Source organism: Gracilinanus agilis, chromosome 3 (genome assembly GCF_016433145.1).
Source record: "Gracilinanus agilis isolate LMUSP501 chromosome 3, AgileGrace, whole genome shotgun sequence".
Lineage (NCBI taxonomy): Eukaryota > Metazoa > Chordata > Mammalia > Didelphimorphia > Didelphidae > Gracilinanus > Gracilinanus agilis.
The window spans coordinates 494,816,597-494,888,685 of record NC_058132.1 but is presented as its reverse complement, the minus strand read 5'-3'; positions in this window follow the sequence as shown (position 1 = coordinate 494,888,685).

The following is a 72,089-nucleotide window of genomic DNA, read 5'->3' as shown; positions in this document are numbered from 1 at the left end:
TTATTTGTCTCTATTTCTAGCTATTCTCTTATGATGATATCCTGATGGAATTCCACAAATCTTTCTGAAGCATTAACTAAAAATAGTATTTTAAATGAAGATGTACTAATTATTATAATGTTAAGAAATAATGAACATTGGTTCCCTTGAATAAACGTATACAATGAGTTTTTAGCCCAGTATATGCAATTAATTATCATTTATTGAAAAAATAAGTTGTTAAATAATGAATAAGTATTGATATCTCATTTAGCTACTAATCAATAGAAATGCTTGGTAGTTTGAATAATGCTATTAATAGAATTATTACTTGTATAAGCCTTATTTATGAGTTGATTAAAGAGGAAAATGGCCTGTGCATTTGGTGTACTAACAATGTTCAAGATTCCTTAAGTATTGTAAAAATTGTAGCTTTTTTCTGGCTTAGTGATTTTTTTCAATAGCCGAATTTTCTTTTTTTGCTTAATTTCTTAAAGGGAAATGGGCAGAAAGGATTTCTTTCATATATTGAGAGAGAAAGATCACTTTGGAAGGTTTTGTCAAGTGTCAGAGCAGAGAAGGTAGTTTTATTGTATATTCCAAATTAAAAGATGTAAAGAAATAAGGAAGTCACAAACCAAAATAAACTTATTAAGAAGACATCTGTATACTTTTCTTTGCTATTACAGTATTCTTCCTTTTAACTGACCTGGTAATTCTCTGTCTTTCTGTCTCTTTTTTTTCTCAGTGTGAATGTGCACGCACACACACACATGCACGCATGCACACACATATGCACACATCCCAAACATTACACATATACAATGTTTAAAATTAAAATGTCCTAACAATTTTTGTAGAAAAAACATCTCAAATATATTATTTTTAGGAAGGTTTTCTGAAATCATATAGTGAGAGAGCAAGAGATAGAGACAGAGATTTAGAAAAATGATCTATATTTTCTTTTTAAAATATCATGGAAGAATTTTTTCAGCTATCTTCTTTAAATAAACTTTAAATCAGCTTACAAATGTAGAGTAAATTTATATTTGAAATAAGCATGAAAGCACTGCAGACTAGTACAATAAAACATTAAACTATTAACACAAAGAATGAATTTTAAGCATAAAAATATAATACAGTGCAATCAGGCACTCTCATTATGATGTTATTAGTAACCCTTAAGTTGATAGGACAATGAATGCTTCAAGGAGAATTATATATCAATGCATAAAAATGAGGAGGGGAATATATTGAGCTGTGTTTAATACTTTTGTGAATTTATCAAGTATGAGGACCAAAACTGATTAAGATGGTTGTAATACTTGCTTAAAAATACATTCAAAACATTAAAAATATATTGCAGCATTGATTTTTTAATTGTACAGGTAAATTAATTCCTAATAGATAAGCATTTGTGTTAGAATTGATTCATTCCTACCCTCTGACAACAAACCTATTAGATTTTATTTCATTTTTCTATTATCTAACTCCTAAAATATTCCTTCCAACCACCTACCAAAAAAACCCATCCCCAGATGTTTAGTTATGTTAAGCTATTAAAGAATGTCTTACCAATACACAGTAATGATGATCACTATAAAGCAGAATAGAGTAAATCCATCTTGGCCCTCATCCAAAAGAATATAGTTATTAAAGTGACAAAACAACTTCCTTATGAAGTAGTAAAAGCTATAAGGTGACAGATTATATGTCAGTGTCAGGGATGAATTCAACCCATAGAATAGTGTTTAAAGAAACAAACAGAAAATATCTTCTAATATATTAATTCAAAATACTGAGTTAACATAATGACATTTAAAAGAAGGCATTGCTTTTTTCTCCCTAATATAGATTATGTTCTCTGGGTATCTTTTCTGCTTTACCTTATGCTTTTTTCTTCTTTCTTTTTTTTTTAATAACTGAATTTGTTTCTAATGATCTTCTAAGAGAATAAAGTATTCTGAAAAGTTTAAAATACCATACAAATATCATCAGTTCTTCAAGTTATTATTAATAATGTGATATTTTCATGATGATATTATAGAAACAGTCTGGGGGCAAGTCATTATCCCGTTATTATTATTTTTTTACTTAATGTTCTATGGACTCATGCACAGGTGCATGAAATAACTGCTTTTTTTGTAATTAAATTCAAATACCGAAATGTAAAGATCATCTTTGGAAGGCTCACAGAAAACATCTTCAGGATAACTCCAGTAACAGACAGGAGAATGAAGCTGATATTCAGCGCATCCTGTCTCCACTAATTTTCATTTCTCATGCTGTCAATATGTTTGAAAACTTCTCATTCCACATAGCTTATAGATTATGAATATTTGGTTCAATGGCATCTATTTAAAATGGTTTTTGTTGTTGTTGCTATTATTGTTATATCATTATTGTAAAATGTAACTCATGGAGAAATGATCTAAGGACAAGGTTATAGGCTACTATTATTTTTATATTTTATATATGTATATAAAAATAAATAAAATATATTTTCTACATTTAACATTCTGTAATCTCTTGTGCAAGTAGATGAGAGAGAGAGGGAGAAAGAATTAGGTTCTGCTATAGAATGAGTCTATGAAACTATTAGGGACTATATTTTGCCTTTCTTTGCAATCAAAGTAATTAGCACAGTGCTAGGCACATAGTTTATGCTGTAATAAATATTTGTTGATTGACATTTTAGAAGATTGTAATCATTTCCCCTTTGAAAGATGAATGTCCTACTTGAAATGGAACCATCCTAGGTGTACATTCTTATAAGACTGAAAATCAAAACAGAACTACTTTTCAAATCGAGGATATACAAAAGCATTTCAGTAAATACTGATTTTGGGGAAAAATACTTTAAGATGTGTGAGCATTACTTATATCTACATAACTGCATGACATAAATAATAGGATTATTCCTACAGCCAGATGATATGCTTTTTTTTCAAAAGAGTAAGTATAGAGATATATTCATCTAACTCTACCTAATGCAGTACAGGAATGCCAAATGTAGAAGTGGGACCTTCACTGAGTTTTTTCCTCTGACTTTAGAAGCTCTTTATCTATACCATCCACATCTTCCCAACCTACCTAGCAAGAAGAAATGACCTAATGACAATAAACTTTGGCTTTACACTCCTCAATTTGAATAGGCTAGATATTAAGTAAGAACTCATGACATTTATGATAAGTATTTTTTAAAAATAAAAAGAAATCCCCCCAACGAATATATGATTTTTTGAAAGTTCCATTCACCAAACAATATGTGGTTATAAAAGAATACAGGTCTCTCCCCTCTATATAGATGTAGAATATTTCCGTAGCTGGTTACAGCACCTAGAAATATAAACAAAAAATATCAGGCAAAACATGCTAGAATGTATTCAAGACAGATACTATCGTCTTTGGGCCTAAAATAATTCGCAGTTGAGTTTTACGCTTTAATATTTAAGTTAAATTACTTTCATTATGAAGCATTGTTTCCCCTTTTTCTATAGTCAAAGGATGCCATTCCAGCCTTCTTTTAACTAAAAATTATTTGTTTGCCTCAAGTGCTTTTACTTTAAGCAATAATCAGAGGATAAGTGAGTGGACTCTATCCATCCACTAGAGTAGACAGTATGCGATTGGGAGAGTCACCCAAGGAACTCAGCTAGCAACCAACTTTAAGTTTCTCTTGTAAAAGAAATTTGTAAGGCAATTTCTGAAAGGTTATACTTTCAATGGCAATGTGTTTATATAAAATACAATGGCGAATTAACTCAAAACACAGATAAAAAAGAACCACATAACATTAATGTCAAGCACTGTTCATTGTTATCCAATGATAACCTCAAAACACCTCCCTTAAAGGATGACAGCTGCTAAAGGCAGCGCTCATTTTTATACATTTAAGAGACATTTTATCACAGTTTGAGAAATAATTATTTTTTGAAAGCAAAATTTATTTTGTTTACGTAAATCAGATAAATGTTGCAGGTATTTTATTCATCATTTTTCTACTTATGTATATTGACATTTCTCACTGGTTCCTTCCAGTGCTCTAAGTTGGGACGTCAAAAAATGTGCTTGCAGAAATGAAAGTATCCTCATTATGCTAATTTCGGTTCCACTGATAGGCATGTTCTGCTTTATAAATTACATCCTCTTGTCAGAAGTCAAATTGTATTTGAATAACTTCAAGGAAATTGTCACCCAGATTTTAAATTGTGTGCCTTGTATGCCATTGTTGATTTAGTCAGTGAGGAAAAAATGGACATACGTTGATTTGTAAATGGGCACATGATTGTTTTGTCATAAGGGTTATTTAAATGAAACCTAGATGTATGTGTAATGTTTCATGTATATTTTGGTAAAGTTTTGCATCCCATAAATATATTTTAATTTTAGGGTTAATAAAATATGCTAAGTAGCATTACTTGCTGTATATTTTAGTGCCAACAAGTTTGTTTCCTACATACTCGAAAATGTTCCTGAAGGGTAAAATAAATATACATGCTTTAATAAAATTATTAAAACATAAAAAATTAAAATGAAAGGTGAATCTGAATCATGAAAAGCATTGCATATTCACTAAAAAGGAATTTATCCCTGTTTGTATGCACATGTCATATGCAGGGAACCCAAAATGTTGTCTCATTTGGTTTGAGTATATTTATAATAGCTAAACATTCTATAAGTGAAGTCCCTAACATAGGCTAAAACAATATCCAGAGCACTTAAATTGCAACTTCAGCCCATTAAAAGGATTCTGGAAAAGAATCCATTTGAAGAAAAGAAAGCATATAGTGACATGCTCATTTTATTAGGGAGAGAAATGTATTACATTTCCTTTTCCACAGTTCCTGATAAAAGATCTGATTCCAGCAAAAACGTGTCCTTTGCAGAGGCTCAGAGCCCAATGCTCATTCAATTTCACTTTTCAGTGTGACCATTATTGCAGTTGGAGTAATCTTTGATGTTACAAAAAGAGAAGAAATCAAAGTGAAGTGCTAAATCTGTTCATTTTTCAAACATATTAATCTTGTCAAGATAATACATAAAATCAATCCTTGAAATTTTTTCCAGAGCCCTCTCCCCTCTCTTTTATCCAAAATATGAAAACACTTAGGAGGGCAATGCAATGTGGATGACTTCAGAAAAATGATCTGAAGACATATTTTGTCCAAATGCATTAAAAATGGACACAAATGATATGGCCACTGCATGGTCAGAACAGAGTAACTTGTATAACTATTTGTATTCATCATCCCCGCTCAGCCCTTGAGATGATGAATATACAGAAAATTTCTCATACTGCTTTCTGAACAATTTGACTGAGTTTCAAACCCCTGACAGTAACAAATACAAATTGCACCAGCCCAAAAAAATTGTTGGGGCTAATTTTAATATTAATGAATTCTTTACAACCTCAGTTCAGCAGTTTCGATTAAGCTTTAATTAGTAGCCAGAGGGGAATCCAAAACAAAAATAAGGAGTTGAATTGCTAATTAAGTTAGTTTGATGAGGTAGAGTTTTAGTAAAAGACTGGTTGTTGTTGGCTGTGCAGGTTCTGACAAGCTAAAAATACTAAAGATTATCATTATTGTAACTAACATTGTGCATTACCACCAGCTTTCTAGGAGGAGCAGACAGTTCATTAGAGTACAACACTTTTGTCTGTCAGTAGTAGAATTAAAGTCTTGTTAATAAGATAGCCGCGCATGGGAGCAAGAACCAAAGACAAGCCAGCAGAGCTTTAACTTTGACTGGTTATAAATTACCTAGTTATTAGACTCAACTGAATATATTTCTATACCAACAGATTTTTATCATTCACTGGGCTTTCTACATAAGTTTTTTTTTTGTTGTTTTGTTTTGTTTTTTACTCTATTAGAAATTAATGTGGCAAAGGAATTCATCTTTGATGTTGCTGGTTGTGATTATGTTTTTCTTTATATTCAACTTTTGAACAAAATTTTGCATTCAAAGATGATGTAATAAGTATGAAACCTCCAAAAAAGTAGGCAGGAAAAGTCAACTGTTCAGACATCAAATATAATCTTTTAGGGTTCTGCATTTCAAACTATAGCAGACCCATGTTATACGTCCACAGATAATATATGCTGTTTTTTATGTTATTTGAATCCCATTCCAATCATCTTTGAATCTGAAGGTTATATTATTTTTTATTAGAAATTAACTATTTCATTCAATTAAATGTTTCTGACACAATACAAATGTGCAAGTGGGTCTCTCCAAAGATTACTAATTATAGCAACTAAAGCTCTCCTCCCATGGCAATTTGTCCAAACCACACATGAGAAACGTGTACAATCTTTGCGAGGATTGCAGAGAACGTAATTTGATTTCTCCGTCCTCTGATGTTTTCTATAATTTGTATTTTATCCTTTTGCTTAAGGTTTTCAAAGCCTACAAACCCAATAACTTAGGGATAAGAGAAGACAGAAAAATAAATGATATTGTTTCTGAGGTATTAAAGGTAAGCCTGGCTATCAGAGCCGCATGGCACTAGCGAATTGTAATCAGGTACTTTGACTTAACACTGTTTTGTTTTATAATAAGAGTGGTTGCCATATGTTGGAAACCCTATCTGTCGGTATCTTAGGGGCTTCATACCTCTGTAACAAATCCAAAAACTCATTTCATAATTCCTTAAATCTACCCATTGTAATGTAGCTCCACTAGTGTAAATCCACATCAAACTTTCCTCATGAATGTGGCTGGAAGATTACGGATATTATCACTGGAAGCAAAAGAGAAGCAGTGAATTAGAATGCAGTGGATCTAGCAAAATAACTTTCACCAAATCTTTTAATGCATAGTTTACAATTTTCTTTTACTCAGCATGGAACTGATTGAAAGCACATGATCCCTCTCATAAAGAATGCTTCCCTCAAATAGATGCATTGTTTAAAATAGTTACCTCCCCGATATCCAAAAAAAATCAGAATTGCAATGTACTAAATGTGATAGTTATTAAATGACAGAGGAGGATTCATAATTTATCTATTTGTAGATAGAGCGTTTTATAGTTACAAATTTTATTTGATGCAGCAGCTAAACACAAATTCGCTAAAGAAGAAAATCCAACTTCACCTTCTCAGGGTACTTGCTTAAAAGAAAAAGTCTGCTGAGGTCGATGCAATACTATACCATACAATATCTAGACAAGGGATTCTTTAAGGATGGTGGCTTAAACTGTGACATACCTCAAGTCACTATTTATTTAAACAGCATCTCTATTTTAATTGACAGCATCAGAATCAGTACTGCATAGCTCAGTGGTAACATTCCTCTAGCAACTTTTTTGTAGATAAAGGAAAAAGAGAACTATACTATCTGCTCTTGGGTATTAAAATTTCCAGGGTATTCATTTATTTCTTAATATCAATCATTGAGCATGAGATTAGAGCTGGGGGCTGGGAAGGTTGTAAAAGAACAGATTGATATTCCCCATCCCTGAAAATAATAGCAAAATTAAATTAAACTTCTGATTTTAATTTACAATTCATAACCCATAGTGTTGTGTTTAAGATGCCAAAAGAGCTAGTCAATTCAATCAAGAAATCTATCAATTTATTTTAAAAAGAAACAACTAATTAAAAATCAATTAAAAATTTATGTTATATAGACAAGAAAAAGAAAAGGTCTTCATTTATTCTTTACCAACTGATTGTTACAGTATTATGTAGATAGAGCTTAAAGTAAATGTGAATCTGAACCAAAAAAGTACTGTTTTTTAGTAGTTTTAAACTTCCTTTAAAAATACTCTAACTTCAGAAAGAAAGCTAGTTTTTCAGTCAACATACTGAACATTAAAGTGTACTTTGATAAACTACTATTCATGTGGGTTTTTGTCTTTGTAATCTTGTAAGGATCACGCTGGCCTTCATACATATGAAATAGGCCACTGAATATGTTGAAGAAGGGATGGAGGGGGAGGAGAGGAGTAATGGAAATGTACATAGACTTTTATATAAAGATTTAAAAATCTAACTATAGTGTTGGTGAATTCTTTATTGATGGAATCAACATAAACAATAAACTGGGCCTTTTTTTTCAAAAATTTCCAGCAATATAATTGAAAAAAATAGGCAAGTGAATGAATGCACACATATAAAAATATCATAATTACATATTTGTAGGAATGCCCAATGCAACACAGTTGAAATGACAAAAGAAATTCACTCACTACCTAATTTCCCTGTTTTCTCTTTATCTCTCTTATCTTCCTCCTGCAAATTCATTCAGACAATTAATTCCTTGACTTTACTGTATATGAATCTGATTAAGGTGGATTTGCTTTTTAAACTAATATATCTTTTCCTTAAGGTCTATTTTTGTTAAGAGAGACTATTATTTTTAAAGTAGAAATTTTATTAGAAGAGGGAAATCATTGAAACCCAAAAAATTGAGATATATTTAAAATGCCTCCATATGAAATATGAAATGTATGAAAAATATTTTCATTGATGGATGGACAGGAAAAAAAGGAATACTTTCATCTGTAATTCAGTTTTGCTTTTGTTTTTCCAGAGGAAGCTGGACATGGGGCTCAGGACCTAGAATTAGGAAGAACTGACTTCAGATCTGACCTGAGACAATAACAATGTGATTCTGGGCAAGTCATTGCCTCCATTTCCTTTATTGTGAAATAGGGGTGGATAATCACAGTTACCTCCTAAGGCTGCAGTGAGAATCAAACAAGAAAATATTTATAAGGTGCTGTGCACAAGTCTTGACTTATAGTAAATGTGTGATATGAACTTCAGTGTTGAGAAGACCTGAGTTCTTGTCTTGCCCCTCAAATCCAATGGCTATAAGACCTTGGGGAAATCACTTAGCTGCTGAATGCTCTAAGTAAAAGTCCAAGATTAAAGACTGCAGGGTAGGTGCAGCAATAGTCGACTAAATTCACTCAGAACTCTGAAACTGATGAGATTATAGGTCAACATTTTATTTTAATCTTCCAATATCAAGATCAATAGTGATAGAGATAGATATAAGTGGAGATAGATATGTATAAACATATAGGCACAATATAGAAACGTTACCTGGATAGTTCATTAGAAAAAGAATCAGATTTTGAATCTGAGGATCCAGGGTTTAAATACCTGTTCAGGTCTAACTTTTAGGAAGCTAGGTGGTGCAATAGATAGAGCAGAAGGCATGGAGTCAGGATGACCTGAGTTTAAATCCAGCCTTGGACACGTACTAGTGGCGTAACCCTGGGTACTCCATTAGCCCTATTGGCAGCTTCCTCATCTATCAAATGTACTGAAGAAGGAAATGGCAAACCAATCCAGTGTCTTTCCCAAGATAACCCCAAATGGAGTCAGGAAGAATTGGACATGATTAAAATAACTGAACAACAAGATATAAGCTATATATTGTTGATGGAATATATATCAAATATATAAATATATGTATCTCATGTTCATATCATAGAACTACATATAATATTTGAATATAAGGCATAAAAGTGATAGAGAAATAAAAAATGGAATACATGTATATATACATATCTATCTACATTTATCCATCTATCTATCTACCTAGCTAGCTATGAGAGAGAGAGAGAAAGAGAGAGAGAGGTAAAGAGAGAGAGAGAGAGATTATACAGGCTATCAGGACTGATTGATTTTTTTTTCATTTTCCTATTAAGTATGGTAGGAAGAGAATATGCTTTTTTCCTTATCATTTATATACCTAGTCTCAATTCCACTCCTGCCTCAGGCCTTTACCCAATTAGCTAGCAGCTGGGATGCTCCAAATCATGGACTAGGAAAGGTTAGGCTAAGCAACTCAGAGTCAAGAAATAATATTTAAGTTGATTCAATAAAAGAAAGGGACCTCTTTCTCCCCATTAATCTGATCAGAAGAATCATACCAGCTCTGTGAAAAGAAACCATGCCTTTTCCCTCTGTTCCTTCTCTTTTAAGATTTGAGACAAGATTCCAAATAGTTTTTCTTTGTTCAGAGTGAAAACTGATGAGAAGGAAAGGGGAAGAATTTTCTACTATTCAAGAACTTCCTCATATTCCCTTATTTATTCATGGAATTGGATCTCATGCCCAAGTCATATCTGAATTTGTTCCCTATTCTACAATATATGCTTTTTACATCTCTGTCCTTTATTCCTCTTTAGTTGAGGAATTTACAGGAGCCAAGGGGACCAATTTCTCTGTCTTGTCTATTCTATGTTTAATATATCACTCTGAATCAAAGTTACTAATACTTGGGAAACTGAGGATTCCTGCCCTCATATCTTTATGTTAAATGAGAGATTTCATTAAGGAAATATTGACTTTCTTTGTTAAATAATTTTGAGTCTTCACTGGATTGTTAAGTAGGACAACATCCCACTTCTACCAGTTTAGGTGAAAAGTAATTGATGGGAAAAAGAAATTTTGTTGAATAAAAGGGAGGTGAAGATTAGGGAGGGAAATAGGACAAGCTTTAGCCAATTTGCTTAGCTTGTTTGCTTGGTGGTATCTCCTTGTAGGGAGGAGAGTGAGCAAAACAAACTCGATGGAGCAAAACAAACTCGATGGAGCATTCAGAAGTATGGAGGATTGATTGGAGCAGGGAGAAATTTGGGGCAGGGAGACCAATTAAGAGGCCTTTGCAGTAGTCCTGGAGAAGGGTGACAAGAATCTGAACTAGAGTGATCAAGTGAATAGAAAAAAAGAAGAAAGATATAAAAAATGTTGAGAAGGTAGAAATAGACAAACACCATAGCTACACTTCATCACACATTATCCTCATAACTATAGATACTGTGAAATGAAAACAAAATCCCACAGGAAATTATTTGAATAATTTAGGTTGATGAATCACCAAGTATTTACTGAGCACCCACAAGAGATACAGTGGTGTGAATCTCTGGGGTAGCTCAAGAAATACTTGAAAATGTTGAAAGCCTATTTTCTGGGATGGTCCTATCTAGCTAATTGTGCTGGCTTAGTCACCCATTCTGTTGGAAACATACATCAAAATATGACTTTGTAGAGAAGACAACAGAACACAACCTCAAATGCAAATCAGTCATATCTTTAACAATTAATGTCTGTCCTTCTGTCTACAGAAACATTTTATCAGCACACAAAGAGCACATATCACTGTGAAAATGATATTCATTAGAATTTTCCGAGGTGTGGTTTATTATCTTATAATGAGTGCTATGTTGTTTAAGAACTTGGTTAATGAAGTTGCTTAGGCTACATGGGACATGTGTGTTTTCAAAAGCTCCTCAGTAATTCTGGGACAAACTTGGTCTTTGGGAACAGATGATGAAGCACATCTCCCCCTGGTTGCCAGAAAAAGCCTATAGGAGATGTGCCCGAATGGCTGTTTTAGTTTCTTACAAAGGAAGGTTAAAGGGGAGAGGATTTGGAACATAGACCAGAAACTATGGTACAGTTTTAAAAAGCAATGATAAAACTTTTTGTAAAAGAAATGTTCTTGTGAGATCCTTCCAACTGCAAACTAGATATGATAGGGAAATATTAAAAATAGTACTTTAGGAACATGTGTTAAGCTCTGTGGCTCCCTCTGGTCAATACACCATTTGGTTGGCAGACTAGATCACTGGTATACACAGTGCAGACTAAGATAATGTGATCATATTTCACCTCATTGTCTCTGTTTAATGAGTTCTGCCACCATTTAGGTGGGGGACAGGACAGATATTGTTGGAGCAATACAAAGCCATTGTTCTTTTGTCTTTCTTCACCAACTATCAGACTCTATTACTGAAAATTAAGGTTCAATATAATTCTTATTCAGAGATAATTAGTCGACAGCTTTGTAGTGTGGGAGGATAATGGGACTAATGGGCAGGTTCAATTAAGTGCAAAAAGGTCAGTTTCTGAACTCTGCTCACAGGGCCAGACCCTTCACCCAGAATACAATGCTGCAGGGAAAATGCTGACTTCTTACCTGCTGTGATTATTTTGATGCCCCAAATCAAATGAATTATTTCAATCCCCCTCTCACAAACTTTTGGACAAAAAATAACAAACAAAAAGCCCCTCTAAATCATTAGAAATAAACTATGACTTCATTAGATGGTTGCACATAACAAGATTACAGAAGAATGTGTCAATAATTGGTAAAAGGTTGATCTTTCATTAATTAACACCTTTGAATGAATACAAACTTGTTATCTTCACATTTTGTAGGTGAAAAATTAGTATTAATGCTAAATATTCCATTTAAAGAAATTGTTGCTTTGCCAATTTGTAAAAATTACACTTTTCCAAATATTATTTGTTTAAAAGATGCAAATTTTGCAAATCTGTAATTCAAGCAACATTTCATCTGAGCAAGATGAAATTTAAAGATTTCAATATTAACTACTATGTTATTCACTAAGGAAGTATATGGTTAATGGAAATTACTTTTGTTACATAAAAGTGTGCTAATTTTAGATTTGCTTTCCTTTTTATCACCACCACCAGGGAAATAGCTCACAAATGCTAGTCACCTACATATCAGGTTACTTATTTTTACCCAGGAAAAAAATCAAACTGCCCAAAATCAAAGAGCTTGTTCCATTAAGAGGCAGAGATCAGAGAAAAAAAAATACCAACAAATTTAGTTTTTGAAAATATTTTCCCTATTTTCTTGGAGATTACAGATTTATCACAATACAATAATTAAAAGAGTTTGAAAAATTGAAAGGAATTTTTCTTTTAAGATCAGTGTGAAAGGGGATAGTTATTACTTCGTTTTTTCAAAATTTAAAGAATTCTAGAGAAACAACATCTTTATATTTCCTTATTGCCCAAATGATAATACAAATTTCTTTTAAAAGACCTATTCTTTGTCTGTGATATTCTACTTTAGAAATGAATATGCCAGGATTACCTTAACTATAGTAATGTCTTGATATATTAACAGTTTCTGGCCAGGCATGACAAAGTAAAATGTAGAAATGCCAAATCTAACATTCGATCTCTTTTCCAAGAGAAGCCAATAAAAAAGATTATTGATATAATAATAGGCAAAGTAATTTGCTAATTTATTATAGATAACTTCAAATTTTTAGCATCCTTTTTTATGTTCTTTGTAATTATGATCCAGTCAAGAGACATTTATTAAGTGTCTACTATGTGCCAAAATGTTCAGGTATGCAGGCTTGCTGGGCCCTTTTCAGGGCTACTCATCCTCTTCTATCTGGACTGTCACCTAGGGTTCCAAAAACTATAGCATTCATGGCAGCCAGACCTTGTTTAACCATCTCAGCAGGTAGAATAAATCAGTTGGAGAGTAAACAATAAACCTCACACCCATTGGCAAGTCAGGGGAATGTCTACCCCCAAACATGTAGAGACTTCCACTGGTAGAATGGGCAGATGATAACAATTTGATCCAACGGCTATGAAGATAGTTGAAGAAGGTCAGTTATATGCAATGTGTTGCACCTTCCAGGTTAATTTTTTGTAACAATGCATTTAATTTAACCAATAATTTTAAACGTTCTAAAAATGTCCTAAGAGATATTGCTTCCAAAATGGAGTTAATTATTCATGTAGATCAAAATTGCAGACTAAAAGGCCTTTGTATCTTAACAGTTCATATCACAAGAAAATGTACTTAAAGGATGTTGCAAACCTTGAAGCACTATATAAATGCTAGATATTAGCTATTATTCATAAATATTTCTTTGTTTGATATTACACTTAAAATAACAAGTTATAATTTAAAATAGCCATTTAATTAAACATCAGTTTTATATTTTTAGAGGGTTTTTTTGAACTTGTAAATTTCTTCTATCTTTTACTGTTTCTTCTCCCTAATGATAACAGTTAAAACTGTCTCTTTATATGAAGAATTTAACAACTTTTAAAATAGCTTGGGGAATTTTGTTACTTAAAGAAGTACAAAAATGAGTCATTTATCTGAAAAAGTAATAAGCTTAGAAATATGATTACTAAAATTTTAATGTATTTTGCATTAATTATAGAATAATTTTGTTCTGAATTATACCATGCAGTGTTGTTTTTTTTCCTCTAAGATTTCTTGATTATGCACTCAATCGCATTTGGGTAATTTGTCCAATATTACAAGAGTTGCGGTCTGGAAATCAAATAAAAGTTAGTGAAATTTTGTCCCCTTGACTTTAGAATCGATTTTCTAAATGTAATTCTGGTAAAATAGCCAAGTTTGTCTAGCTATCTGAAGTTGTTCGGTGAAGGCATTTGGGATTTGAATTTCATTTTATCCAAAGAATCAAGTGAACAAATATGATGTTGTCAAATGAAGCAGATTCCTCTCAGCTCAGGCCTGCATAGGCTAAACTGAAGTGATGTGAACGAGGCACAATTATCAAATGAGACACATTAACAAATGAGATATTTGTAAAGTACTTAGCTCTGGGTCTAACTCTTAGTAGGTTAAATGCTTTTCCCCTTCTCCCCTCCCCTCAATACATATGAACCAAGGTCAAAACACCTCAGAAACTCTTTCCACAGTATTTCCCACAGGAATTAATCATCTATAGAAGTAACAGTAATAGTACCACTGGAATCACTGCACATGTAGTAAGGGTAAAAAGCACAGTTCCCAACAACATAGTATAGACTTAAAAGCAGTAAATACTGATATTTGTGGTTTTTTTCCCCCAAATTTGTGTGCAAATTCAAGCAATGGATTCTGAAATACCTTCTCCCCTAAGCATGATCATTAATTTGCTCACTGATTATGCTCCAAGCCCTCTGATACTCACAATTAGAAAGCAGCCTAGTACCAAGGAAGGTAGATAAAGCAGTCCAAAAAAGGTGTTGGCAAGACCTCAAGCACAAGATGACTGCAGCTCCAAGAAGCTGTAACAAGCTCAGTGGCTATACCCCAGTAAAACAACCTCAGCAAGCAGGCTAAATAAACTAGGTTGAAGGTGACTGACAGATCTCAATCCTGTCAGTGACTTAGGTGGGTGTCTACTTCAGGCCCAGGGGAATGGGGAGAGGAGAACAATTCAGTCCAATAGTCATGAAGGCAGCTGAAGTAGGTGCTATGGATTATTTAGAGCTTGGTCAGACATCAAAGATGACAAGTTCATCCACTATCTCTTGGGATGTTGTCAGTCATCCTGATTTTTGTCTTGCCAGTTCAATAACTCTGCAGAAGAGTGTGAGGCTGAAGACTATGCAACTACCTGATTTAATCCAATTCAAGCCCAAATTAAGATACCATCCAATAATGTCACCAGTCCTCTTTGAAATGCAGGATAAATAACAACAACCATAGTACCATGGAAAACATTCAGTATTTGGAGTCAGAAGATGCCTAATGTCAAATCTCAGTTATGTCATACAGACTATGTGACAAGAAGCAAGTGATTCCCCCTCTCTAGTTCCCCTTTTTGCCATCCCTGAAATGAAACATTTGGACTAGTTGAACTCTAGTCCTTCCTAACTCTATGACTACTTAGGCTCATCTTCTGAGGAGTTAGACTGGCTTTTGTGCAAAGTGAGATTGCAGTTTTTTACTCTATAGATGATAAATTGTATGATTAGGGTAGGAAAAAAGGGACTAGAAATGGAGTCAATAGTCCCAAATTCAATGACTAGGTTTACCGTTTACTATTATGTGGGTATAGGAGACTGGAACTAGACCTATCATTTCACTGATATAAGGGATTCTTGGTTGAAGAAGCTCCCTCTGTCAAGGAAGGCTGATAATCTCTGTGACTTCTTTCTAGACTCTGAGGCCATTTAGAGATAAAACTACTTGCCCTGAATCACACAACCAGTATGAGCCTGAAGTAGGACTTGAACTCCACTTCAGTTTCAAAGATAAATCTGACATTGTTTTTGTTGTTGCTGTAATTCAATCATTTCTTGTCTGACTCTTCATCACTCCATTTTGAGTTTTCTTGACAAAAATACTCAAGTGGTTTGCCATTCCCTTCTCCAGTTTATTTTATAGATGAAAAAACTGAGGCAAACAGGGTTGAGTGACTTGCCCAGAGTCATATATGCTAATAAGTGTCAAATTTGTACTTGGTCTTTCTGACCCCAGGCATAGTACTCTATCTACTATACCACCTTGTTGCCATTGGTTTGCAGAGTATCTAATAAACATTTGGCTCATTTGAGCTTCATCAGAGGCTTGTGAGCTAACAAAATAATAAATTAATTCCACAATGCCTCTTATGATTTGATGCTTGAACAAATCACTTTATTTCCGAAGCCATCCTCAATTTTAACATGGAATTGTCCAATGGTATTTCATAGGGTCATTAAGAGGATAAACTATCTCATATAAATGAAAGAAGAGCCCATGTTTATACTCTGTGAACAATTTTATACTCTGTGAACAAGTGAATTTTGAGATTTAATGCATATCTATGTCCTTATCAAATAAACTTCCCAGGTGGTGGGGTTAGAGAGGGGGAGAGAATTTAAAGCTTGAATTTTTAATGTTAATTTTTAGTTGTAATTGGGAAATATTTAATGAAATAAGAATATATAGAGTAAAGAAACTTTCCAAAGCAATGATAATTTTTAAAAGGCTCATGGATGAAGAATATCTTAAACTCAAGTATTAGATTAATTTCCTTAATTTGCCAAATTAATTAATCAAAATTGTCAGATTTTCCCAAATTGGTGATGACTTTTTTAAAACCCTTGCCTTCCATCTTAGAATCAATACTATGCATTGGTTTCAAGGAAGATTAACTCCAGTTCTACTACCAAGTTCACTAAAAATATCTAAACTTCCCAAATTCAAAATAAATGATAACTACATTAAACTGTGTTTATAATGGTTAAATGTTGATCTTATTTATACAAAGTATTTATGAAGTAAGAAAATTGTTTAAATTTTTTAATGTTGACATATTTTCTTACATAACCTATATTTCCAAATACATATGCTACAATTCCATAACTGTCAAGTCCCTGTAACAGAAAAATAATAATAATAAAATAGAGGAAATTGTTAATCAGTTCAGTCAACAATGAATCAATGAGCATCATTTGGCATTAGGAATACAGGTACAAACAAGGGAGGAGAGTATTCAAAAGGGTGAGGAGAGGGCTGTGGGGAGGTACCTTGCACTTAGTTAAGTAAAGAAAGTCTAGAAAAATAATGAAACATAGCAAACCTGGGCACCTTATTTAAATAAAGATGCTGAGAGGAACCATCCAAACAGAGGGAGGTCCCAGCATTGTTTGGGTTGGAATGGATTTTTATGAAGAGGTTTTTGGGTTATGGTAGAGAAAGCCTAGATTATGTTTTAAAAAATAATTGACACATTACCGATTTGAGCATCTTTATTAAATAGAGTTTCAACAAATGTATCAATGAATCCAGCAGTACATTTTTTCACCAAATCAATCCCCAAAGGCAAATTAAGTGAATAAACCTCCTCCAGATTATTTATAAATAGTTTTTTAAAGTACTTATTTTTAGGAGGAAATGGTAACTATACTGCAAAAAAAGAAGGTAAAGGCTCAAAGGACAAAGGGTTGTATTTGATCCAATGATAAAATTATAGTAAGACCACAGAAAAAGAAGAGAACCACATTAGGGGAGAAGGTGATTAAGTGTTAGATATACAAAATTGTAAGAGGCAATATAAAATTAAGTAATAACATTAGAAATGGGTCTTTGATGAACTAACATAGTAAAAGTCTGACTAGCAACCTGGGTTTGATCCTAAGATCTTCTGCTTATTAGCTGCATTATCTTGGGCAAGTCATTTTGATTCTCTAAGTCTCCATTTCTTCATCTGTAAAACAAGGGGCTTGGACTAGGTGATCCACAAGGTTTCACCCAGCTCTAAAACCCTATCATCTGGTAATGTAACTGTTGAAATTATTGGTTGAATTACCAGAATCTATTAGCAAAGGATAGAATTATTTTGGATTGTTTAAAGAAAGAGAAATTGATTTGAGAGAGAATTTATATTAAAATTTTTATTCATGTGAATTTTTAAAATTTTCTTTGAATTTCAGTTAACCTCTCCCCATCTCACTACACATATAGAAAAAATATTAAATATTATGTTCCCTAATTTAATGCTTTTTACACATTTTAACTCACCTTCAGATTATTACCAAACTTGGCAATATTAAATCAGATGGAAAAACAAAGATTTAGTGGATAATTTGCATTAATAAGTTAATAGATTAAATTAATCAATTGAAAGGCAAGTTTTTCTAGAGCCCCCTGGCTGTTTGTACATAGAGATCTATGAAGTTCAATAGTGACAAAACCAAGTAAACAAATTTCTTTGATCAGTTTTAAGCTAATATTTTTCCAATAATATTTTAATTTATCTCAATTACATGGAAAAAACACATTTTCTAAAATTTTGAGCTCTTAATTCTCTCTCTCTCTCCCTTGAGCCCCTTGAGATGGTAAGCAATTTGACAAAGGTTATATATATGTGATTATACAAAACATCCTTCTATATTAGTCGTATTGGGAAAGAAAACACATTAAAAAAAACACACTAAGAAAATAAAGTGAAAAATAGTGTATTTTGAGCTACATCCAGACTCTATCATCTCTTTCTCCTGAAGTGAAAAGCATTTTTCTTCATGAGTCCTTTGGATCATTGTATTTCTGAAATTAGCTGTCATTCACAGTTGATCATCTTACAATATTACTATTTCTGTGCACAAGGTTCTCCTGTTTCTGTTCATTTAACTTTGCATCACAACATATAAGTCTTTCCAGGTTTTCTGAAATCATCCTGCTTGTCATTTTTTATAGCACAACAACATTCCAATAAAAGCATAAAAGACAACTTGTTTAGCTTTTCCCCGACTGATGGCCATCCCATCAATTTCCAATTATTTCCACCAAAAAGGTACTATAAATATTTTTGTACAAATAGACTCTTTCTTCTCTTTTTCTTATCTCTTTGGTATATAGACTTAGTAGACATATTGCTGAAACAAAGTGTATGGACAGTTTTATAGCCCTTTGGGCATAGTTCCAAATTTAAGCCAACATTTTCAAACAGAAATAAATGGCATTGAATTGCTGTTACATAAGTAGCATTTGTAACTATTTTTATAGTTTTTGAATTTTTTAAGGTTTATGTATTTTATTGACTTAAAATACAAATATTTTGAAAAATATATACAATAGTAGAAAAATCAATAGCTCTAAAGTAAAAAAAATAAAAACATGATTCAAATCACATATATGAATCTTAAAACCTCTGTGATCATGGAAAAGTCATCTAACCTTTTTTGGTCTCAGTTTCCTCATCAGTAAAATGAAGAGGTTGAGATAGATGGCTTCTGGTGGCCTTTCCACATCAGGAGCAGTGACTTTATGAAAGTTTAATTTTACATGGGAAGGAAATATTTTTCACTACAACTACAATGTTCAGGGAGCATTAGTATCATGTAAATGAAATCTTGTTTCAAAATAAACAAATATATTACATAGTGGGATGGGGCAGGAGATGGCTATCTACCTGTTTCTCCATTTTTATATAGATCCTATCTCTTCTCTGAGGAAATTAAAAAAAATTCGTGGGGTTTACTAGATCAATTTAAGAGGCAAACACTGACTTCTTAGAATTGATGAATAAATTGTTTTGGTTTTTGTTTTTCCCTAGGCCATTGTTGACCATCTTCCACTTCTTCTGTCCAGAGTCTTACTGATATGATACTCACAGCTCTGAAGAATCCAGAGACCCTGGGCTGTACTATCTGACAAAGTTCACTTAAATCCAGGAAAGTTAGAAACAGGGGACCCCTAAGCTCTCCAAATTTTTGGAAAGTTGCCCAAACACTGAACAACTAATTGATAGAAATCTTTTTCAGTTTACATGAGCACACTTTGGAATAGAAATGATGACTTTGCCAATAGGACCACCTATGAAACTCTTGATATTAACCAAGTTTCTGGTCAAATGTGAAGTTTGATTTGGAAAAATTAAAAAATGAAATAAAATGAACAACATAGGAATACATCACAACAACACATAGGGACTCTTGATGGGCTAAGATGAAGGCACTTAAGTTATCAATTCTGTAATCTTTTCTGCTATAAGTAAAAGCATGTGAATTTCTGTAAAGAACACTATTAACTTGAAGGTCTGAAAAATGCATTACTAGAAGAATCATAACATTACATTGAAGTGAGGTAAGAAAGAATTTAATAATGTATAGCAAGTTTTGGAGAAGAAATGGAAAATTTGGATCTTAAGCTTCTATACCAGTACTCTAAATAACACCTCATCATCAAGAGGGAGAGGAGTTCCTCTTTCTATCAGGAATGACAGTCTGTTGTGGGTTTTTTTTTATTTTTGTAATAAAATTATCATCTTGGTGCTTAGTTTGACCCTTAAAGTGTTCTACCTCTATTGTACTATGCGTCAATATTTTTTCCTTTTGAAAAAACACTGACCATATGATGTGCTTCAAATGGCCAAGTATTTACAATTTTCAGATCTGCCAAATAGTGCGAATCAACCTTTATAATTAAGGGTGACAAGCTGACAAGAAAAATGAATGTAAACTTGTATACATATATGAATTTTTATGTCAGATCCCCGTCTGTGCACTTATTTCCTCTTTGTCAATAGCCGAAGGCTCATTTCTCCGTGCCAGAAGCCCATTTTATACCAAGGCCTTCAGACAGCTCCCCTTCGCCCTAGTGAATTTGCTGATTAATTTTGGATGCTCCTCTTAATTAACACCCCAAAGGAGATCTAGATTTTCTAGCCTGAATTCCATGTAAAACAAGTGAATCTGAAGAACAATGACCTAGGGAGATAGGCATGCTTTGTCCCAATGACATTACAGGAATGTGGAATATCTCACAAGTCAGGACCTGGTCAGGCAATGCCTAGGGAAAATGTAGGCCTTTAATCAGGGCAAAATGAGAATCGTATTAGTCTAATTTCATTTCCTTGCTTTAAACAAGGGTTTGGGATAGATGCCACTTGACAGCTGAAACATGGTACCCTTGTGCAGTTGTGGCCCCCATTGGCCTTGATTAATGATTGCACCTACCATTTTGGCTTACAGGCAAATAAGTTGATGGGTAAGAAGATGTGGAAGTGATTTATTAGGACATCAGGATAAAATCAGTTCCTTCTTTACATCTTCCAAACCTAACTACACAGTTGGTGCCAAGGGAGCACCACATCCACATATGGTTTCCAAAGCTATTTTAAAGAAATACACACTTGACATATATCAGGTTTAAAACCAAGAGATGGACAACATTTCTTCCAAGAGGAAGAGAATTCTTGGACTTTTAACTTGTCTCCTTTTATAACTCCAAGATAAGGAAACACTAGTGCTGTATGTTCAACCAACTGTTGCTACTCTCCCAGCTGCTTAAATCCATATTTCTGTTAAGAATAAATTAAAGGCTGAAAAATGTCAGGATTTAAACTAAAGATTCTCAAGAATTTAAAAACAAATTGTCTTCCAGGGTCAAGATGTAACCTGCCTTCAAAATCTCAAATATTAATATTTTGCTTAATATTTCCTACTTTCTTTCTGATCTAGGTGCCCTTAATTACCCAGTGTGCATTTTGGTTGACAATTTCAAAGCTGAATCATCACATTTCTACTATTCTTCAAGTTGTACTCAGCACAACACAACCCCATATTTAGAAAAGCATATGTTATCCTATCTGTTTTTCTTGTCAGGAAAAAAAATTACATTCATACTATTAATTCCATTTTTCCTTCAATAACAAATTTTGTGCCTTTCATATCAGTTGCATATTTAAAAATTCTAACCTGCAGAAAGCTATGATATATTTTATCCTATGCCCAAATGAAAGATGAGTGATTTCTTCCCCTGGTACTCTGATTGTCAAAGAAAGAAAACTGGCATTGCTGCTAATATCAAATCAGGTTGCGGGTACAGGTAAACCTATAAACCTTTAAGGTAGTTTTTGCTCACTTAAGATGAAATTTACGAAAAGTATGCATCATCCTTCTTAATGTGGAAATTGGCCAACTTGTTTCATAGCTGCTTCTATTAGTCAGAACTAGTATCTTTTTATCTCTTTAGAAGATAGCCAATAAGCATAAAGACTAGACCTATGATTCCTCTGGTATAGGGGATTCCCAGGTGCAGAACCGCCCTCTATATAGTTTGGAACCTTTTCTGTAGGTTACCGTATCAGAGAGATAATATGTATAAAGAAATATGTATATATACATATCAGATATATAATATTATTTTATTAGATATATCAGTGCTAATGAACACTGAAATGTTAAGTATATAATAAAGTAGATGTCCCATGGGCATTTTGAACTCAAAATGTCCAAAATAGAATTAATTTTCTCCCCTTACCTTCCCAACCTATTGATTGTCTTATTATTGTCATTAATATTTCTATCTTCTCAATTACCCATGATTGCAATCTCAGTGTGATCCCCTTTTATCTCATCTGTTACCAAATCTTGTTGTGTCTACCTTCATCTTTCCATCTTCTTTTCCATCCATTTATATCCATTCATACAGACACTGAACTAGTTAAGTATCAAATCTCAACTGGACTTTCTGCAATATACTTCTTTTTAAAATTTTCATTTTTTCCAGATTGCAAGTCAAAACAATTTTAAATAATAATTTTCTGAAATTTTGCAATCCATGTACTTTCTCTCCATCCCACCCATCTCCTTTCAACAAGGTGTAGGATAATATGATATGAGGGGTATAAGTATTATACAATATATGCTTTCATGTTCATCATAATGTGAAAGAAGACATGTATCACTTGCCAGAGAGAAAATAATAAAGGAAATAAAGCAAAGAATGGTATGCTTAAAACTACTCCATCAGTTTCATCAATGGCTATTGCTAGCCTTTTTTTTTTTTCACGAGCCCCTTTAAGTTATCCTAGATCCTAGCATTGTTGGCAATAATTAAATTGATCAAACTTGATCATCATACTTTATTGCTATTATTGTGTACAGGATTCTCCTGGTTTTGCTCTCTTCATCTTGCATTACTTTATATAATTCTTTCTGGATTTTTAAAAAATTTACCATCTTGTTCATTATTTCTTATGACACAATAGTGTTCCATTACAATCATATGCCATGACTCATTTAACCATTTCCCAGCTGACCAATACCCTTCTAATTTTTCTTTCTTCCTTATCTCTATTGACTCCAATCCATTCTTCACATAGCTAACAAAATACTTTTCCTAAAACATAATTTTAATAATATTATCTCCTTTCTTAATAAACTCAAGTGATTCTCTATTACCTTTAGTATCTAATATGGTATTACCTTTAGTATCAAATATAAAATTATTTGGAGCATTTGATGCTTTCTACAACAAACTGGCCCATTCCTAAGCTTTTTACTCTTCTCATATCTTATTTCCTACCACGCACTATATTTCAACAGTCTATTGCAATATTGGCAAACCTTTTTCATTTAAAGTGCCCAGAGAGCAAATTCAAGCTGTCTGTGAGTACGTTACTAGAGAGAGGATACCAAGAGGGAGGAAGTGCTGGCTTTAGGTGCCTGGACAGAGGGGCTGGGCATGCAAAAAATGTCCTTAGAGGCTAGGGAGGAGGAGGAATGGAGTAGCTCTCTGAGTGCTGATTGGGTATGCATGTCGATACTTTCCCAACACCGGCCTATTGTAACTTAAACAGGATGGACACTCCCAGCCTCTTGCTTTCTCTAGCTTCCTGTGAAAAGCAATTCAAACAGATGTCTACAAGAGGCAGCTCCTTATGCACTCAGTTGCTCGCTCTTTTCCCTCCCAGGTTACTTTTACTTTCCATCTCTCTCTCTCTCTCTTCTCTCTCTCTCTCTCTCTGTATGTGTGTGTGTGTGTGTGTGTGTGTGTGTGTGTGTGTGTGTTGTGTACTTATTTATATACATGCTCCCTCCCATTGTGAGTTCCTTAAGCTTAGAAATTGTTTTTCATTTCTTTGTATTTCCACCATTTAGTACCATACACGAGTAAGCTCATACTAAACTCTTATTGGTTAGTAAAGATATATTAACAAGTAGTTCTCAAATTTTAAAAAAGGCAAGCATTCAAAAATAATATAAAATACTTCATTACTAATAAGAGAAATACAATTTAAACAGTTTTGATCTTTTTCCTTTTACTTAATAATAAAAGGATTATTCCTTTTACATGGGCAAATATAACAGAAAAGGAAAATATCAATAATTAGAGGGTAGATATGAAAGGATGGGCACACTATTTTGTGTTGTTGGTACACTTGTGAATTATTTCAACAAATCTGAAAAACAATTTGGAGTTATGTTGAAAAGGTCGTTATACTGCACATACTCTTTAACCTTCTATTAGGCATATATCCCAAGGAGGCTAAAAACAGAGGGAAAGAACTTATATGTGTAAGAACATTTATTGTAGGACATTTTATTTTGGCAAAGAACTAGAAACAAATTGTTAATCCATAGTTGAGGGTGAGATAAGTAAATTATGCTATATACTTATAATGGAATCTTATTAATCCATAAGAACTATGAATATAATAGAATTATAAATCCATAAGAACTGTGAATATAATAGAATCGGAGACTATAGATGATTAGATATACTAATGTGGAATAAAGTTAGTGGAATTATACAGATAATACTATGATCATGAAAATAATGTGAGGGGATTCAACTCAAAAAGACATAAGAACTCTGACCAATGATATAACTAATCATGATATTAAAAGATTGATGATTGAAAATACCTTCCAGGGCAAGGGACATAAATAGGCAATTTTCAAATAAAGAAATCAAAACTATCAATAAGCACATGAGAAAGTGTTCTAAACGTCTAATAACTAGAGAAATGCAAATCAAAACAACTCTGAGGTACCACCTCACCCCCAGCAGATTGGCTAAAATGATAGAAGGGGAGAGTAATGAATGTTGGAGGGGATGTGGCAAAATTGGGACATTAATGCATTGCTGGTGGAGTTGTGAACTGATCCAACCATTCTGGATGGCAATTTGGAACTATGCCCAAAGAGCAATAAAAGACTGCCTTGGCCCTTCGATCCAGCCATAGCATTGCTGGGTTTGTACCCCAAAGAGATCATAGATAAACAGACTTGTACGAAAATATTTATAGCTGTGCTTTTTGTGGCAAAAAACTGGAAAATGAAGGGATGCCCTTCAATTGGGGAATGGCTAACAAATTGTGGTATATGTTGGTGATGGAATACTATTGTGCTCAAAGGAATAATAAACTGGAGGAATTCTATGTGAATTGGAAAGACCTCCAGGAACTGATGCAGAGTGAAAGGAGCAGATCCAGAAGAACATTGTATACAGAGACTGATACAGTGTGGTAAAATTGAATGTAATGGACTTCTGTACTGGCAGCAATGCAATGATCCAGGACAGTTCTGAGGGATTTTTGGAAAAGAACACTACCCACATTCAGAGAAAGAACTTCAGGAGTAGAAACAGAAGAAAAATAACCGCTTGAACACATGGATTGCTGCAGGCATGGTTGGGGATGTAAATACTAAGTGACCACACCAATGCAACTATCAATAATATGTAAATAATTCACACATGTTAAAACCAGTGGAAATGTGCATTGGATATGGGGGGGTGAAGGTGGGGTAAAGGGGAAAGTAAAAACAAGAATCATGGAAAATGTTTCTAAAAAAATAAAACATTTTTTAAAAAAATCCCTGAGCACACTCCCCATAAAAAAAAATAGAAAGAAAGGAAGAAAAGAAAAAGAAAATACCTTCCACCTCTTAGGAGAGAGATGATGATCTAGAGCAGTGATTCTCAAAGTAGGCGCCACCGCCCCTTGGTGGGTGCTGCAGCAATCCAGGGGTGTGGTGATGACCACAGGTGCATTTATCTTTCCTATTAATTGCTATTAGAATTTAAGAAAATTAATTTCCAGGGTGCTAAGTAATATTTTTTCTGGAAAGGGGGTGGTAGGACAAAAAAGTTTGGGAACCACTGACCTAGAGGTACAAAATTAGACATATATTCTCAGACACAAGTTATGTGATTTGTTTTTCCTGCATTTCTTTAAAAATTTTATTTTAAAAAGAGTGCTCCTACACTGGTATAACCTATATCAGAATGTTTACCTCTTCCAGAAGAGAGGTGAAAGAGAAACGGAGAATATCTAAATCAAAATATCAGGAAATAATTGTCAAAGATTGTTTCTATATGCATTTGAAAAAAATAAAATTTAATAAAAATATGAAAAAAGAGTGCTTCTACTAAGAAGGACTGAGCTTGAAGGTGGGTCATTGGTAAATAGATGACAGGAAAAATTTGGTTATATCTTGTTATATTGAATGTTAAATTTTTCAATGAAACATTTAAGATACATTTTCTGGTATGTGACTTTAAGTTAGTACATATTCAATACATGAATCAATCAACATGAACTTATTAAGTATCTATAATGTACCAGGCATTGCTAGGTATAAGAAATAGAAAGACAAAAGTGCGAATAGTTCCAACAATCAAGGATTTTACAATTAACCTAAAGAAGCAATTTGAAAATTTATAAATTTTAAAAAGAAGAGATACAAAAATACATAAAGGATTCCTAGATAGAGTTCTTATTTTTGATGTAATCTTCATTTTTACAGTAGTATTATTCCAAGTGACATTTAGAAGAGTGACAGAAACATGTTATAAAACCTTTGATCATTTATATGTTCACCTTCTGCTACTTGCTTAGACAAAAAAAAGTGAGAATGTGTTTTATTTATCTTGAATACAGTTCTATTGATAACTTTTGTTTCTTATATCATGTAGATTCTCCTGTGTCATAGAGCTATCTCTTAAAATAATTTTTTTTAAAGAAAAATCAGAAGAGAAAAAAACCCTGTAAAACAAATCATCATATAAAAAAAATTAATTTTGAATGCAATGTTCCATACTATTCCTTGAAACAGGGCTATCCAGAGGAGAGGAAGAAGGCATGTTTTTATATATCCTAATTGGGTTCAATAGTTCTCAAAATTTAATTTCAGTTGTCTTTTGATTGATCTTGTTTCCATTTATATTGTGCTAATCATTGTGTCTATTGTTTTTCTCTCTAAGATTACTTTACTTTGCAATAGTTCATATAATTCTTTGCATGTTTCTCTTTATATGTCTATATATGTAAACATTTATAGTTTGTTATTTATCTCCTTATCTTACATATTAAACATTTATCAGTAATATTTAATATGAAGGTTTAAAAAATGTCTGCTTCCTTTATCATATGAGTTAATTTTGTTTCTGTGGAAGCTTTTCAATTTCATGTAATTAAATTAATTAATTAAATCTTTCCCAATTACCTTTATTTCTTGTTTGCTTAAGAATTAATCCTTTACCGGTAGTTGTTAAAGGAGCAGCTTCTTTTTTTAATAGTATGAATCTCTACTATTGAGGGTGAATATGTATTTTGAATTTATTATGAAAATATGATATAAGATATTGGTTATAACTAGTTTCTGGCAAATTGATTGAAAACTGTTCTTAATGGATAGAACATTCTTTTTTAAATCATTTCTTTTTCAAGTTTTGTGAACAGTTGGGTTCAAACATTTCTGACACTTTATCAAATATGTTCTATTATTTTACTTTTCCATCTTTTAACTAGTATCAAATAATTTCTGCTTGATAATATAATGTCCAGTTTAGAAAAACTATTTCATCCTTTCTACCATAATATTAACAATTTTAAGGGAATTTTTAGTTATTCCTGTTTTGTAGTGTTTCTATAAACATAAATGGGTCATTATGTTCTGTCAAAAAACCTTTTTTTAGTAATTATTATTATCATATGAGTTTTATTTTTCTTATCATTAATATTGTCTATGGTATTTAGACTTTTCCTGAATCAATTCTGATTTCCTGCTATTCTTTCCAATATTTTTGATATATTCTTATTGTTTCTTTGCTAATATTTTATTTTAAATTTTTATTTAATTGTACATGATAGACATTTTTGATAGTTTTCCTTTTCTATTTTTTTCTTGCCTTAGGTAGCAAGACCATATTTGAATCATAGAAGGCATTTTGTAAATCTCCATATATTATTGTTTTTTCAACCATTTTTAAAATTTTGGGATTAATTTTCTTTTAAAAGTTTGATTCCATTTTTTACATAATATTTTGTTGTCCCTAATTACATGTAGAAACAACTTTTTAAACATTCATTTTCTTTTAAATTTTGAGTTTTAAATTCTCTACTTTTTCATCTCCCCCCCACCCCAGTCCCTCCAATCTCTCCCCACTGCCCAAGACAATAATCAATCTGATATAAGTTTTACATGTGTAATCAAATGGGACATTTTCCATAGTAGTCATTTGTGCAAGAGATCTAAAGCAAAAAGAAAAAGAAGAAAGTAAAATATATTATGTTTCAGCTTGCATCAGAATGCATCAATTCTTTCTCAGAGATTAGATGGCATTTTTCATCATTAGTCTCTAGAATTGTCTTGAATCACGGTATTGCTGAGAATTAACTAGATCATTCACACTGTTCACCGAAAAATATTTCTGTCATGGTGTACAATGTTTCCCTGGTTCTATACACTTCACTTTACATCAGTTCATATTAGTCTCTAGATTTTTCCAAAAACATTTCATATAGAAAAGTTTCTTATAGCACGATAATATTCCATCACAATCACAAGCTACAATTTGTTCAGCCATTCCCCAATTGATAGATAACTCCTGTTTCCAATTCTTTGTCATAACTCCTTTTAGATTTTTCTCTTTGGGGAATCACATTCTGAAACTGAGTTATTTTAGTCTTCAGTCTCTTATTCTGTTTATCTGGGCATATTATTTTCTTCTAAAAATGTATGTCATTTCAATTAAGTTGCAAGTTTTACTGATAACTGACCAAATTTGTTTATAATAATTTCTACTTAATTATTTAGGACATTAGGTAGCACAATGGATAGAGGACTGGGTCTGGAGTCAGGAATGCCTGAGTTCAAATCTGGACTCTGAAATTTAGTAGCGATGTAACCCAGGGCAAGTTCCTTCAGCCTATTGGCCTCAGTTTTTTCATCTGTAAAATGAGTTGTAGAAGGAAATGGCAGACCACTAGTATCTCAGCCAAGAAAACCCCTAATGGAGTGATAAAAAGTCAGATATGACTGAAAAATACTAAACCACAGAAATTTAATGGGAAACTGAGTTTTCCTCATTTTTTAACTAAATTAACTAAGGATTAATGTATTTTGTAAATATATATACTAGATCTTAGATATATATTTATTAATCCATTTCGGGTCAAAATTCATATTGGAACTTCTTACTTTGTTGGCCTGCCAGGTTTTTTAATTGCTTGCCCATTTTTTTGTCTATTCTTTACCACTTGTTGATGAAAGAATTTTGGTCTATATATTTGTCCCTAAGTAACTTTATCTTCATTCTCCAAATTTTCACATATCTTATTGTTTAAATTTTTATGAAATTATTATTTCTATGGTTTTTTCATAGACCTAATCAATTCTTTAGGATGAAATAATTTGGTCCAATAATTTTTTTATACTTTCTTCAAGTGATTTACTATAATTTCACCCCTATTTGGTTGGTAAATGTTATGTTTATTACTACTGCTTTTCTACATTTGTTTGTGAACTTTTTATTGCCTAATATATAAAAAATTCTTTGTAAAGGTGACATGCACAACTGAAAAAATATATGGATATTTATTCTTTTATTCATATTCAGTAATCACCAGTGGTTTAGTACATCTAACTTTTTCAAATTCTATTAAAATACTTAAATACTTTCTTCTTTATTTAGTAGATTCCTCTATATCTAATCAGACACATTGAGTTCCCCAGCTATTATAATTATTGCTGTATATTTCTACTAATAACTTGTAACTTTTCTCTTAAAAATTTAGATACTTGTACATGTATTTAAGTAAGGGTTTTAATTCATTGTTTATGGTGGTTTAAATGTCATTTACTTATATATCTATTTTAATCAAATCTATTATTGCTATTTCATTGCTTGAAATCATATTTGCTATCTCTGCTTTTATGAATTTAGCCATATTTTATTTCAGCTACTTATTTTAATTCTTTGTGCATCTTTATATTTTCAAGTCTGTTTCTTTTAAATAATGTTGTTTAAAGTCATTTAAATTCTTATTTTTAATATATTTTATTTTTTTGTCTTTTAAAAACAAATTCATCCCATTCACATTACAATTCTGAACACTGAATATTTCTCTCCACCTGTTTTTTACATTCCTGTCTTCTTGCTTCCCACAGACCTCTTTACAAAGAACACAGTGATCAGAGGAATGTTAACAGCATTGGTGATAGAATTGACTTCCACTTTCCTGCACCTCTATTCATCCAGTATGCAGGACCTCACTCAAATGTTCTAAAACTTTCTTTCATTCTGAATATCTCTTCACATTCCATTCTTGAAGGCAAAAGTTTGTTTTGCTTACAACTAATTCACTCACTGACTCTACTACCTCCTCTTTTCTAGATGGTTCAATGGATTGAGTGCTACACTTGGAGTGAGGAAGATTTGAATTCTCAGGCACTTATTATATGTGTGAAGTTAGTCACATTACATATCTTTGTTTCAGTTTCCTCAAATGCAAAATAGGGATAGTAAGAGCATCCAGGTCCCAGGGCTGTTGTGAAGATCAAATGAAATAATATTTAAAAACAGCTTAGCACAGTGGCTACCACAAAGTAGGCACTTAGAAAACTTTGTTCCCTTGTCCTTATCCCTTTTTTCCTCTACTTTCTCCCAGATTCCTCTTATTTTCCTAATGAAATGCATACATTTCTATATCAAACTTTGCTCTTTTCTTGTGGGATTGAATATGTGTGTTCACCTTCAAAATGGTTCAAACAAATGAAAGTAAGAGCCAGGGATACCTTCTAGCAATATCCCTTCCTTCTATTTGCACAATATTCTTGCACACCTTGTTTATTTTAGATAGTAAATCTTCCCTCTATCCATGTGTCTCTTCCTTTCCCTTTCATTTTATTTCTTTTCTTAAAGTAATCTAAATACAACAAAAATTATTTCCAGGTCTTCTGTCTTACTATCATTCTTTAAAATCCTTAATGACATTAGAGTGTTGATGGAACACTTCTTTTTCATCCCAACATCTTTTTATAGTCTCTCCCAAAAGCAAGAATCTATCTTTTTGAGGTTATCTTGATTCTTCTATTTGTATCAGTTTCTATTCAACTCTTATCTCTTAATAAATCATGGTTAGCTACCTTTATTTCATTAAATATCCCTTTTCCTCCTTTAGGATTATTACTGTGTCATACAGGATAAGTATCTCTTAGTTACAAGCCTTTAATTTTTTCCTTTTGGTGGAGTTATGATCTGATCCACCCATTCTGGAGAACAATTCTTTGCCACCACAAAAAGAAAAGTTACCATGAGTATTCTTGTACAATTAGGTCCCTTTTCCTTATTCTTTCATCTCTTTGGCATAGCAATATGTCTAGATCACAGAGTAGACACAGTTCATATAGTCCATTTTGATATTGCATTAATGTACCATTTTTTTTCACATCTCTCCTTCACTTGCCATTTTCCTTTTCTGTAATGTTAGCCAATCTGATAGGTATGAGGTAGTATCTCAAAGTTGTTTTAATTTACATTTCTCTAATCTGTAGTTGTTTAGACCATATTTTATATTGACAGCTTTATTTCTTTCTCTGAAAACTGTCTGTTCATGGGCTTTAACCATTTTTTAACTGGGGAATGGCTCTTATTTTTATAAACTTGGACCAGTTCCCTATATATTTGAGGAATGAGAACTCTATCAGAAAAACTTACTACAAATTTTTTCTCCCAGTCTCCTGTTTTCCTTCTAATTTTGGCTTAATTGGTTTTATTTGAAGTAGCTTACATTCTAATGGGGTGCAATAACACATAAAAGAGAGTCGGAAAGGGCGAATGCTTTAGGAGGGTCATTTTCCCAACACTTGATATTAAGGCCTGGATCTTATTAAGATGAGCTAAAAGTAAATCTATTTTTCAAGTTACCCAGTCATAGAATATAGGTTACTGATGGGAAGAGGTAGAAGTAATGGTCTGAGTAAATATATATGATGCTAGATTTTTTTTTATTTTTACTTTGAATTGAATTAATATTGTAATTATTGTAATAATTTTATTAGTATAATAATAATGTAATAATAACAATATGGGAACTTTCAGATCATTAAATTACTCACAATTAACCAATAGCAGTCCTTAGTATAGGGGCAACTAGGTGATACATTGGAAAGATTTCTGAACCTGGAGTCAGGGAGACCTACGTTCAAATTTGACCTATAACACTTACTAGCTATGTGACTCTAAGAAAGTCACTTTACCCTATTTGCCTCAGTTTCCTCATCTGTAAAATGAACTGGAGAAGGAAATTGGAAACCCCTTGAGAATCTTTTTTTTTTTTCAAGAAAACCTCAAATAGTGTCAAGAAGCATCAGAAATGACTAAAATGACTAAATAACAAAATTCTTGGTATTGTCTCTAGATGTTGTCATTATGACTCATTGATGGGGAATATCTATCCCTTGGCTGCTCATCAAAGAAGTATGACATAGGCATAAACTCCATACCCCTCAACTTGGACTGCCATGAAACCTTCAACTTTTAAAAGCTTCTTTATCCTCAACCCATTTTCCCCATGATGTTCTTAGCCTGTATCTTTCTATCATTCAGATACCAGAGAGTCCTGTAAGAGAATGCACTCTCTACTGGGCATTGGATAAGCCTTGAATTTCTTTTACTGTATAACAACAGAGAGCCCTTTACAACTTCAAAAGTTTCTTTCCCATTAAAGACAAAAAAAGGAAGGGAACAAAGAAAGAAACCACCATAGCATGTGATATGTATTCTTGGCAGTAGAATTTTAAACCATGTTTTGTGTCAATGTGGTATAAAGAAACAAGAGGCCTCCATGTAATTTGTATTTTTCCAAGTATCTAATTTCAATCTAATGTACTGTTGGGAAACTTAGTCAGGAAATCTATATGGTGACTCCATTTGGGGACTTACTCAGCTATCTTTAGTCAGTGACAAATTCTGGTTTCTATTCCATGTTCAGTGATGATAACAGTGCGATTTTACAGGTATAAGTAACAAATGAGATCAATTAAAATGTCTAAGAGTGGCACCTGTCTAAGTGTAGGGTTGCACTAAATGATTCCTGCATCTTTGTTTCCTATACACTCCGCCATTTGTAACTTCTCCACATGCAAAGTAACAATGAGAGAGTTGTTTCTTAATGGTCATGAACCAAGAAAGCGGGCCTTATCCTGTGGCCTAGGTAGATGATGATTATCGTGAAGTGAAAACAACAGGCGTATTTTTCAAGTCCATTTGCACAAATGATCCCTGTGTTTCGTAGCATTCTTTAATATAGCATCTTGAATTGCCCAATTTGTTACAAATTTGTGCTGTCAGCTGCCTTTGTGGCTGAATTGAATTTGCAATGAAATACAGGCTCCCCTTCATTTGTATATATTATTTAATCCCATGATCATGAAGAAATAAATTTGATACATTTAGAACATCTTATGTTACCAGAAAAAAAAGTTGCTTCAGAGGATTAAAAAAACAACAAACCAGTGGCCAAATCTGAAAATTTATGAATAAATAAGACATTTGCAGATTTCCTCGATTTTTTCCTAGATCAGTTATTGTGTCAAATGATATGACTGATATTTTTACAGATCATCTGATTGTGGAAATATAATAAATATTTTAGCATGAGTCATGACTGTTGAAGCACATGTTTTATTAGATTTGAAAATTTCTGAACTGTGAGTTGGGTTTTGTAAATGTGTATCTTGATGTGTTTCAATTTCCAGGCAAGATGTATTAGACTATTTTAGGACTGATAGAACACTACTCCCAGTTATGCATCAATATAAGTCATCATAATCAGAAAATTAAAACCCCAAATAAATTGATATTCACACTTTTCTTTAAACTGAAATTTGATATATGTGTATATGGTCAGGGTTATGATCTATGATTTCATCAAGCAAAAAGATGGTTCAGATTTCAGGCATTTCTGACTCTTCAAGAGTCCTTATTGGATTTTACTCATTAGGATAATGGAGGGGTTCACTATTTCCTTCTCCAACTCATTTTACAAATGAGGAGACTGAGGCCAACAAGATTAAGTGATTTGCTCAGGGTCACACAGCTGGTATAGAGGCCAGTTTGGAACTCAAAAAAAGGATTCTTTCTGACTTCATGTCCTGTATTCTACTCTATCCACTACATCACCAAGCTACCCTATGACTATCCTTCAGGGAATTTTTGGTGATAAAGTCCCTTCCACAGTACAAGATCACCAATTTCTCTCTCATTTTAGTCTTACTGACTTGCCTGGAGAACTAATAGTCTATGTAGCTTGCCCATTGTCACAGAAAAAGGTTAGGCCAATTTTAGTCTGTTTATATATAGTTTATATAACTAAAAAGATGGCTAGGGTCTCTCCACTTAAAGCCCTTTCATCCCAAAGCTAGATGATACTGGTACACTAACATCAAGAGATCCAGTGTATACATATTCCTCACACGGAGATATAACATGTGGATTTCTGCTACCCAAAATGTAGATCTCTTAGGAGAAAAAAATAGAATGGCTACAAATAGTTTGTTATATCTTATCTAAGCAACATAATATAGAAGTCATGAAAATGTAATTAAAGGCACTCATCCAATAAACCCCAGTTAGATTCAGGTAGCGGCTTTTCTCTGCTAGATTTTCTAAATAGCTTACAAATAAAATACTCCAAGCAAGCTTCTGTTTCCACTGCACAAACTGTGTCTTGGAGATGCACGTTATGATATCTTTCTTGGATGCAAAGTAAAGCTGGTTTAGAACTTTAAAAGCAGTCACACAGGCTTGCCATTTAATTATCATAACCCCCTCATATAGTACTCACACTCTATCTTATTCTGCAACAAAGCATGAAATACATCAAGAAGAAATCTAATTATACCTTATCTCTCCTGTACCATTCCTCACCCACAAGTTGTAAACAGGAAGATTTAAAGTGCAATATCAAAGTTATTTTGGTGGTTTTAAATGTGAAAGGTAGCATCTACAAAGTTAACATCATGATGAAAAATGCACATAAAATATTATGCAATTGTCAAATTTAGGGGGAATTCTTAGCTCATCCCTGTTAGCCACCATTAAGTGTTGGAGCTGAGTGTGTTGGCAGATATGCAGAAAAGTGGTTCATTTATGGAAAGGTGTTTGTGCTTAAAATCTTAATTTATTCCAACTTTATGCCTAAAATTAATTTTGCTTCCATTTATAAAAGTTCTTTATCACTCTGTAATTCTTAGAAGACTAGAACATTAGCTACTCTCTTACCTAATATCCACATTTTTAAAAAGAAGTAAATAGAGATCCAAAGTGGTTAAGTAACTAACAGCCTCACACTATGGGCAAAACCAGAAGGATACATCAGGGAGAAAGGGATATCAGTTTTGAAATCATCATAGATTATATACTCTCAGTCTTTCAACCACCATCTTCAGACTCCTTGAGGCTAGGGACTCTTTTGTTTTGGTCTTTGAATCACCAGTATCTGTCTTATCAAAGAATAGAGGTAGGGGCTGGATCTGTGATTTCATTTGGTGCAAACGTGCTCCCAGTGAGGAATTTCCAAGAAGAGGACAGGTAAACATTTTCTTTACGATTTAGAACCTCATAAAGTGCCCTAGAGAACTGAGAAGTTAAATGATATATCCCCAGTCACAAAGCCAGTATAAGTCAGTGGTAGGACTTGATCCCAGGACTTCCTGGCTCAGAGATCAGTTTATTATCTACTTTACCATGTCACCTCTCAAAACAAAGCTACTTTTAGATCATATGTTGAGGGGCAGCTAGACAGTACAACAGAAAGAGCACAAGATGTGAAGTCAGGAGGACATGGGTTCAAATATGACCTCAGATAATTCCTAGCTATGTTACCATAGATAAGTCACTTAACCTTGCCTAGCCATTATTCTTTTGCCTTAGAATTGATACCAAGAACTAAGGTTAGGGTTTTTAAAATTACAAATAAAATACGTGTTGCATTGAATAGAATTTAAAAGTTTAGGACAAGCAGGGATGCTAAATGGCTTTTTTTCCCTAGAAACACGTTTTTCTAGAAATGGCTTTCTCTTAGAAAGGGTCCCAAAATATCTTTCTCCTTCAGAAATCTAGCCCAAGAATAGCCTTTCCTATGCCAGGTATCGTTACAACTGTCTCTCCTTGCCCACTCAGCTGTGGGCTTTGAATTTGTGCAGCTTTAGCTTTCATGTGTAACAGAGCCACAGAATAACAGACTCTTAAATTTTAAAGAACCTTCAGATACCACTGAGGCCAACCCCTAACTGGGCAAGAATCCTCTCTATGAGATTACTGAAAAGTGGTTATCTAAATAAACTCTTCCTGAAGTTCTTCAGTGACAGGGAAACCACATCTTCCCAAAGCAGCCTGTTCTATGTTTGAACAGCTCCAGTTATTATATACCTAGTTCAAATATGCTCCCTCTAATTTAGGTTCACAGACCTTTGAGAGATGATCTAATCTAATTCTCACAGTGGATAAAGGAAAACCAAGTCCCACAAATGCTGTGTGAATTACCCAAGGTTGTTTGGGTAGTAAATGGAACAACAAGGATTTGAACTTGGATCTTTAAACCCCAAACAGTACTCTTTCCATTATACCACACTGTTCTTGATTTCCTTTTAGGGTCAAGTAAATTAAGTCCAACCTTTCCTATTCTGTAGTATCAGTCTTCAAATATTAGAAGACAACTATCACATAATCCCTCACATCATCTCTTTTCCAAGCTAAATGTCCCCAAAAAGTTGTATTTCAGTGACTAGTGTCATAGAGATGACCCTACCTTCTTCAAAACTATGGCGCAGAAGAATATAAGGACTCTAAGTTTCTATGCATCTGGAAAGGCAATATTATAAGGAAAGGAGAGAATGGGTGCAAACAGGTAAGAGAGAGATTTTGAACAGAGATAAGTGTGCTAGATATTGTCTCATGCCTTGGAACCACTGAGCTGGCTCTGGAATCCAGGGAATATATAAGGGGGCTTTTTGGACTTTCTGTTGGGGGAATAGCCTGAAGCTGACAACTTCCTCCTGCTTGGGATTTCTATAAGCTTAGGAGGGGTTTGTTTCCTATCCCCTTGAAGCCAAACCTACAGACCCTGGTGTCCTGTTTTGGATATATCCTGCCTACTTATGATCCACTTGTGTTCCAGTGTCCTGAAAGGGTGTTCCCAACTCTGTGAAGATCTCTGCTGTGGGGCAGGCCTGAAACCATCTTTGGCCTAACCCAAAGAGGGTTGAACCTTTTAGATCAGGGTATCCTATTCCCTAATCCTCCCTTCAAGTTTTCCTTGATTAAAATAAACCCTGAAGTGTTTTGTAATCTGTCTAAGAGTTTGAGAAGTGAGCTGAGCCCTGTGGAAGCCTATCTGGGCCTCCTCACTATGGGATACCCTCAATCTTGGTATCCCATCACTACAAAACAACCATAAAGACTATATCCACCTATTCAGCATTGAATACAAATATGATACAAGGCTGAATCTAATGACCAAGATCCAATCTAGCTAGATACACAGAAAGACATATCACTCATATAAAGGCCACAAGGTGATATATTTATTTTTAATAATCATAACATTTCCTCATGAATCCTAATCAAAATTATATGTAGATATGTGTTCTATATGTTTGATATGTTGCATACTATAGATCAACGGTCGGCAACCTTTTTGGCCGTGAGAGCCATAAACGCCTGTGGAAGGAGGAGGATGGAGGTGGAAGGCGCTGGAATATGGGGCGGGGGGCTGAAGGGCCCCCTGGGGCACATCCTGGGGCTCAGCCCAGACTGGCTGGTCAGGAGGTGGAGCCAGATATGGCTTGAGAGCCATACGTTGCCGACCCCTGCTATAGATATTCATTGAGAATATGATATTAGTAAAATTCCCAAATAATTTTTACATTCACTAATTTCTATACATGACTGTCTTTTTCCTGTAACTATATAATTGTTTAATCCAAGGACAGGACTTCATATATGTCTATGTTACACTCAACATTTTCATTTTTGTTCATTGCTCCAGTCTTTTGAGTTTTTTAGATCCTAATTTTGCTCCTAAATGTATTATCAATCCTCTTCAGCTCCAGGTTCTCTACATATTTGATGAGCATGCCATGTAAGCTTTCATTTAAATTACTGATGAAAAACTTGAACAGAAGAGTCATGCCATTCTGCTAGAAACCTAGCTCCAGTTTGATATCAATCTAGTAAATGTGGCATAAATGCTATTCATTTAGCTAGTTCTGACAACAATTCACTGAATGATTGTCCAGGTTATACCTCTAAATCCATCTACTGTCTACCTCAATATTATTTAAAATTTTCAAAAATACCTTGCCAAAATCTAGGCCTAGATCTAGGTCTGCACCTTTCCCCAGTCTAAAGATCTAGTAACCAGATCACAAAAGAAAATTATATTAGTTTTTCATGATTTGTTCTTGGTGCCTTATCAGGTTCTGACAATCATGACTTTCCATTCTAGGTTTCCATAAACTATTCCTTTGATGAGGAATTCTCTAATTTTCCCAGGCATCAATGTTAAACTTACCAATCCATAGATTGTAGAATTCAATTTATACCCATTTGATGAATACTAGGATATATTTCCCTTTTTCAGTCCAGTCCTGTACCACCTCTCCTGTTCTCCATGAATTTTCAGAGATCATCCAAGGTCAGCAGTCTATTAGCTAAGATTCAATTCTTATACAAGGCAAAAATTAAATCCTGAAATGACCTTAGAACTCATTTAATCCAGTACTCTCAGCCAACTGAGCAATTGTGAAGTACTTATTAAGTACACATTATATAATGGAACCTTGCTAAATTCAGGAGATAGATGGCAAACTGAATTGCACAGAAATGAAGTAAAGTGTCCAAAATCCATTTTTTTTCAGAATTAAGATTTGAATCTGGCTCGTCTAAGTAAAAAATGAAGCAAGATTTCTCTGATTAAGTTCTCATTTCCCAAATCAAGGAATTGAATAAAAATGAGAGCCATTGTCCCAACTGATAAATGCTCAAAGTATATGAACAGGCAGTTTCCATAAGAAGAAATCAAAGCTATCAATATACATATAAGAATGCTCTAAATCTCTAATAATTAGATAAATGAAAATTAAAACAGCTTCAAGGTGTTAACTCATGACTATCTAATTTGCTAACAGGACAGAAAAGGAAAAGTAATAAATGATAACAGCTAGGAGTGAGGGATGTGGGAAAATAGAGACACTAATGAATGGTTGTTGGAGTAGTGAACTAGTTTAACCATTTTGGATGTCAACTTGGAAATATGCCCAAAGGCTTATAAAACTATATATCCCCTTTGACACAGCTATACCACTAATAGGTCTGTATTGATCAATGGTAAAGAAAGGAAGTTATTTGTGCATAATATTTATAGCAGATTTTTTTGGTGGTAAAGAATTTGAAAGTTGCATCAAACCTAGAGGGCAAATAATGACACTGGACCATTTTCTTCTTTTTTAATTTAATTTTTAATTTTTTTCCCAAGATTATGTGATTCTTGTTGTCTCCCTCCCTTTTCCCTTCCCCTCTCCCTGAGCTGAGAAGAAATTTCACTGACTTATACATATGTTTTCACTCAAATTCTATTTCCATATTATTTATTTTTGTAATAATCTTTTAAAACCAAGATCCCAAATCATGTACCATTATAAATGAGAGATAAATCATATGTTTTCTTCTGTATTTCTACTCCCACAGTTCTTTCTTTAAAAGTGGATAGCATTCTTTTTCATAAGTCCCTCAGAGTTTTCCCAGATCATTGCACTGCTTTTAGTAGCAAAGTCAATTACATTTGATCATCCCATAATGTTTCAGTTACTGTGTATAATGTTCTCCTGGTTCTGTTTATTTCACTCTACCTCAGTTTATGGAGGTCTTTCCAGTTCCTATAGAAATAAAGCAGTTTATCATTCCTTATAGCACAATAGTATTCCATCACCATCATATTCCACAATTTGTTCAGTCATTCCCTAGTTGAGGGATATCTCCTCATTTTCCAATTTTTTGACACCACAAAAAGTGCAGCTATAAATATTTTTGTACAAACAGAACTTTTCCTATTTTTTGTCATCTCTTTGGGATACAAACCCGGTAATCATAGTGCTGCATCAAAGGGCATACATTTTTTAAAGCTCTTTAGATACTAGCCCATTTTAGAGACAAGGAAACCAACTCAGCTTATAAATATGTGAGCTACAATTGGGAGCAAGTTTTCTTGAATCTAAAACCAGTACACTTTCCATTACATCATATCATTTCTGCTATCTTTTTAATTAACTGTTATCTATGTTTTATTGCATTTTTATTTATTTTGCTAAATGTTCCCCAATTCTATTTTAATTTGGTTTGAGTCACACTCAGGAGTGAGGGGGCCACATTCAGTTGCATATTATACATCTCTGATGTAGTGAATAAAATTCAAGATTTGAAGACAGAAAACTGAGAAAGAGAAAATTATCCAGGATTCTTGAAAGCGGACTTACCTATAAGGGAGAAAGGTGAAGAGAAGAGGGAAAAAGAAGAGCAGCCTACTTCAGGTACTCATTAGCTATGTGATAAAAGGTGAATAATTTAATATCTCCAAGTCTCAGTTTCTGCATCTTAATTCATCCCCTCCCCAGTCCCTGCTCACATACACACCTATAGAATTGCAGTTAAGACTCCATACACATTATGCTGGACTAAGAACTAATGTTATAAGAAGGGAACCTGGGGTGGGGCTACTTATGGGGATGGGAAGGGAGTTAAAGCAATGGGGGCTGACCAGCCACTTTCCTCTCATGAATCTATTTGAATACAACTGATGACTGTTGTGTGTGCATTTCCATTCAGGCACAGCATTTAAAAGGATTGTTTACCATAGCCTTGTAATCAATGTGCCTTAGCAGCACCCTATTACCCCTGATAACAGGCCTGCTGCAATTTGGACCTGAAAGAAATCACCCTCAGATGGGCTCAGGGATGCTTTAGTGCCACTGGGCAGCCCTGTTATCTCCATTTGTGATTTGTTTTCAAGAACAGTGATTTGCATTTCACTGGGATTATACCTTTTAATGTATCAGCAAGGTAAGGCAGCTATAGCAAGAAAAAAACAACTCACATCTCCCCCAGACTCCAAATGATTCATTTGAGGCTTCCATGGAGAGGATTCCAGTTACAATTAAAATCAAAAGCTCCCTAGTTCTTTCAATAGAGCCTGCTAACCCTTTGTGGACACAGAAACATGTTGGCTGCTTAATATGTGGGGGGTTTGAAGCAATTTGAAATAGCTCCATGCTTTTTTTGTGTTTTTTTTTCACATTAACTTAACAAATATTTGAGTGCCCACTGTGTGCCATGCATCATACATATTAGGACTTGGGAAGATACAAAGATAAATAACACTGGAACTTTCCCCCTCAAGGAGCTTATGAAGGAGATTGTGGAGAAAAGAAGATTATACAAGTAGATATAAGTGTCTATGAGAAATACTAACAAAGTACAGAAGACGGGATGTAGAAGACATGGCTCCCAGTGAGGACGAATCACAACAGAAAGCCAGGTGCTGAACAAAAACATGTGAGATCGGCTAGGAAATGAATTTTTAAAATCAAGCGAAGAGTGTATTACTTTAAGAATGATTGTGTACGAGTCAACACACTTTTAATAGGAGTGTCATTTTTCTGCTTGAAATACCAAATGAAATGAAAGTCACTTCAAATGGAATAATATATTGATAATAATGGTAGAATGATCATGTGCCTAAGTATCAGGAGAAGAAAAGTACTGTGAAATTGAGGCAAGGGCACTGTCATTAGCATCAAAGAATCTCAGTTCTAATACTGGCTTAGCTACTTGAAACTGTGTGGCCTTGGACAAGTCACTTAACTTCTTTAGGTTTTAGCTTTCATCTCTGTAAAAGAAAGGAGTTGAACTATGTTACCTATAAGGTAATTTCTGATACCTAGTCTATATGAGTTATTCCAGTCCTAGCTCAGATATTTCTAGTTGGGATATATTAGGTAAGTCCTAGCCACTATCTCAGACACTGGGTTGCACTGTTCCTGGAAAAAGGAAGATCAGGGTTCAAAATGGAGCCTCAAGCACTTACTAGATGTATGATCTCTGTTTGCTTGGGATGAGGATAATAGCATCTACCTTTAGTGTTGCCATGAGGCTCAAATAAGCTAACTTTTAAAAAAAAGTATTTATTTGTTTATTTTAAAGATATTTTTCCATGTTCACATGATTCATTTTCTTTCCCTCCCCTCTTCCCTTCCCCCTCCCAGCCAACAAAAAATTCCATTAGATGATACAAATGTGAGATAACATTTTTAAAAAACACTTAGCACAGTACCAGGTATAGAGTGGATGCTGTAAATGATTATTCCCTACCTTATTTCTGAGTAGCAAATTTCATACCTGTATAATGGAAATGTAATTCTACTCAACTCACAAGGTTGTTGTTGAAATTAAGATATGATTGTATATGTGTCTATGATTTTAACTATAATTGCTACATAAATACAAATAATCTGGTATATCTGTTTTTTAAAAGGACAGTTTAAAAAAATTTTAGCAGAGTAATCAAAGAATTTCCTTTCATACTAAATGTTTTTGATTCTTTTACTGCAAAGAATTTTACTGTTTTTATACAGGCAGAAAATTGAATCTTATACCTACCTGTGTGACCATAGATAAATAATTAAACCTAAAAATAATGATCTTAGACAAAATGGCCTCTGAGGTCCTTATCAGTTCTAAATATGTGAACCTGTAATCCCAATGAAGATCCTATAGGAAGAAAAAAATAAATTAAATTTAAGGCATATAAGAATATTTGGATAGATCTAATAGAATAAAAAGGGTAGTTTTAAAGACTATTTTTTCAGAAAAAAATAAAGTACTAGTAGCTCATAATCCTTCATCTAAATAAAGTATTAGTAGTTCTTGAATCAGTACACATTCAACAGCCACCGAAGGCTAAAAAGGAAAAAAAGACTCAGTAAATACTGGAAATAAAATGATATCTATCACATGTTTTGGGTGAGGAGGGTATGAAGATATAATTCTACCACAGAAAAAATATTTGCTTTTATTTTAACGAACAAAAATTATTTTGATATAGCCATTTGTTTTCCTATGGATAAAGATAAGGTAAACGTTATTTGAAAAAAAAAAACTGACAGTGAAGAGAGGGGAAGAAGCAGGAGGCATTCCAAAGAATTCTTGGTGACAAAGAAAAGGGGAGGGACAAAAGATCACAAAGCAAGGCAGAAATCAATTAATAATTTCATACAGACCAACAAGAGAACTGAATCTGACCTCAATTCTCTCTTCAATCACCAGGGAAGGGTCCAGCTTTTCAGTAACTCTTTCTGACTATCTTCACATTATACTGTCTTCTCTCTAACCATTATCTCTCCCCTCCCCAACAAAGCCAAAGGCTTTGACCTTGGAATGCCTGAATTTGAGTGTTGAATTTTTACTTTATCTTGAGCAGAACCAGACCTCCATGTTATATCATGGCCATCTCCACACCACCAAGTCCTTCAGAGACTAGCCATCACCTTTATCTCTAAACATTGCTGGAATTACTCAGGGCTGGCATGGGTGAGTTATTACCATACCATAATAAGAATCTGCCTCCAAACCATTTCTCAGACATCTCCACAATATGCTATGCCATCCTTAACACTTCTCAGAACCCGTTTATGTGTTATATTCCCCACTGAGAATTTAATAAGCCCCTTATAAGCATAGGCTGTCTTGTTTGTTTATTTTGGTACAGATAATGTTTAATACAGTGTCTGGCACATGGTAAATGCTTTCTAAATGCTATCACCAATCTATCTATCTATCTATCTATCTATCTATCTATCTATCTATCTATCTATCTATCACTGATTTATCTATGTATCTCATCTATTTATTACGGCATGCCAACACTTTACCAGGAGTTAAGTCAAACTAGACTTAGAGATTAAGAAATACTTCATAAGCAGGGTTCACCTTTTTATCAGGTTGTAAAGTTCAGTAGATTCATCAGTAGTTCTGCTACCTCTTTAACAAAATAAGAATCAAACTGAACTGTCATATGGAATGATGATTGAAAGTCTTATAGAAGATTAACACCAAGAAAAGTATGACAGAAGTCATTTATCCAACTTTGTTGGTCCCCATAACCCTTGATTTTCAGTAATGCTTCACAAACCTCATATTCAATATGAAAGCAAAGATATTCTAGAGTTTGTCAACACATTTTAAATGGATGAATTTGATGGTTTAAAACAGTTCTTCTGGCAAGGCTTGGATTGGTCACATTTCAAGGAAAAGGTCTTAAGTAACTAAAGACCCTGGAAGTTGTGCTTCATCCCAGTTCAGCATAAGAGGAAGCTAATTCCAAAGCCAACCTGGAGACTGGAGGTTTTTTGTTTTTTGTTTTTTGTTTTTTGTTTTTGTTTTTTTTTTAAGGAGTTGGTCTAAAAGGAGAGGGAAAACACTTGGAAAGAAAGGAAGAAGCTACAGTAGCCTTCAGCAATGTCAACATTGACAGTTCCATACCTTGTAACCTCATTTCTATGAAACTAATGTTTCTATCCCAGAGCTCACTCACATATCCAGAGTATTGAGAAAACAGATACAAAGCAATCACAGGCCCTTATTCCCTCCCCCTGACTTATTTAAGTTGGGGTTAATGGCATCCATTTTAAGTGTCATCTTTTATTCTGATAAGTATTGCATCTGACTAACCCGATCTTTTTATGTCATAACACCTGTAGTTGGTTTTTTTCCTAGCTCATATGAAAACATATGAAACTTACGAGAACGAAGCTCATTCACTTGGTTTTAGTCAGAAGGAATTTTTCTTCCAATTGTCTCTTTCAAAATTTTCCATGTACAAAGTCTTCCTCCCTTTTCTACTCTGCCACTGCCTCCTTACAACTGTTCAATCCACAAGTTTGCACTCCCAACCAAGCATTATGACTTTTAGAATATTTCAGTAGGATAATAAATTTGCCAAGCATTTCCTATGCACCCCTTGACAAGACTTTTATGCCTCCCAGGGTTACATGTATCCTAGGTTTTGAAACTCAGGGGTAGAATAAAAATAAAGAATTATGAATAAACAGTATTATAATGAGATTATGCTGGATAAGGCACTTAAAGCAATGGAAGACCAACCAGTATCTTTCCTGTTGAATGAATATTCTGTTATAATCCTGTTTGAATTTAGGTATCTAATACTGTATGTGTCCAAAGAATAGTGCTATAGGAGTTCAGAGGAGATCTGTGTAATGAAGTCAATGAAGTCTTGAGTAGCCAAGAAAGGATTCACAAAATACTGGATCAACTATCGATATCCAAGGACTTATTGATGCTACCTTATCTTTTAATTGGGTGCCTGTTTGCAGTGATGGCATTAGAAAAACCAAAGGATTTTCTATATTACCTGAACCATGACAGAGACTGATTAGCCTGTGTTCCTGATACCTAGAAAGATAAGTGGGTCAGTGGATAGTGTTGGACCCTGAGTCAGGACCTATGTTCAAATCTAGCCTCAGACACTTACCAACTGTGTAACTCTGAGCAAGGTTCTTAACCTCTTTCTCAGTTTCCTGATCTGAAAAATTATGATGATAGCACCAAACTCTTGGGATTATTACGAGATAAAATTAAATAATATTATCAAAATAATTTGCAGCCTGAAAGCATTATATAAGAGCCAGCTATTATTATCTATAAAGCTATATGCAGTAATAGATTGATTCAAATTAATTAAACTTTTTGATCATTCCACATTTACCATCACAATCTTTTCTTGTTAAACTTAGACATACATGTTTTGAATGCATTCATTTCTAAAATCCTATGCACAAAAATATATATAGATAGATATGGACATATACATATTGCATTTCACTAAGTTAATCTGCTAATTGAAAAGAATTACAGTATTGTGGGTAACTGAACTTGATTTGAATTACCTGAGAGACCTTCCAAAGTTGGAGTTCCCCAAAGAGATGGAATCAAAAATCTAGAAGAAAAAAGAAAAGCGGAATTTCCAAATGGAATCATAGGATCCATAGGATGCAGAAGATTAGCTCTATATGAACTTTGAGGATGACTTAGTTCAAAGCCTTATTTTACAAATAAGGAAACCAATTCAGAAAGAAGTAACTAATTTGAAGGCAATTCAATTAACAATACAATTGTGGGTCTTCTTTAATGGATAATAAAACTAAAGGGATTCAGAGAGACCATTTGATTTTTCCAAAATTTTACTTGCTTAAAAATCCAGATCATAGATTTGAATCCAAAAGGGATATTGGAAGAAATCTAGTCCAAACCCTCCAGTTAAAAAATGAAGAAATTCAAGGTCAGGAATGTTATATAACTTGACCACAGTCACATAAGCATCAAAGATTAGAGCCAAGATTTGAATTCAGATTCTCTGTCTCCACAATCTGGCCTCTTTCCCAATGTACCACATGGTTAGAGACTAATAGAGCTTGAATCCAGGTATTCTGATTCTTAATTCAATCTCTTTCTCTCTTACTTTCCATCTTAGAATCAATACTAAGTATTTGTTCCAAGGCAGAAGAGTGGTAAGGGTTAGGCAATGGGGGTTAACTGACTTGCCCAGGGTCACACAGCTGGGAAGTGTCTGAGGTGAGGCCAAATTTGAACCTAGGATCTCTCATCTCTAGGCCTGGCTCTCAATCCACTGAGCTATGCAGCCACCCCCTTCAATCCTCTTTCCATTATACACTACTAGTGTATTGAGGTCCTATGTTTTCCATTCATTATATGTTCTGTTATAACAATATTGCTGGTGTCTTTGTCATTCTCTACTTGCCTAGAGCTCTTCCCCAAGCAACAAGTTCTATTTTTTCCCTAGTAGTTAACTCCTTTCCATACATGTCAACCACATTTCTGCATTCCCTGTCTCCTTTCCCTTAGGAAATTTTTACAGAAATGTATCTCTTTCCTAAAAAAAATAAAAAATAAAAAATTCTCCAAGGTATTGCTTGAAGAAATCTGTTGCCTGGAAAGTATTCTTGTCTCTACCCATTTGCCTCACTACCTTCACTAAAAATCATGGGTCAGACTGCCAATCCTGGACCACAGCATATAAATATTCAAGATGCCTCTAGTGCCATTTATTTCTTTCTGCCAGCAATTCTGCTTAAGCTTTTTATCTGGAAAGCTTAATTTACAGGAAAAAAAAAGTGTGGATCGACTATAGCCTAAATAGTTTACAGGCTGCAAAAGCCAGAATGGGCTAAAAGTCATGATTTACTGGGAAGATAGGGTTGAGGGAGGAAAGATAGATATGGACTAGGAGATTCAGAACCATTCTGAAATCCTTTGAAAGTGTTAAAATTCCACTTACAAAGTTTCTTTTACTTCAAGGTGACTGCTTTATATATTGTCAAAGTACTGACTTTATGTCAATGGAAGTGTAAAAGAGACTGAATATTCCCACCTTTTCATCTTATTCTTATTGGCATTGCCCTGACTGCACCCTGCTTTAACTCATATCTGGGCCAGTACATCTCAGAGTCAATATCATTCACAGTGCTGAGATTAAATTACAGTAGTTTAGTTCTTCTCCCTTTTCCCCCTCCTTGAATATAACCTCACTAAAATGTTCCTTGGGCTGGCATTTGTTACTTTGACTTCTCCTTCATAGTCAGAGTTTGTGAATGCTTTATATGTATAACATCAACTATAAGGGCTTCAATTGATTGAATATTTTGACAAATATACCCCTCTAATTCATGAAGCCATATGGATACACAGGCTGCCATATGGATGTAACGTATTCCGTCTCCCAGAATGATCCAAGAACATTTTATTAACTTATTTCCTTTAAGTGGAAATTGATTATTTGCTGAATATCCCATCAATAGGATACAGCAAGAAAATGATAGACTCACATACAGACCACGGTGGAGGAAATGCATTCCTGGAAGTTCTTCATTTTTTAAAAATGTACTTTATATTCAGAATTTAGTTGAAATACATCTCCTACTCTCCACATTATAGATTATAATGACACACAATATGCATATATTGCTCCATAGATTTTGAGAGTTGTAAGGGACATTAGAGATCATTCTAATCCCACCTTCTCATTTTAGAGATGAGATAACCACACTCATAAAATTAAAGTAACTTCCCCAAAGCCGTACAATGAGTTAGTGACAGAATGAGCTGGGATATTAAATCAGGGCACCTGACTCTTAGTTCAGAGAGTTATATTTCCAATTTACAGGTTACTTTTCAATAGTCTTGCCACCACTCCCCTACATCTACTTTTCTTTAAAAAAAAAAAAAGATCATGTTACTTTTCAGAACAGTTAGATCAAATTCTCAAAGTTACAATTAACTAGGAGAGTTCTGACAACTATAGGTTATTTCTTTATCCTTTACTCTCCCTTTAGAAAACTAAAAAATGTTCAGGTAATCTTGCCAACAAAGGCATCAAGAAAATAGATCGTTAGGTTTATTTGAAAATCTTGTGATTAGGTGACAGAATAGTCAGTTTCTACAACCCTCTCTAATTCCCAAACTTTGGAAAATGAAAATATGTACCAGATATATGCTAAGGAAAGCTAAATCTCCACTCCCTCCCCAAAAAATACAGAATAAGGTAAGAAGACTGGAAAAGGAAAAATATATATGTCTCATGAAATAACATTGGACCAATGATATAACTAGAACACCCACAGCGAATCCTCACCCCAACATACAGTGGTAATAGCCAGTGCTAACAATTTCACAACCTTGTGTCTCAGCCTCAATGCAGTGTAAGTTCTATCTAGTCTCTACATGGCTGTGATTCTGGCTGAACCACATCCCTACTCTGCAGTAGGCAGAATTCAGATACACAAACAAATGGCAGCATGAAGCCAAATACAAGGGTAAGCAAGGGGGCTTCCATGACAATGAGACAGTGGGCTAGGGACCCAAGAGAATTTAATACTTTTCCAGAGACATTCACTCTGGAAATGAAACCAGTCAGTTCCCAACACTTCTACTCAGAAGAGGAAGAATGTGCTCAATTTCAAGTATTCAAGAATTCAAATAATAAATAATAATATTATAATAATAATTCCCCTGGAATTCTGGGTGAGGCTGAACCTGTATTTTGCAGGGATTCCATGCTGCCATCCTCTACATTACAATACACGAATAAAAAGTTGAAGAAAAAAATCCAAGAGAAAAAGTCTATATATAAGCCAACAAACTAAGAAAGACAGTCAGACAAGTAGAGAGAAACAGAGCAAAATAAATAAATAAATAAATATCTGTAGTACATTAAATAAATTTCATACTAAGAAGAACTTTGAACCCTAAACTCCTATCTTCAGGGATTTGTAATACTGGTGGATGTAGATATTACTTTGAAAAAATTACAGTGACTCAACAGACACACACACACACACACACCCTTTAAAAGTATGTATTAGAATGGAAATTAGGTCAGAAACTATAATTTTCAATATCAAATTAAAGAATATAAAAATGATATGGAATTTAGAGCACATGAGAGAAAAATCTCTCCAAAGAAGTAGAAACTCTAAAATGTAGTAAAATAAGTTAGAATACCCAAAATACCAAAATGGAAGAAAATCTATCAGAAAAGAATTTAAAAGTAAAAAATTAAAAGATGCATAAGTCTTCATAATTGAAAATGGCCTTGAAAACAAAACAATTTAAAAGTCACAGGTCTTCCAGAAAAATAAAATAAGCAAAAATTATATAATTTACTGCAGGAAATATTAGAAAATTATCTATAATATTTAAGTATAAATTTCAGAGTTTTAACTGGATCTACTGATTACTGACTGACAAAAATCCCTTGTATGAAATTCCAAATAATGTTACAGTTAAACTTCCTAAGTCCAATGCTTTAAAAATGTGTTTTTAAACAGCTAGGAGAAAGGTCTCCAGTTATAAAGAAACAGCAGTTCTAATGTCAGAATTATTCCATATTCATGGGGAAGATTAGAAAATAATGTAATAAGTTATTCTGGAAAGCAAAGTGTTTCAAATTTTAACACAACTTTAAGCCAATAAAAATAAAAATAAAAATGAGCCTTCAATAAAAGAAAAGTATTTGAAGCATTCCAGTAAGGGAGAAAACATAGGTAAATCAAATTTTTTACTTCAAATAGTCAAAAGAACAGAAAAACAAAAAAGCTAAATTAGCACAATTGTCAAGAAAAGACTAATTAATGAAACCAATTTTCTCATGATTATTGAATAATTTATAAAAAGTTGTACTGAATAAAAAAAAGAAGAAACAAAGGGTGATCATTAAAGGACAAAAAGGATTTAAGAGCATAAGAGTTTAAGAGAATCTTAAAGAAACAAGAGAAAGAAAACTGAAAGTGATAAGTTCTATGAATTAAACCAGTGCTCATCTATAAATCATTCATTGAGGAGTGAAGAAGAGGTGGGAGGAGGGGAAGAATAATACAAAGTAATATAGATTAAGTAAAGAGAGAGAAAGTGGAAAACAGAAAAGATAGTGATTTACTCTCATAGAGCTCAATGGTAAATAGAGAAAAGAAATGGCTTTCTTTAATCCCTTTAATGAGGGGAGGGAATCTCACCCTAGAAAAACAAATGAAAGAGTGTCATTAAGTAACTCTCCCATGATGGGAGGATGTCTGTGTCTATGGTGAGAAATATCAACCTTCTAATGAAAAGACCACCTTCATTGATCAAGGGCTGTGCTTACCAGGATATCCCACCCAAGGAGTAGAATTGAATGGGTATCCAGAGACAATTTAGGGTAGTAGGAGAAGGCCTAGAAGCAGAGATAAGTTGATTTTAGGAATGGTAAGAAACCATATTGTAAAATTAAGAGGAAGGACAGTGACACAATGCTTAGAATTTAGAATGACTACCTCCATGTGACATGACTTCCTTCATCAACTGATTATTTGTAAAAGTGAGGCATAACACACACACACAAAAAAGACCCCACCAAAACCAAAATTCCTATAAATTAAAATTGGTTTATTTTAGTCTATAATTTGGCCCTTACAAAACATTTAAAGAGGTTTATAAAATAGACCTTAAAATTTGGAGTCTACAGTATATATGACATTTCTTCAACATTCAACAGTTTCAAAATTTCTGTTATCTCCACAGTGCTTTGCTAGGTGATGTCAGGTATATGAAACAAAATGTGATAAAGTTACTGCCTTAAAGAAGTCTTTATAATGCCACACTAGGGAAAGTAGGAGCAGAAATTCTGTCTCATCAGTCACTAATTTTCTGTGAGAGTTGGAACAGATCATTTAACTTTGTTTCTCAAATTTTCTGTTTATAAAATTATGGCACATTTTTAAGGCACAGGGCAATGTGTTTATGAAATGTTTTGATGTTACTGAATAGGAAACTTTATCAGAGATGTTCAGATCTAGAGTTTTCTTTGACCAGATATAGGAGCAAGGAAATAAATATTCTCAGTTGGTTTAAGGTCAAGATCTTACCTTGACCTGATATCACCCTTTTTAAAATTCAAATTCTGATTAAGTGATATCAATATCTACATGTATCACTCATGTAAATATTATCAATATAATCATATAGTTAGAGCTTGAAGTGCTATGGAGGTTACCTACTACAAACCTCTCATTTATACATAAGGAAGATGATGACCACAAAGCTTTAGTGACTTGCCCAAGATTACACAGGTAGGATGTAGAAAAGGTAGTATTTAAACCAGGCTTTCAACATTTTCCTATTGGACCATAATACCTTCCAAGAACAATTGCCACAGGATCACTCAGCCCAACTCAGCCTCCGTGTCCTGCTTTAGTCATTGTTACTCATTTGAATTATTTAAATAGCCCAGAAAGATGCTACAAACAGTTCCCTAAGATTCTTTCCATTTTCAGAGACAGCATCATTCATTAACAAGAGAGTGATATTAAGTTTTACATCTATCTGATTCCGGAACACAGAGGAAAAGAAAATATTTGCAAAAAAAGTCCATAAGACATTTTTAACAGCTTCTGCAAGTTCTAAGGCATGACTAATCTACTTTGTGCCTTGAAGAAATGAGTTGGAGAAGCAAGGGAATTTGCATCTTAAACCTACAAACTCTGGTTCTAGTTAATTATTTCCACTTCTATTCTGTTGCAGTGGGCCTCAGTAATTTTTCTTTGTTCTGTTCCTCTGGAGAGATGAAATTTTTCTTCTGCTATGAAGTTTTTATATCTGAGAATTGTCCTATCTGGGATATATCTCTTGTGAGGTACCTAGAGTAACAGTGTGAACTTCTGTAGACAAGTCTTAGGTTTTTTTTTTTTTTTAAAGCAGTATTTAGATGTAGCAACAGTCAGTTTAGCTGCCTAACCCCTTGCTCAGACCCAGAATAAGTGCTGAGGATATTTCAGATTGTTCAGGTGGACAGACAGGTTTACTAGCGCAAGGAGAATTATAATGGTATTGAAGGCCTTTCTCTTAGTCCTACAAAAATCACTGTTTTCTCACATACTGTAATAGAAAAAAAAAAAGATGGAACAAGTGTAATCTAAAAAAGGTCCCTAAGATTCTGACAATAGAATTGTGAATTATTCCCATGGAGTAGATATAGGAGCAATGTATGATGTGGTTGCAAAGGGTTCTCTCTAACGAATTCAAGTTTTAAGAGGCCATTTACAATACGTGGGAAGAAACATTTATTATTAGTCAGACAATATTATCTGTCAAGAGCATTTATTAGGAGCATTGTATGTATCAGGCCCTACACTAAATGCTGGAGATAGAGAGAAAAGCACAAATATCCCTAACCTTCAAGAAGTTTACATTCAAATGGAAGAGACAACATATAAATAACTAGGTCCATATAGGAGACATTATACACACACACACACACACACACACACACACACATAGTGTAGATGAAGGAATGAAACAAAGATGAAAGACAATCTGAGAGAAGACATTAGCAACTGAGATGGTACCGGAAAAGATTTCCTTCTTATAAGGTACCATTTGAGTGGAGTCTTCAAGAAAACTAGGAAAACTAAAAACTGGAGGTGAGGGGGAAAGAATTTCAGACATGGAAGACAGATGAAAATGGTGAGATAGGAAAAGGAGTAACGTGTTTGAGGAAATTCAACTCTCCCCAAAAAACTAGCTTTCTTCAGGAAGACCTAGATATAATTCCCATCTCTGAAAAATTCCTCTTTTCTTGAAGACCTGGACTCAAGCCCCACATAATGGTTATTACCTTGTGTAAGTCACTTATCTTTTCAATACCCCAGAATTGTCCACATTAATCAATGTCTGTGTTTTTCTATCTGTCTATGTATCTACCAAGTATGTGCTGGAAAATGTTTTATAAGTGACTCTTTAAGAAAAAACATATAAATGTATATAAATGTATATACAATATATATTTAAATTTAATTCATACAATTAAATTTAATTCACATTGTCAACATTTTCTATATCACTTTCTTAATTTTAGACAATAAATCATGCCATGATTTGTAGTTTTTGCCAATTTCTGAGGAGTAAATGCACACACTGAAAATCTACAAATGGGATCGTTCAAGTGGGTTTGAGCTGAACTGCAACTTAAACCTGTGAACACAGACAGAAAAAGAAGAGATAAACACTTATCAAATTATACGATATTTTTGTTGTGTTCCAAATAAGGAAAAATATTGGACCGTCAAATGATATGGCAATCACTAATCAACAGTTTGTATAGCCTCCCATTCAAGTGATTGTCTTTGGGAAGAGAAAGGCAGCTAAAAGTTTTTCTTCTAAATATTTCAGATGACAATTTCAAAATTATTTTTGTTTTGATTGAAATTTGCAGTGGTAGAGTAGAGCCAGATATTAACAGCTATAATAAGCAGTTGTTAAGTTTTCAGTGTGAGCATTTGCAACTCATAAATTGTTTTGTTGATTATCTAGGTAGTCTAGAAAATTAAGGAGAAAATATTAATTATGCAGAATAAAGTTTTAAAATATATTGTGAAGGGGCAGGTGGGTGGTTCAGTGGATAGAAATACAGGCCTGGACATGGAATGTCCCTAGGATCAAATTTGGCCTCATATACTTCCCAGCTGTGTCACCCTGGGCAAATCACTTCACTCTAGTTGCTTAGCCTTTACCACCTTTTTCCTTGGAACCCATCCTCAGAATCAATTTTAAAACAGAAACTGAGATTTCTAGAACATCTTTCTTTTTTTTTTCTTTTCCAGATTATAAGTAGAAACAATTTTTAATAATTATTTTATGACAGTTTTGCAATTCATACTCTCTCCTCCCTGAGATGACAGGCCATATGATATAGGATACATATGTACTATCATGTAATACATATTTCCACATTCATCATGTTGTGAAAGAAGACATATGTCACTTATATAGGAAAAAAATCACATTAAGGAAATAAAGTTTCAAATTGTATGCTTCAATCTGCATTCAGACTCCATCAGTTCTCTGTATGGTGGTGAATAGTCTTTTTCATCATAAGTCTTAGATTTGTCTTGGATCTTTGCATTGCTGATAATAGGCAAGCATTCATAGTTGATCATTGTACACTATTACTGTTATGGTGTACAACATTCTCCTGGTTCTGCTAACTTCCCTATGCATCACTTTATATGTCTTTCTGGGTTTGTTTCTGAGCATCTTTTTTGTCATTTTTTATGCCATAAGAGTATTCCATTAAAGGCATATACTACAACTTGTCCAGCTCTTCTTTAATTGATAGTCATCCCTTTAGTTTCCAATTCTTTGTCATCCCAAGAAGAACTGCTATTAATTTCTTTGCCCACCTAGGTTGTTTTCTCCTCTCTTTGATCTCATTAGGATACAGACCTATTAGTAGTATTGCTGCACCAAACGATATGCACAGTTTTATGGCTTTTGAGCATGGTTCCAAATTGTCTCCAGAATGGTTGTCTTAGTTCACAGTTTCACTAACAGTTTACTTGTGTCCAATTTTCCCATATCCCCTCCAACATTTATCATTTTCCTTTTTTGTCATATTAGCCAATCTGATAGGTATGAGGTTGTGAACACATCTTTCAAGAGAGTGACTGGTAGCTAACTGATCCTTCAAATAATTTTCAAGCAGGAAAAGACAATTAAGAACCATTCCCACAAACAATTGTCTTAGAAAGGAGAAACTAAAAATATAATATACGGAGGGAAAAATGTTTTGAATTACTCATTGCAGATCTGTGAGATCTCGTGGCTGAGGAAATAAGTTAACAAGCCAATTCAAGGGATTATAAAAAGCACACTATTAGACTTATCACAGAATAGCAGAGTTTAGCAGATGGAAGAAACCTCAGAGACCATCTAGTGGAACTCATGCCTGAAAGGAATTCCTACTATAACATGCCTGACAACTGGTTATCCTGCTTCTGCTTGAAGACCACTAGGAAAGAGGAATGTACCACTTCTCTAAATAGCTCACTATATTTTTTGGATAACTCTTATTTTTGGTAGTACTGTTGTTGATAATGATGTTAATGTTGTTTCCACCTATCATTGAATCTAAATCTGCCTCTTTGCACCATCTTCCTGTTGCCATTGGTGCTGCTTTCTGGAGCCAAATCGATTAAGATTTCCACATAACAACCTTTCAATTACTTGAAGACAGATATTATATCTCACTTGAATCTTCTCTAATCATGCCAAAGTTCCACAACCAATTGTCACATGACACTGACTTAAGATCTTTCACAATCCTGGTTTTATTCCTCTGGTCACTTTCCAGCTTATCGCTGCCCTTCTTAAATTGTGGTGCATGGAACTTCACACAATGCTATTTCAGTTGAGGCCTTATGAGAGTTAAGAAGGACTATCACCTGGCTGGAAGCCACAGCCCCTTTTAATGCGAACCATCTTCCAGATGAAATTATCAGGCCGCTACACTACACTGTTAAGTCATTTTGACCTTGAGGACCACAAAAATCTTATTTAGTGACCTTGACAGACACTTGGGCATTTAGAAACAGTTGTACACTCAGACTTGAGAAAAATTTATTTTGACAATATGAGTTTCTTCATGATTATTTATGAGGTGTTAACAGGCTAAGATCTATTTTGAAATTTGGCAAAAAGTTTAATATAATGTCAACTTATTTAGCATTTTTCACTTTATTGGAATTATTGTAATTTACCTCCTAAAATCTAAAGTATAAAAAGGAAGATTTTATGTCAATATATTTCAAAGAAATAGTACCTGTGTATTTACATCTTATTTACATGTCTTTCTGCCTTCAGCTTTTCTTCTTCATTTCTCTTGGATTCATTTCCTTTTATGTATTTAAATTCTTTTGCCCCATTAGCACCCTTTCCCTCAGAAATCTGTAAATGAACATAATTAAGAAGCATCATTTTTGAATGCTAGCTTTTGAAATATTCATTATTAACCTGCTGGCTACTTCTGTCCCTTTTTTAATATTTATATAATTAATAAAATTTCTCTCTTGTAATTCATACATTTCAAATAATTTATTAATATTATTCAAGTCCTGACTTGTCTACTCTTATTTTTTTCAACTGGACAAAAAAGAATTTCTTTAATCAGAGTATTGTTGGCCTTCATAGCCTCTGATAGTGTTGAAGCAGTTCAGAACAATGAAACCTGCATCATTTTCACCCAGAATCAAGGAAAGAAAGGGTTGCATGTAAGAAATTTTCATGTCTAATTCCTGGATGAAAGTCCCAAATGAAAATATTCCCCACAAGAGTTGAAAATGCATAACATATATGGTGTGGATGATAATTTTATAATTTTGTATGGATATCAGCATCAGACTTAAGTAATTCAGGACTATTATTTTAAGATGGTATTATAATTTTGATGTTAGTTTGTCAGAATAGTCTTTGAGTTTCTAACAAATAGAGATTAATGCTGAACCCTGTAGTCAGTGCATATACTCCTAAGATTTTGACTGTCATTATTTGCATATGTTGAGAAAAAAAATGGTGATGAATCTGGGATTGGTCAAAGGACAGAGTCTAGTAACCTTCACTGAATTGTGAAGGAATTAAAGGATCATGATACAGAGCATGATAAAACATTTTGAGCTGCCTGAAATAAAGTTACCATGAAAAAGCCATGATGATATCATCAATTTCTTAGTAGATCATAAATTAGATGTTGATGAAACGTTCACCCAACACAGGAAAAAAATTGAGGCTATGAATGTTTGTAATAGGACTCTACAATGTTCTCAGTTCCTGAGTTTTCATTAAATAACTCAACTACTATGGAAAATCCATTTCATGCTTGTTTACTTTGGCAGAAGTCCTTAACTGAATTGCTAAAGAGAAATGAAAATTGGGACTGGTCATGGAAATGCCAAAACCTGCATTTGATTTTCCTAAATAAGACATTCCATATAAACAGAAGTTGGTGAAATTTCACACTGATTTGCCTTTCCTGAAGACTTATGTAGTTGGAGTGGAGTCTATAGGATGTTGCCAGATAGCAATAAAATGTAACCCATTGCAAGTTGGCTAGGCACACATTGGTGAAAAGTGAAAGTTGAGAAGTCCAGGACAGCCGCCTTGATATTACACTTGATTATGCTAATTGGTTGTTGGCCTCTGGATGTGCCTGGGTTGATGTATCTTTGATGCCAAGTTGATGTCCTTTTTTTTTACCCATTGCCCACCAACCAGGGAGAGAGATTTTCTTAATAGTTTTTGTTGTTGTTTTTCTGAGGACAGGACATGCCACCTCTATTAAACATAACATTGTTTAATTACAGTTTGCATTTTAGCAGACAGAGTTTGTTAGAATACAACCAAATTGTTGGTAATCCTAGACAAGGGCTTCTTTATCTTCAATGTGTCATGAACCTTGGGCAGTATGGTGAAGTTTATGGTCTCTTCTCAGAATAATGTGTTTAATACTAGAAGGAATTTCTAACTCTTATCTTCCATCTTAAAAACAGTACTGTATATTGATTACAAGGCAGAAGAGAGGTAAGGGGTAGGCAATGGGGGTTGCCCAGGATCACATAGCTAGGAAGTGTCTGAAGTCAGATTTGAACTCAGGATTCTGTCTCTAGGTCTGGCTCTCTATCCACTGAGCCACCAAGCTGCCCTCCAAAGTATATGTTAAGCATCTTTTTTATTGCCATTGCATCAAAATGAAAGCTATAAGAAACCTCAAGAGAAAACCACTTTTTTATTCAGTCATTTCAGATTCTTTGTGATCCCCTTTGAGATTTTCTTGGCAGAGACACTAGAGTGGTTTGCCATTTCTTTCTCCAGATCATTTTTAAAATGGGAAGCCTAAAGCAAATAGGTTTAAATGATTTGCCCAGGTCACATAGCTAAGAAGTGTTTGAGGCTAAATTTTAATTCAGGAATATGAGTCTTTTTGTCTCCAGGTGTGGTACTCTATTCACTGTGCCACCTAGTTGCATTCTTCTACACATACTAGCTAATGGTTTATGCATTTACCAAACACTATTTTGGATCAAATTGTTGATGCTGTTTTAAATTTTTAGTTGTTTTTGATAACAAAATATAGGGAAAGCATACTAGTCAACGAGGTAATGTGGATAGAGTGCTTGCTGTCTCAGGAGTCAGAAGACCTGTATGTAATTAAATCCAGCTTCCAGTGTTCACTACCTTTTGTAATCTTGGGCACCTCATTTAAAAATCCATAGACCTCAGTTTACTCATTTGTAAAATGAGAGGGGGGTAACTAGATGACCTTTGATTCCCCTACTTGATGTATGATCTTATTACTTTGTAAAAAATGGTGTGGTTATTGAAATATTAATGCCATCTTATGTCCTTAAATGTGCTTAAATCACAGGTGTGCTATTAGTTTTGAGGAGTGCATAGTTCAGTCCTTTAGAAGGAAATCCATAAAACTAGACATTCTATGAAGGTAAAGATTTGGATAAATGTAAAAACATTTGGTATGGTTAAACAATAGTTCACACATTAAGCTTGTGTTATTTGCTTGCGAACTCTTAAGTTTCTGAGAACACAGAAACATAGTGTTGCTTTAGCACTTACTAAAGATGGCACAACATCTCCTTCACGCTTTTCAGGTGACTTGAAAACCTCTTTAAACTGATGCTTTTAATGAATGACAGCCACCAGCTTCTGTACAATGTTATGAAAGTTGGAGAATGATGGTAAGGTCCCTACAAGCATGAGTTATACTTGGAAGCTCTCTGCTACTTCACATACAGATGAGTGGAAGTAGAGTACTTCAGGAAGCCTGTTTCATAATCTTTCTATGTTTTCTAAAGTTGTAGAATGGCAGAAAATTAGTGTTAGATGAGAGTTCAGTGGTCATCTTTTCTTAGTCCTCCAAAACATGTACCACTTGTTCCTAGGGTTCAAACAGAATGAGGTTTTCTTAGGCAATAATTTTTCTAATATTTAAAGATGTGTCCCTGTCCCCTTGGTCCTACCTTCTCAATACTTGGCCTCCCCAGTTAATTCATTTGGTCCTCATATGGCATTCTCTCCAGATCACTTGTTCATTCATTCATCCAGGAATCATTTATTAAGTGCCTATTATATGTAAAACAACACTGGATTTCTAGGTGAGTATTCAGCTCCTGAATATCCATTTGAATCTGTAATATCCAGAACTCTGAATTTGATCTGATCAAAGCAGAACCTAACAGGATCGTTGCCTCTCTGATTTTGGACATTATAGTATTGCAGGTATTAAGTTGTTTTGTTTTATTTTGTTTTACTTTGAAAATTTCTTTTAAAAATTGTCTTATATTTTAAGTATTTAGATCTAGAACTAATATGACATCCTTTGCAACCTCAGATATATCTTTGAAATTATCAGAATATAAATGTTTTATACTTTTCAGCATGAAGCAATTTAATATTATAGTCATCTTTTCAGTAAAAAAAATTGAATAAAATGCATGTACTGGTCTTAATAATGTATCCTCACCATTCACATCTTAGCATGACATATATTATGCTTTTAATGATGACTATGGGGATCCAGAGAATATTGACATAAGTTTTCCAAATTAAAATGAGGTCTTCAATAAAGTTCCTAAGATGCAAAGGACAGATAGACATTGTAGTATAGTAGAAAGCATACAGTAATGCCACTATTATGTTTGTTTCCTAAGGTGATGAGGGAAAAAGGAAAAGAACCTATACATTCTAAAATATTTATAGCAGCTCTCTTTGTGATGGCCAAGAATTCGAAATTAAAGAGATTCCCATCAGTTGGGAAATGATTAAGCAAGTTGTGGCATATGAGCAATTTAATTTTTTTAAATGGAAGACCATTATGAAGAGAGAAATGAGCAAAACCAAGAAAACATCATATACAGCAAAAGAGACATTGTTTGAAGAATAACTTGCGGGTATATCCACCTCTAGAGAAAAAAATTAATAAATAGAAATAAGTGAGACATAGTTTTTATATATGCATGTCTTTTTGTCAAATTATGCCTTCTCTTTTGGGGGGTAGGAGAGAAAAGGAGATTCATTAAGGATTTTTATGCAACAAGCAAACAAATTAATTGAATAATTTTAAAAATAAAGCATTTTGGACTAGAAGTCAAGAAGAATTGAATTCAAATTAAATCCCACATAATTCCAAGCTATATGACCATGGACAAATCCCTTTACCTCTACCTGCCTTAATGTCCTCAGATTTTAAAAAATGGAGATAATAATGGCTCCTAAATCCTGGGATTTAGGATTGTTGTGAGGATAAAATGATCAACTATTTGTAAGTTATTTGTAAACATAAAGCACTGTATAAATTCTAATCATTATTATTTGAAATTGATTTTCTCATTCCTCAGTCCTAATTTTCTTCTTAGAAGTCTTGATAAGGACCACTGAATAATAACCACCTAAAATTCTGACTTGAAAGGAAAAGGAAATAAGTAACTAGTATGTGAAGACTGTATGTCTCAGCCATATTCACTGGCCTGAATTTGGAGATATTTTGAGGGATCTAAGGTTTCCTCACTGTGGGTGTACTCTGTCAATAGAGGCAGACTGCATCCCCTCCATACATGATTGCCTCTCTTTTAATTATTTCCCTAAGAGATTACTATGGTGGTGGAGGTCTTCTCCTGGTTCTCTTTAATGTAGAAATGTATACCAAATTCTCTTTAATGTAGAAATGTATAACAAATTGTCCATCCATTCAATCTTTTTTTTTAAACTCTTACCTTCCATCTTGGAAACAATACTAAGTAGTGGCTCCAAGGCAGAAGAGTAGGAAGGACTAGGCATTTGGGGTTAAGTGATTTGGCCAGGGTCTTACAGCTACGAAGTGTCTGCAGTCAGTTTTGAATCCAGGACGACCTGTCTCTAGGCCTGGCTCTCAATCACTGAGCCACTAATACACCCCACCCCATTCACTCAATCTTACCACATGGTTATTGCCTCATTTTCTAGGCAAATATGTCCTGGATGATGTGAGACACAGCACAGCATGATGCAAAGAACCATAGGAATTTATTAGCTGTATGACTTTGGGCAAATCACTTTACTTCTTAATGTCTGTTTCCTCATTTATAAAATGAAAAATTGGACTAAACATCCTTTAAAGTCTTTTGTATCTCTAAATATGAGACATTGAATGTTTCCAAGTGCTGAAAAGTCTGGTCAGAGTGAGTAGTTCTTTATGCACTTCAAGAAGAAGATTCTTGATTTTGAACACGTCTTTTGATACAATCCAAGATCATATTAGCTTTGTTTGCCTTCACAGTTCCCTTCTGAATTACATTGAGCATATAGGTAAATCAGCTGAATAGCCAGAGAGAAACTTTGAAGTATCAGAAAGAAAACAGAATTTGGAGTTTTCAGTCCTCGGTTCCAAACTCAGCTCTTCCAACTACCCTGTATTTGACATTGGGCAAGACACTTCATTTCTCTAAGATGTATTATGAAATGGAATTAAACTTGCTTCATCTATGCAATAGAGTGATTTGAAGAATGGCCTGAAAATATGTATGAAATTCCATATAATGAAAAAAATAGGTCTTTATAAATCTAAGCCTATTATGGGGTAGTTTTTCTCTTCCCCTAAATTCTAGAGTTTTAGAGTCAAAAGGGACCTTGGAGATAATCTAGCTTAGTCTTCTAATTGATGAATGAGTTTTCATCCAGAATAAATGTGCATAGTAGTCATCCAATCTCTGGATAAATAACTCCAGAGTTAAAGAATTCAAATCATTCTGCACTAGTTTGTTAGAAACTTTTCTTGTCCAAAAGATCTACCGTGAAACAGAAAAATATTCTTTGGCAAGTAATATTTTGCCCTCTCTGATCTTGGAAGAAACCAACTGCATGGGGAAAAGGTACTCACTGAAGAGCTAGATAGCCTGGGTCTCTGCCACTTCCTATATGACTTTGAAAACATCACAATTAGCCCAGGCTTCAATTTACACATGTATAAAATGGAAAAATTAGATTAGATGGCTTTTTCAGTTCTCTTCTAATTCAAATGCTCTATGATGTGATATATTTAGCATGAATCTTGGAATTATGTAAATATTCCCCTATTATCCATACTTTCCTCCTGCACTGTGTGGGCTTTTTCACTAACTATTAGCATTTCCAGTAGATCATTTCTATTCTTAAATCTTGCTATCTTGATTCTGGCCAATAGCTCATGTTAAATATATGAAGCTAATTGAGTTTTCAAGGATGTCAGATATGATATCCAGTGTCAAATTTAAGTCTCACAGACACCTAGGAATAAAGCACTATCACCTCTCTATAGACCTGTTGTGACACTTGCTACATAGATGATGTTACTTTATGTGGCAACACGATAAAAAGTAGGATAACCTACTTGATTTTGTTCTAGGCAAAGTCAGATTATGTGCTAACTAGGAAGTGAAATTTAAAAAATCATCTCCCACAGACTGCTAATCGGTCAGGAAGCATTATTGTTTTGGAGGAATCAAGAAAGCCTCCACGTAGACATTTATGCTGAAGCTGTGTCCTGAAAGAAGAGAGGGATTCTATGAGGTGGGGATGAGGTGGAGAGTACATTCCAGGTAGCTAGTGAATACAAAGGCACAAATGGTGATGAAAGGTAGTATCTAAGAAACAGAGATAGAGCCATTTTGGATGACATAGTTTGAGAAGGGGAATAATGTAAAACGAGGCTGGAAAGATATTTGGAGGCCAAATTTTGAAGGACTATACAAACATTTTGTTATTGAGACAATAGAGAAGCACTGGAGTTTATTGAATAGGGGGATGAAATGGCATTGATAATACCTAGTTATATAAAGAGACTCCATGCCATAGGATGGCATATATGAAATGATTTCTATGTACAAAGTTGGAAACCAGGAAACAAAGGTGTTTTCCAAGCAAGAAACATTATTGGCATGAAGATGTTAACCATAGCTGAAGTCCATTCAGAAGGACAGAGGGAGTCAGGGAGTTGTTTCCAATTCTTCATGACCCCATATGAGATTTTTTGGCAAAGAAACAAGAGTGGTTTGCCATTTCCTTTCCTATCTTACTCTATGGATGAGAAACTGAGGCAAATAGAGTTAAATGACTTCCCCACGTTACACAGCTATTCAGTGTCTAAGGCCGAATTTGAACTCAGGTCTTCCTGACTCTAAGCCTGGCAAGAGTCAGGGAGACAAGTTCATATCTGACCTCAGACACTAGCTGTATGACTGGGCAAATCCCTTAATCTTTGTCTGCCTCAATTTCCTCATGTATAGAATAGAGATAATGATAATAGCACGTATAAATGTTATTAAAAACATAAAACTTTTCCTCCTACATCCTCATAATAATTTTTACAGTTATGATGAAGTGTGTTTTTTATTCTTTTCTTTATCTACTTGAATTCATTCATTATATAGTAGTTGCAAAAACTATAACCAACAAACTTCCTCCACCAAAGCCACTCCTTAAAGAAGAGGATTCTAGTTTTTTAAAGGCTATTCCAATTGAGCATAAGCTCTGAAAAGTCCTACCAAGTTATCAAGATTTTGAATGTGTATTTCATAATGGACTGTCTATCATTTGTCTGAGGACAACCCCAGGTCTGAAATAGAAATCTGTCCACCAGATTCTGAAATATTTTAGCTACAGAGATTCATGAAACTGTCCACTAGGTTTACTGAGTAGCAGCAAGAAACTATAACTGTTAAATCTTGGAATATAAAAGTAAAATTTTCATTTTGTTTTGCTTTTGTTTTTGAGGATTATAGGATTTGTTTGTTTGGAAGAGGCTTTAGTGGCCTTTAATCTTACCCTCCAGGAAACTGAAGCATAGATGGGTGAACAAAGATCACAGGGATATAAGCCAAGGTAGGCTTTAAACTCACAGCTCCAGACTCCAAATGTAGGACCCTTTCCACTGTGCTAGAAATATATGTTATTAGACCAGCTATTTAAAGGGTCAGTGACCATCAGATTCCTAACTAGAATACTTCCCAAATCATAAAGTCACATAAAACTGCAAACTCTATTCCTTTCTGCAATTTTGAGAAATCATCTTAACCAATTTTAAGTTTCCATTCTCCTTTCCTCTTTCATATTCTTCATAGTGAATTACAGTCTTCCAAATAATCTGTCCTTACCGCTCTTCAAATAGTATGTCTATGGAGATCTATACAATGAGTTTCTGTCTATACATATTACATATTTATGTATATCCATACACGTATGTAAGTGAATCATCCATATACACATTACAGCATTCTAACTATAACGTGCATTTCCCTCCAGTCTGGCATATATAAAATCTCAGCATAGGGTATGAGAATTAATTTTCATTGAATTCCTTTATAGTTTTCCTTTCAGAAAGATCTCATGCTAAAATTATTACCTATATTTAAGCCGATATAATGCTTATTCATTTTTACCCATATGTTTATAGCTATAAGGAGATAGTCATACACATATAACTGTTTTCTTACATATTTATGCCTTTGTAAACACACAGGGAACGCCTGGATTTTCATACTTGGAAGTTGATATTTGGCCATAATGTCTTGTAAATCCAAAGAACCTGTATGGTTTTCTTCAGGTGTCCCCATACAACTGGGCATTATCAAAGGCGGTGTGTCAGGGCTGTTCAGTTCTGTGGGATTATCTCCCCCTCTAGTGGTTGGCCCATGAAGAATAATTCTGCTTAACTCAAGGTCAGCTTTTGGAAAGCTCAGCCAGCTCCATACACACATACAAACACACAGACACCCAGATGTACCCATTCATAGCTGCTTTATTGCTGCATCTCTGATGGAGCTGTCTCCCTACCTAAGGCCCAGGGATGCAAGTCACAGCCCTGACCCACTCTGACATCCATTGGTTCTGAAGTCCAGACTTGAATTCCACAGGTCAGAAACAGTAGCAGCTGAGCAAGGCTCCAGTACCATTTAATTGAAAATGAAACTGATGAAGGTATTATTCCTGACTACCTCTCACGTGACAAATCTCATCATTTTACTAGGAGGAAAAGTTTTAACTTTGTGTCTTCTAACCGAAAGAGCAATACCTAGATTGTACTTAACAATCCAGGATGATTTGTTCATCCAGGAGGTGTATGAATGTTTTTCCTTTGTTTTACAATGAGGCAGTTATTACTTTTGTGACCATATGACCTAAATTTAGGTCTGAATTATGCAAAAAAGGAAAGAATCCTTCCTATCTTTTATGAAATTTGAATATTTGAAATATAGTCATTTAAATCTTCTAGCAAGGTGGAAAGAACCAATTCCTTTGAGGATATTCTGATTTGCTGATTACTTTTTTTCCCCCTTTCCTGCTTAAGCTGTTTTTCCCTTCTCAGGAAGAACTTAATTTATCCTAAATATTTGTCTCTGTCTGTATTTCTGTCTAATTGTCTGTCTGTCTCTGTCTCTCCCCTCCTTCCTTTCTCTATCTCTATTTTTCCCTCTCTCTTTCCATCTCTTCTCCTCTTTCTTCTTTCCTCTCTCTCCTCTCCCACTCTCTCCTCTGTCTCCTCTCATTCTTTTCTCTCTCTCTTCTCTTTCTTGTCTCTCTCCCCACATACAGATACCCGTACCTAAAAGGGTTTCTATAATGCACACATCTTCAAAGGTATCTATGGCTAGTTAGAATGACAGTACTATTTCTAGTCCATGTTTAAAACAATCCAATTGTTTCGCTTTGTTTAGGTTTGCAAGGTCAGGCAGTCAGAGAAAAGAAAGAAAAGAGCAAAATTAAGGGAGGGAGTGGATGATGAGACAGGCTGCTAAATAAGCTACCCTCTAGGCTGCTTGCCTATGCCGAAGATGCTGGTAATTAGCTGAAAGTTTGCCATTCTGGCATTGCCAAGACAGCCTCTGCCTTACTTTCTCCTTTACCTCACCATTCCTAGCATGGTTCACAGTCTGAGGGAGTACAGTGTACCCAGGGCAATGCCCTGTACATGATCAGACTTCAATAAATGCTAGTTATGTGTTTCAGTAGTTTATTCCATTTTCTTTTTCTTGATAAAACACTTTTTAGATTTTACAAGAGAAGTCAGACGGAATTGGGGTTTGAAATGTCGAATTTCACTTTCCAGGCAAGTTTTCATAAACAAAGCTGTTCTATACACATCACTTTTATGTCTCAATATGCCTGTTTCAAGGTAGGAGGAGGTGGCCATCTGATAATTATGGTCGAGCTTCTCCTCTCAACTTCAGCTCTCGATTATAACAAACTGGCTGGAGAAGAGGCAAAGAAAGTCTAATTCAAGACCTTTTTGCATAGGCAGATTTTCAATCAGTAGAAAATATCAGTACGGACTTTATAGAGAAACATTTTCTTCACTCACTGGGTATTTGTCTCATTACAATGCATTCATCAAACAATATCAGTGTTTTGTAACTGTCCTGGGAATGAAAAAAATGACAGTGATTTTCAAAAAACACCACCATTCCTACCTTACATAGGCAGCATCATATTCTGTGATATCTTTGCCAAAAATATGTTTCTCTGCATCTGTGTTGAAATATTCTTAGTGGAAGCACATGGGCTACGTATATTATGAACCACATGTGGAAACTAGTCAATCTGCAAACAGACCATATGGTCTCACCCAACTAGGTAGACATATTTCGTCCCTTTCAAAACCATTAGGATTGTGGACTTTTGACTTCAGGTGACCAAAATGAAAAATACATTCCCAGAGAACACAGGTCTTCTTAGGAACTTCCTTTTTGACTTTTACAGGAACTCTCACTTAGCACAATTTCAGACACAAATTAAATCGCTGATGATTGAATGTTTGATTCATTTGGGCTGAGAGAGAGTAAGATTTGAGATTTGTGGACCAAGCCTCCTTTGCCTCAATTCCAACTAGTCATTTAAATCATGGTTGGAATTATTAGGTAAGAACACAATAGGAAGGATCAATTAGCCTTCTAAGTTCTAGATAAAGTTTACAATTATTCTGAATTTGAAAACAAAATGAAATATTTTATATTAACTCATTGAATATTGTTTTATTAATGTTTATGAATAAAGTTTAATGTGTGTTAATAAGTTTAATAAGTGTGTTTATTTTATATATGTATATACATATATATTTATATAGCCTTAAAAGGAGTAAAATGAAAACTTTCCCGGAAAATGGTGTATTCAATCTCCTTTTTTTTTTTTAATATACATACTTTAAGGATCTTCTGATAATTCTATTAAGTAACATCAAGCAACTTTAAGTAACATATTTACAATTTTTTATTAATAATCATAATGTGAAAATGAAAAGAGAACTGAGATTGCAGTCAAAAGATCTGTGTTTCAGTCCTGACTCTGCAACTTACTGTGTATTAACAAACAAGTGGTTTCTACTCTTTGGCCTTTCATTCTATTTAATATATTTTTATTTAATGTAAAGTGTTGAACTAGATGATCTCTTGAGAGTCCTTCCTAAAGTTTTTGGTCCTGTAAGTAAGATACAGGAGTAGTTAAGAACATTCAAGTGAAGTCACAAGTCATTAAAAGAAAGATATGCAGAAGGGACTCAAAGCATTTGATAATGTTGTCATATCAGCTTTTCTCAACCTATGCCTGCAGAAGGAGTCTTTTAGAATATGAATATGCAACCTGGAATGACTTCTATGAAGTGATGCAAAGTGAAGTGAGCAGAACCAGAATATTATACACAACAACAGCATACTATATGATGATAAGTTGAGAATGACTTTATTACCAGCAATGCAAACAAAGATCCAGGACAATTCTATGGCACTCATGATGAAAAAGGCTATCCACCGCCATAGAAGGAACTGATGCAGTCTGAATATAGATTAAAGCATAACATTTTTCACTTTATTTACTCCACCAATTTTTCTCTAGTGCAAGTGATATGTGTCTTGTTTCACAACATGGAAATATGTATTGTGTGATGGCACGTATACAACCTATATCGTATTACCTGTCATCTTGGGGAGGGAGGAAGGGAAAACATATGGATCAAAAAATGTCAGAAAAAATTATTAAAATTGTATCTACAAGTATGTCTGAAATAAAATTTAAAATTTAATTTACAAATATAAACAAAATCCATTTCTTCCTTTCCCAACCCACAGCTCGAAACTCTATAAATACATATAGCAATATACATCTGGTTCCATTGTATTTCTGTGATTCATCTACAACTATAGGAATTAACCAGTAGGGTTTAAGTTTCTAATTTCACCATATCAACATAACATAGTGGGAAAACAGTGAACAGTTAAAAGACCTAAGTTCTTAACTTTTATATTAACTATGCATATGACTCTAGCCTCAGTTTCCTGAATTATAAAATGAACCATTTTGACTAATATGCCTTTGAGCTCTAAAATAATATGATTTTATGTTTTTTAATCATCAAGGTTATAAGTATTTTTAAAATGTAGACAGCCGTGAGAAGTCAAAAAATTGACATATAGCTCCTGTAGGTACTAAGTTGCCAAATCAATGAGTACTATATATATTTTAGAAGGAAAATAATATCCATTTGGCCTGTATCGACTGATACAAGAATATCAACCATATCCTTTCCTGTAAAATGCTATGTGAAACTAAGTTGTAATTCCATTCTAATAGAAAAATGAAAGAATTTTGTAACTTGGGAAATAGCAAGAAGATCTACCATTTAGATTCTTTGAACAACACAAAATGTATATGCTATCCTACTACCCATGATAAAATACAATGCAAAATCCTTAGGGGCAGAGATGCTTTGGTTTCTGTATTTGTATCATCAGTGCACATAGTAGGCACTTAATCTATGTTGGAATATTTTTTCAATGCTACATAGTAAAACCAATACCAAGCAAAATGAAATTCACTGTTTCAGTTACTCCTGGGCTAATTCTCAAAGGTTGCTTTTTATTTCTTACAACAATGATGCTCTGCTGGCTCAAAACCCTGCATGGATTTCACTCTTAGATCACCCTGGTGCCTTGAGTTCTCGAGCTTCCAAAACTCACAAGGCCATGGTCACCAATTTCCTTCACCTAATTTTAAAATATAAACAAAAAACCAACCAAACAAAAAAAAAACACCAAATCAAAGAACTGAGACCTGCACTCACCAAATACGTCTACCTCACATGAGAAATGCCCAAGATCTCTCCCCTCAATGATGTCTCTTCTTTCATACCTAAAGTCAGGAAGAAGTGAGCTGAAGAAAAGGAGCTAAATTTAGAAAGAGTTCAAACCCAGAACAATTAATTACTTCAAGAGAGTGAAGAGGCCAACATTTATTAAATGCAACTTCAACAAATAGGCACATGCTTAGCAAACCAGTACTAGTTACACATGGTCTTAAATTTCTTTCAAAGGCACTTCCATTACCTATCATCACAACTTTCCTGGAAGCAAGTTCCTGTCCACTTTCACATGGGAAATTTCTTCAGAGGTCCCCTGTGCATGCCTACCTTCTGTGAATGCCTACAAGTACTGTGTTCAGGGGCCAATTCCTCATTACAAAAGCAGTATGTGTGTTTGGTTAGTTTTTAGTTGTGTCTGACTCGTTGTGACCTCCATTTAGGCTTTTCTTGGCAAAGATACAGGCGTGGTTTGCCATTTCCATCTCCATCTTATTTTATAGATGAAGCTAACAGGGTTAAGTGACTTGTCCAGAGTCACACAGCTAGTAAGTGTCTGAAGCCAGATTTGAAGTTAGGAAGACTAATTCTCCTGATTTCAGACCTAGCACTCTATCCACTGCACCACCTAACATTATTCATTAATTAAAGTGGGATAAAACATTATCATAGACCTATATCATTGTAATCATTGTAATAGTATTTGTCATGCTAGTCCTCATACCCTTGTTAAATCATATCCTTCCTCCTGATTCAATGGGACTGGTGAAAGAATAAGATTTAAATAAGGAAGACTATCCTAAATTTTAAGGACACTATTGTTTTAAAGTTTGCTTGATAAAAGTTAGTGGGGGGAAATGTCTTCCAAAGGAATGCTTTTCTGATGAGATATTTATGTTAATGATTATTTCTCATTAGTTATTTCAAAGCATATAACACCTAGCTCTACTGCTAGGCACCATCATTAAAATAATGCAATTCCATCTCTGCTTTCTAAAGTTTTAGAAATATGGGGCTTAAAAACATTTGCTTTTTCATGTTTAGGAATTTATTCTTTGCATTGGATTTTTAGGTTTAGATAAGTTTTCCTGAAGATAGGTGCATAGAGCTCTATAATTTAGCCAGCCAACCCAAATTCATTAATGATTTTATGAACATTCATGAAAACCAATCCATAAATAGAAAAGAATGAATTCATACACATATAAGAACCATGAATGTGTAGTGCTACTAAAGTCGCATTTTCTTGAAAATGGAAATATTTGTATACTTAAGATTACTTCATTGAAAAAAATTCTTTTAGAAATATGCCAAATGCTTCTCACAACGATAATATAGGCAGATTATTCTGTACTGTTTGTTTCCTCCTAATCATGAAATATCATTACCATTTTTACAGTGTTATCCGTGTTATATCCTTATTTTACAAAAATACCAATTATATCAGTGTCTTAAAAATGAGACCTTATTCTGACATGACAATTTGGAAATCTGCTCGTTTATGTATAATGAAATGTTAAATTCCTGAAAGTCAAATATAATTAAAATGGGAGGGGAAAAACTTACTGCTAAGATTGCATTTATGTCTGTTATATATATTTGAATGAGACCTAATCTCCTACTTAATGGTTTTAAGATTAGATTAACATGTTATTATCCATATTATTAATAAGTGTAGCTGCAACATCCCCCAATAAACTTTTTTTTTCCAAAATGAAGACTCTTTGAATCAGCCGAGTTCAAAATACCATTTACAACTTAATCATTTCACTTCTGTGCCATTAATTATTTATCAGAAGTTGAAGCCTAGGGGGCAGCTCAATATGTGTAATTTATCTTGTGGAATCGTTGCTGATGGTCAGTTAACCTAATATGTCCTAAGTGACTCAGCTTGTTAGAAGATAATTTAGTAACTTGGTAGCAGTTGGATCTTGCAGAAATCCTCTCGGCTGCCATCCTGTGTGTGAAGCCTGGGAGAGGCGAACTGTATACTATAGAGATGGAGACTGAGTGTTGTATTGTACTGAGGTTGCACTTACAAAGCGATTCTGTGGCGGTGCCAGATGTTTCCTGATAACAGCAGGCCAAGAATGTACAATTACAGTATTTAATTAGAGTAATATGTTTTTATTCCCAAATTATGCTAAGACATCTCATTCTTTCAAGACCAAGAGCTAGTTTGTTTATATAGCCTGAGAGCCCGGAACGACATAGAGATTTTCATGTGGTATCATTTCAGGGGGCTCCATCAAAAACTCTCTCTTGCAATTTAGAAAGTGTATGCCTATCAGCTCTAGGATTTTCTTCCAGGGGAAACAAAAAAAACACGGGTGTGTGTTGAAGGGGGATTGGGGTGGGGGGACAGATTTCATCAGTACCCTTCCAGGCATGACAGATTATTGAGATTAGTGAAGCCTAGGCAAAGAAAGTGAAAGAAAGGGGGAAAAAAAAGCTG